The 72,089-nt window shown below is 33.0% G+C and overlaps 1 protein-coding gene across 1 annotated transcript; it reads right to left on the bottom strand.

Annotated features, from left to right (window-relative positions):
• Positions 1-27,283: 27,283 nt before the first annotated feature.
• Positions 27,284-46,605, bottom strand: LOC146995578 (uncharacterized). The gene is made up of 7 exons (XM_085824558.1): positions 46,516-46,605; positions 43,338-43,433; positions 41,049-41,144; positions 36,831-36,947; positions 30,815-30,931; positions 28,952-29,015; positions 27,284-27,631 (listed from the first exon to the last, which is right to left on the bottom strand). Exons 1-7 carry the CDS (start codon positions 46,591-46,593, stop codon positions 27,438-27,440), a joined length of 762 nt encoding a protein of 253 aa, XP_085680684.1. The 5' UTR covers positions 46,594-46,605; the 3' UTR covers positions 27,284-27,437.
• Between the last annotated feature and the right edge of the window lie 25,484 nt (positions 46,606-72,089).

Raw genomic sequence — 72,089 nt, 5'->3', positions numbered from 1 at the left:
GTCTGTCTGTGTTTCGAGGGGTATAAGAATCGTATAATTAGTTTTATTTTTTGGAACAGATTTTTTTATAGTGTTCCTCTCTCCATCTTTAACACTAAAGAAATTTTTTAAATGCGGAACTAGAGAACATATTTTAACAATATGATTGATTAAATATCAGCTTAAGATGTAGTTAGAATTAACTAAAATGTAAAAGGACAAAACAAAAAAGAATTCTATAACTGATTAATAGCGAATTTTTGTACTTTATACCGTGTAACTTAAAAAATATCTAGCCAAAATATAAAGACATGTTAAAGGATAGATATAAACAGATTTTACTAATGGAATAATTGTGGTAAAATATGTCGGAGTTCTATTGGGCGTTGTAAAATTGATTTGCTGACACAAATTTTCATTCACCTCGTTAATTTTGAGGAATATTCATCGCTACATAAACGTCGATCTCGTCGAAAGTATTTTGAAAAAGGCAGTGCAGAAGAAAATGAAGCATCCCCTCCAAGGAATGACTCTGGAATCATTATTTGTATCTCTTTTGAGTAGCTGCTTCGTTTCATTTGAGGCAAAAGATTAAAATGCATATCAGTAAGCTGCGTTTCGTACACAGGTTGCTTTATAATCGAAACAAAGCATCTACTCGAAATTCACACTGAAAAGGATTTGCACCAACACAATGCTTTTAGTTATAATTCAGGCATTTCCATGTCGCGCACAAAGCTTGCATAAACCACTTTTCCAATCAGCGGGATAAAGTATCAGCAATAGCTGCTAAGAATTTTCTAAGTATCGAGAACTCGTACATATCGGTTTTTTTTAACAGCAAAAAGTAACTGGAAAAAAAAATCAAAAATGTATCAGTATAAGTAATATATTTTATGGAGTTCATGGCCTCAAAGCAAGGATTCTCAGCCAAGGCTGAAAATTCTCTGCATGGAAGAATTTGTCAAAAGAATGTCTAGTGCTATCCCGATTTTCGTAATCTGTGAGATAAAATAATGTGTAATTTCTGAAAAGGAAAGAAACTAAAATGAACAACATGAAGGAGGTAACAATAAAAACGGGGAAAAAGGTGCGGCTAAATAAGCGACCACATTCTTTACAAAAATGTAGTATGCCTTTCTTTGTATTTTTGTCTGACCCGCGCACAATGGGTACTATACAGCTTTCATTTAGTACCCTGGGCAGAGAAAAAATGTGGTTGTGCTCAACAATAACAAAGAATAGTGTGAATGGGCTGTGTATGTTAAATGTGCATTGAAAACGTATTCTAGAATAGAAATAGAAAAGGAAATTCTTGAACTGTTTAGACAGAAGAAAAATTTTAATAAGATAAAGACTAAAAAAAAAAAAAAAAAAAAAAAACTGATGCGGATACCACATGACTTCCTTGTACGGAATATTAAATAATACGCATTTTTTTTGCTGCATTTCATTCAAACCTAATTCCTCAAAATACATTAGATATATGTTTCGCATTTAATTAATTTAATTCTCCCTTCGTAGCAAGGCCAAAATTTCTAAAACCTCAAAATATGTGTATTAATCAAAATATGTGTATTAAAAACTAGATAATATAGAAAAGCCTCAAACACCAACTACAGTCAAAACGATTAAAAAATATTTTTACAATTAGAATTAGAGTTTCTAAGAAACCACAAGCAGTTCATGTAGCTGGAAGGAAGGCAGATTTTTCTGTGCACAAACCTAAGTTTACTTATTACTTACTTGAACTAAAAGTTACTACCAATTTAAATTAAAAGTTTAAATTGTTGGCAATCCTACACCTATTGCATGCAGATTAACTAAGAGGCATAAAAACCTTAATCGGAAGATAGGAATAACGTAATTCAATCCTTTTGAAAGCAAAAGATGCACAATTTACATACTATTAAGGAAAAAAAAAATCTGCTGTGTACACCACATCACTTCCTTATATGGAATATTAAATTGCACGCATTTTTTCCTGCATTTCACTTAAACTTATTTTCTCGAATTTCATTATACATATCTTTTTAATTCATTTAATTCAGTTCTCACTTCGCGACAAGGCAAAAATATATAAAACTTCAAAATATATTATTAAAAATTGAAAAATATAACAAAAACAGTTAAAACAATTTACAGAAGAACTTTAACAATTAAAATTGGAATGTCTACTCGAAAACAAGCGTGTGCAAGAAGGCAGATTTTTTGATGTGCGAAACTGAAAGTTAACTTTTGGTCTCATTCGGCAAACATACACTGAAGGCCTAAAAATGACTCAATTTGTTGTGGAGGCATGCTGAGTGAATATATGATGTAATTTAATAACTTAAGTTATAATTCCAGAATGGATTAAGCATGATTGAATTCGCAGTAATAAACGAAGACGTTATCTTTGTTGTTGCGAAGTTTAGTTCTTCCAGATTGGCAACCTCTTATCTCAAGAGAAGTACTCTTGAAAATTTATTATGCCAGTGGCAGGAAAGGTGGGACTCAGCACCCACGGGTAGAAGGACCTACTCTTTTTTTCCAAAAGTGGGAACTGTAGCAAAAGTCACGAACGGTGCACAGACCCACTTTTTTTCTGGACATGGACCATTCCCTACCTATTTAAAGAGGTTCCACTTAAGCGGAACAGAATTCTGTGAATGTGGAGAGGTAGGTGATCCAGATCACTATCTCTTCCATTGTGCATCCACCAAACCTTATCACCTGAGGAGACCAAGTGATTTATTTTGGCCACAATGGGCAGAAACAATCTGCAAGAATAGTATTGCTAAACGCAAATTGAATGAGGTATTAAAGTACTGTGCACAGAGTCATGCAGGCATAAACAGAGCGAACACTTCAGAATAATTGACAATTACTGCACACATCTGTACCTTGTACGCTCACAATTAAATGATCATCTTAGGGTAAAGACTTCCTTGTGAATGACATAACATTAGCTTTATTACCATTGCAGAACCTTGAACTGTTCAATGTTTGTGTGATTTAACCACATTGGTGCATAGATTCTTAATTTTTCATTGTACACATCTTTGTGACTTTTAGATTACCCTACAATTAATAAGTCTCATAACTGAAAGAATCATTAAAACGTATTGTAAAAATTACTAGTTATATAACTGTATCATTGTTGAATTGTTTCTATTCCATCATTGGCAGAATTATATTTATTTATTTACTCAGCATAGATGGAGGCATAACCTATTGTTACCCCCCCCCAAAAAAAAAAGAGAAAAGGGGGAAAAATATAAAGTTTTTTTTTTTTTTTAGTCCAAAGGGATTTGAGTCCCGAAGGACTATTACTTTCGTTTTGGCATTTTGCGTCGAACTCCAATAAATGTCGGTTCACTTTTCAAACTGTTGCCACAAAATGTTAGAGTCCTGCATTATATTTGAAGAAATTAAATAATGAAAAATCTGCATAATGTATGTATATTTCTCGCATTGTGATAAAAGAACGGTATCTAGAGCCATCCAATTTTGAATGACGTAATCCTACTGCGAATATGGGCATCTGAAATCCCAAATTTGAAATTTGGAATTTCTTTTATTATCGATTTCATATTTTGTAAAACTTTACCGAATTTTTAAGAAACAAACCTCTACGATTTAAAAGCGAGCAATGGCAATACTCTATGGGAGGAAAAAACATTTTTATCTCCAGCGCGTCGAACTGTGTATCGGAAATTGTAAAGATATGCTCATTTTAAAATTATTTTGCGACACTGCTATTGAACTAAATTTTATGGTTTAAGTGCAAAGAGCATGATATTTAATAAATAAAGGTAACACACAAAACGTTAAAAAAACGCCCCTTTGGACGTAATTTAAAATCTGAAACATTTCAGATTTTATTTTAATATATATATATATATATATATATATATGTTTTTTTTTTTTTTTTTTTTAAAGTTAGAATACAGAATATAAATTGGATTATGCTTTATGCTTGAAATATCAATGTTTAAATCATGTTGTTGGTAGTTCCACTGTATTTGCTAACTAGGAATGGTTTCGAAAAGTGTATTGTAACCTAACCTTAGCATTTTTCATTTATAGTATTATCTTTGGGTACCTGCATCAATAATGAATAACAGTGTATGGTTTGATTAACATTGTATATTATTTCTTAATTTTGCAATAATATGGCTAACTGGTACAGTGTGAATTGCAATCAAGATATAGAGCTACTGTATTTACAGTAATTGTTCAGTATATCTGTATAAGTATAGTAGTATGAGGTTATGCGACTTTAATGCTTATATATATTGTAAATTTTGTACATATATATAATAGAATCACAATGTAATGTACCCAATGTAAAATGCAATTCTAGCCGAGTTTGTACTTTTGTAGCTTATAGTAATAGAGTGTAAAGTTTCGTAGGCATTGTATTGTACTCGAAATTGTGCGATAGAAAAATTATCTAATATTATCGTATTATATTTATAACCAGGTTTACTATGTCTTGCATTTATATAGGATATTCTATGTCTAGCATTAATATATTCTTCTATGTCTTGCATTTATATATGATATTGTTACAATGTATAGTACTCAGTGTAAAATGTAGTTTGGTCTAGTGTAAAACATTGAAGTAGTATTGTAGTGTAAAGGAATTATAGCAACATTGCCCATGTTAAAGTAGTGTAGTATAGTTAGCAGCGTAGTAGTTAAAATAGAACTTGAGTTAACAACCAGGCAGTTATAGATACTAAAAACCTATGTAAAATAATGAGTGATTATGAAATCTAAGATTTTGAAATAATAAATGCTGTCGGATCAGCGAGTCATGATTAGACAGCATTTGCCAAGTGGAAACAAATACCGTAAGGCTTACTATAGTTAAGGGCGGCAGTCCACTTGAGCAGCGTTCAGCAGTCCTATATACAAAATTCCAACTTCTGAGGCTATTCATTTTTGAGTTATGCGATATAAATACGTACATACGCCACGAAAAAACTGTTCTGAATGCATTTTAAATGAGTTTTATAATTCGTTTGAGGATAAAAGACTCCTTTATTCTGTCCTTACATACGGATGTCAAGCAAAAACATCGTTATATTGCATTCGATAGAGGTCAAAATGGATATTTTCGTTGATATATGGTACCCAGAATTTTTCGTAATTGCAATACTTCTTATAAGGAAGTAAAAAAAAACTGAGCTTGCGGAATGGAGTAACAGAGTGGGTACATACATACATATAATATTTATATACTGTTCGTGCTGCTGATTGCAAACAACTACATGTTATAGCAGTCCTGTATGCGAACCTTTCCTGTATACATTTTGCTTTTGTTCATTTATTTTCTTGTTTTCGGATAGCAGTAACGTATGTGAACGTTCTCTACCTAAAGAGGACAATTTTCTGTGGCAAACTGCTTCGTATTCATGTTATCTAAAGAGGTTATCACACTTGGCTGCAGTCCCGGCTAGACAGGACTTTTCTGAGAAACGAGATTCTGGAGGCACTATTTTAACCGAAAGAACTACTAGAAAAAAGAGCCCTCCCGAAGAGAAGTCCCGCCTAGCTAAGGAGACGATGTTGCGACTACGTGCGAGTTTTTCAAACCTCACTGAAAATGTCTCGGCTGGATCAAGGATCAAAGAAGTTCGTGTTACGGAGTTCTTAGGCATAAACGCCTTTAGGTCCACATCATCTGGAGAATAAAATGTCATCATCAAAAGAGGGAATTTTCTAATACGGTAAAAATTTTGTTAAGAAGAAAAAAAGCTTTTAAGAATAAGTGCCTTCACACTGAAAACAAGTTCACACTGAAAACAAATATAAACACTCAGAAGGTCTAATTTTGCGCCAAAATAAGAGCCGGGAACGATGTTGCGGCTACGTGGGAGTTTTTCAAACCTCACTGAAAATGTGTCGGCTGGATCAAGGATCAAGGAAATTCGTGTTACGGAGTTCTTAGGCAAGGGAGTTACGGAGTTCTTAGCAATAAGAGCCAGAATAAATTAGATAGGGGCAGTCATCTTAGACAAAATTTTTGCTAAAAACTAGAAAATAAAAACAAGTGTTTCCTGGATACTTGATCTTTCTTTGCGAACGTCAACTTCGCGGAGGAGAAGGGACGGGGGGACGCGCTTAAGCGTCGAAAAAGTTGCTGTGTCAGTTGGTCAGCTGACGGAGGGAGCAGTTGCGTTTCCGCCCGCTATTCAGTGCGGTCTTTAAGGCCATATGATTGACACCTCTTAAGGGGGTGCTAAAAGCAAGTAAATGGCCCTTTTAGAAGGGCTGAAAGAGCTATTTTGAAGTAGAGAAGTAGTCAATTGACTGTAGATTTAAAAATCAAGTTCAGTCGCCTGCGACTGTAAAGCTTCTTCTTAAAGAAGCAGGAGGGGTTCCTCTGGTCAATGACTTAAGCATTCAAGACTCGAGAGGCGGAAAGGGGAAGGAACGAGAAGTAATTATTCACATGCATGTCAGTGGGAGCATACCTTGCTCGTTTAAATGGGTTTGCAGCATAATCTGGGTTGAGAACCGATCTCGGTCTCTTCCTAGATGAGGCGACTGCAGGATCATGTACAGGTAGCATATGCAGCACAGGATTTGCAACATGTTCAATATTTTTGAAAACGTTTTCCGAAAGTCGCTGTATAAAGCGATTAATGGGCATAATTTTGAGATCATTATGAATCTCTTCGTTCCTTATATACCACGGAGCTTTGAGTATTTGCCGAAGCAATTTAGATTGAAAAGTCTGGACATGTTTTCTGTTAGTGCTGATGGGCCCCAAATGGGTGATGCATAAGTCAGAACAGACCTTATGATAGACTTGTAGAGCAAAATTTTGTTGTCAATTGACAGGTCGCTATTTAAAGCGAAGAAGGGGCGCAGATTGGATTTGACAGCCGTCGCATTTGCAATGATTTTTTGAATGTGAGGTTGCCAAGTTAATTTTGAATCAAGTAATACACCAAGATATTTATATGAAGAAACCCAGGGAATAGGTTCACCGAAGAGAATTAAGTTATCTAAACGGGGGATATTTCTTCGGATGAACAAAGTAGTAGCACATTTTGCGACATTGAATTTGATTTTATACAAACCGAGCCAGAGTTCTAAGGCTGAAAGGTAACTCCGTAATGTAGAAATTACCGTGAAGGTGTTGGAATGTTGTGCGATGATGGCTGTATCGTCCGCATATAAAGCAAGATCGATACTAGGGGCCTTAGGAATGTCATCTACGTAGAGGTTGAAAACTGAAGGCCCGACGAGACTGCCCTGTGGATAGCCGGCACAGATTGGGCGGGGAGTGGAGAATTCGTGGTTGACTCGCACACGGAAATTTCGTCCGGTCAAGTACGAGTTAATAATTTTAATGAAATGAGCCGAGAAACCAAGCCGCATGAGCTTGTAGATAAGTCCGTCATGCCAAACCCTATCAAAAGCTTTGGCTAAGTCAAGATAGACGATACCAATTTTCTCTCGCTAATTGTTCCAGGATGATCAAATTTTGATCTCGACAGAATTCATTCAGGCGATTAAGCAAGACATACTCGTAGATTTTTGAGAGAAACGAGAGCAGACTATTTGGTCTGTAATTGACGGGTAAGTTTAAATTTTGATCCGGTTTTGGAATGGGCACGACTGCTGCAGTTTTCTAACAGTCGGGAAAATAGCTTCTCCTGAGCATTAATTTAATAAGGATCGTAATCCAGACAATAAACATTACGGGAAAGTTTTTGATCATGCGATTCGAAATTGAATCCATGCCAGGAGCCTTGTCAGGTTTAATTTTATCAATGTTTGGCCATGACTTCAGTTGGATCAGTAGGCCTGAGGTCAGGCGTGAAAGGTTGTGATAGAAAGTCTTCAACCCGTGAATGATGCGCCGCTGTGTAACCGGGCGGTTACAGTAGGAGTCTTTGTTTTGTGTGAATTGAGAGCAACGCTGTCAGCAAAAGCTTCGGCTTTTTCTGCGTCTGTGGAGGCCATCTGTGCGCCATCGGCCGTTTCAAGGGGCGAAATGAGCTTGTAATGTTTGCGTAATCGGGCGGCTGCACGCCAAATCGATTTGTTTTCAGTCGTTAGGGACTCAATATAATTTTTCCATTCCGCTTGTTTTAATAAGCGGGTTTCAGTTCTTATCTCGTTTTGTATCTTGCGAAATTGGACGCGGATACTGAGATCGCGCGACCTTTGCCAGATTCTTCGCAAGTAGTTCCGCTGCTTAATTTTGAATTTAGTCTCAGGTGGGAGTCTAGCATCAGGGTGCTGAATAGGTTTTGAAACCGCAGCTCTCGCTTCTTTAAGTAAAGACTTCAGATTTTTAATTTGCCTGTCAAAGTCCGCATTGCTGAAATTTGTATGGGAGGGAGTGCTGTGTTTTCCAAAATAAATCGAAAATCGTCCCAATTTGTTGAGACTCGCTCCTGTGATTTTGAGTAACGATTTTGAACATCTAGGGTTATAAAAATAGGATAGTGATCAGAGTCTAAATCTTGTATCACTTCAATTTCATGCCTAAAGAAAATATTATAGAAAGCAGCCAGATCGAGTACTGCAGGGGACCCTCTTACAGGGTAGTAAGTCGGGAGGGTAGGAGTTATGATCTGTACATGGTTACTCTGGCACCATGAATTTAGACTAATGCCATACCTATTCCTGTTAGGACAGAACCATGCGGTATGACGTCAATTTAGATCGTTAGCAATGATCAGGTGATTTGAAATATTCAAAAGTTAGTCAAAATCACTGACTGGGAAAGAAGGCCTTCCACGTGCAGTTGATTGTGGAGGTAAGTAAGCTGAAACAATTGTGAGCGGGGGAGAATTTTGAAGGAAAATTTGGATAATAGTCGCTTCCAAAATATTTAAATCAGGGGACGGTATTATGTGATGTTTGATCGAATGTTTCACATAAATACAAGTGCCACCACTCGGATTTCTGCCTTGTGACACCCTGTCCGTCGAGTAAATGTCATAATTCCCAATTTTTGGAGTATTCCCTGAGTTTAGATGAGTCTCTTGGACTAAAAACACGTCAAGATCGTGTTCTACGACAAAGTCTCTTACTTCATGGATCTTGTTTTGAAGTCCATTGGCATTCCAGGAGCCAATGGTTAGTTCAGAGTTGTTAAATGAACTTTTTATGACACAATTGAATGTTAGGCCGTTTAAAAAGATTTCTGGCTGAAAAACAGGAGACATGGGTCTAATGAAGGTCGAGATTAATTTGAAAGCTCGATATAGCTTTCATACAAGTTAAAGGCCCTCATCAGAGCGTCTGCCTGCCTAAGCTTTGGCATAGCTCTTTTGAAGGCTTGGAGCAGAATATGCTTGTCTACCGTAGGGTCACGGGAGATTTAATCAAGCATTTTAGTGTGGATGCGAAGACATCTTCGGAATCATTTGCACACTCTGCAGAGGTTAATACTGCTGGGGCTACAGGTTTTTCTGCGGCCGGCAGTCTTGGATTCTGAGCTCTGAATCCGTGCCCGGTGGCGTTCTTCACCGCCGTTGCATACGACGCTGAGTTGACGTCGTTAGGGGGAGCAGGCATGAGACGTGCTTTAGTAGCTTGCGCTTGGGGCTTAGAAGAACCCTGAGGGTGGCTGTCTGAGCAGCTGCCCTATTTTTAAGCGTGGCTTTCTTTCCAAGAGACCGCTTATTAGCTCGGTGTCGAGGACAAGATTTATATGAGGTGGATGACTTCCACCACAGTTGCAGCAAGTTGCAGGTCCTTGGCCCCTTGGTGCAATCACGTGCCCAGTGGGGTCCAGAGCATCTCACACAAGGGATTGGCAAAGTGCAGAGTTCCGAAGAATGGAAAAATCCCTGGCACCTAAAGCATTGAGTAGGGCCCTTTCGGCCGCGATAACGCTAAATGCTGACCTCTGTGCTCCACATGTCAGTGACGGCAAACAGTTGGTCGAGGAAAACGTGTGGGATGACTTGTACACAAACAAGTGGCATAGAATGTTTGGAGCCGGGCTGGTAAAGCCGAACTCAGCGATGCACTTTAAATCCCAGTGAGTCGATTTCCTCTTTGACGTCCTCGACATCAGTTTCCACAGGGAGGCCTCTGACTACAATTTTGACTGGCCGGTCCTGTTTAAAATCAAAAGTTTTGAATTGGATGCCGGCTTGCTTCATCCAACGTGTGACCTCCCTGAACTCCAGTTCAGTCTGTACAAAAATTTTTATATATGGTCCAGTGAGAGTACTCTTAAGGTTTGGGGTAATTTCTCTTAGACATCTGTGGAGCGGTGTTGAGACACCAGGGTGCCTGAGATTAGGCTCTACCCCTTGTAGAAAAAATATTCGTGATTTCGAAAATTGACATTATTAACTGTCAATGTAGCATTTAAGTAATTATACTACAATAATTTAATTTCATGCATTTATAATTTTGCTAATTTTTTTTTTCATTTTTTATATATATAATTAATTTAAAGTCCACTTTAACTGCTTATTTAGAAAATTGCATGTGTCGTTCAATAGGAGTATCTAAGAAGAAAGCTGTTCGGATTGGCCCAGGAGCAGTGGAGCTAGTGATAACACATCATTGGTAAGTACACAAGTATTCGCAGTCTGAACCCATATGTAAACATAATATAAAACATAAAAACATATACAAATGGTACATACGTTACAGTATACAGTTAAATATGAATATACAATACAGGCAGAGACCTTACATAAGATGATGGCACCTGAAATCTAATGGTACATAAGTTACATGATGGTAATATTTAGCTGGGCCAGTGGCCTGTCCATATTATTGAGATCGTTATAATCATAATTGCATATTTTTATGCTTGTGTTGCTCATTGTAGCTTGCCTTTCATGAAAATTGTTTGCTAGTTTATAATAATGAGACCGTAGCTGCTCCATGCAAAGCTCTTGATGAATTCTATTATTTCTAACATACCATGGAGCGTTGATTATTTGTCGAACAGTGATATTTTGACATATCTGCAGTCTCTGCCTGTTAGTTTTCCTTGTATGTGCCCAAACAGGGCTTGCATAGCACAGCAATGGTCTGAGAATGGACTTGTAAATAAGTAACTTATTATGTATGGATAACACACTGTTCCGAGCAATTAAGGGGTGGAGTAATGCTTTACGAACTCGGAACTTATTGATAATAGATGTGAGGTGTGGGGACCATGTGAGAGTATTATTGAGGGTCACCCCAAGATAAAGGACTTGCTTGGCCCATGGAATATTCTGGTAAGTTTCTCATCTGCTTCTTTTTTTTTTTTTTTTTTGGTAAAGAGCACTGCTTTTGTTTTATCCACATTCACTGCAATTTTCCATTTATTTAGCCAAATCTCAAGTGTATGTATGTAACTTTGTAAACGTTGTATCAGTGAACCAGCTAATGCCCTTTGTGCAAGGATCGCTGTGTAAGAAAGACACCTGAGTCTTCCAGTTCTTGCTACTCCTCATATGAATAGCCGGGATTTGATTTTGAGGCTGTGGTGGAGGGAAGACCCGCTCCGTGCCTGCTCGGAACTGGTTTCTCCCTCGGAAGTTTGCTCCTTGACGGGGTCACCGCCGTTGATGAGCCATTCTTTAATAGCTTCATACTTGTTTTTACTGTTGTTTCTAGCAATATTAGTACACGCTAAGTGAGAATTTGAAATAGAAGAATTTGAATTTTGAATAGTAGTTTGTTAGTTGCATTGTAAAACTTTGCTATATATATTCAGTGATAAAGTGACTTTGTAGAAAGTCTGATCTCATTATTAATTCCTGTAAGCTTTTATGCAGGTCTATTATTTACATGTACCTGTGTACATTATTAGACATCATTAATTCTGTTATGCATGAATGAGATTTTTAATGCTATTATTGCTATTTATAAAAGTGTTCCGAATTTTAATTTATCAAAATTATCATTAACATTATGCATAACATCATTTTTCAAAATCTGTAGAATGCGCTTTTCCTTTTCTGTATCTTATATCTCAATTTAATTGAATTTTAATTATATTGATTTTAGATAATTTATCATGTAACACTCACTCATTTCAGAAAATATTAATGTTTGTATTAATTCTCGTCACAGTTTTGAAGTTCTTACTTTCCTTTCTTGCGAAATTTGCATGGAAGTTTAAAGTTGAGAGACTGAGAAAAAATTCTATTTATAATTTAATACACTATTCTACTAGAAATCATACCTCTTTCAGCATTATTAATAAATATATTTCTTTGTAAAGACATGTATGGCTAAAACTGAAATTATGAAAAATATTATATTTCATTTAAATATGGTATTAAAGACTTGTATATTATGTATTCACATCCTTATAATCTTTCATTTCTGTTTTCAGGGCGACGAAATCCGTATAAATACGTCCGTCTTTCGTAGCTGCGTTCGTAGTTTCGTAGTTGTGTACTTTTATCTTTAAGATGATTCTGTTATGAAGTATAAGGGAAATATGTCTAATGGAGAACCCGCCCAAAAAGGGGTAACGCGCCTAGCATCATACCTCAAAGGTGGTGTGGAAAATGGTGCACTTTTGAGATTTTTTTTTTTCCATTTGTATAGTTCTTATCAAGAAAACTTTTTTTTTTTTTTTTTTTTTTTTTTCCTCCCTTAATATAACTATATTAGAGGAGATTAAAATGAAGATTGTGATGCACCAAATCAAGTGTGATACAAATAATAGTTCAACTTTTAGCACTGTGCTTCATATTAGTTGTACTGTGTAGGTATACCATTTTCCTTTTGCTAAATAAATCTTTTTCACTTGCATTCTTCTTAAGTACCTCATTTCTGTTGATTATTGTAAAGCATGCAAAAGCTACCGATCTTAAAAGAGGCAGTTGTTGGAAAGTTTTCTGACCCAAAAAAGGGTACATTTGTGTTACATTGAGGAAAACTGCAAAAGCCTTTCACTTTATGATCTGAATCAGAGGCAAATTATGTACTTTCAGCGGTTTTGTTCTCTGCGAATTGCTTTAACTGCACTGAAACTCAAACGCTACAGGAAGAAAAAATCTGCATAGGTGTCAGTCAGTTATTGATCGTAGAAATTGGCGGAAATGTCACATACATTGTTTACACATCTGTCAATAAATTTCTCGGTCTTTTAGTTTTTAATTTTGAGCCTTTACTAAGAAAAAACAGAACAATAAATGAAATTTAATAAATTAATGGAACTTAAGTTACACAAATGACTTTCCCCTAGTTCGGGTTATTTTTGGAATGATTTTTCTTGTTAAATTTTATTTGATTTGATGTGTTCTTTTTCTTTATTACATTTTATTGACCTTTCTCTTATTAAATTTCATTTGATGTGGATTGCTTTAATCTACTGTAGACATTTGCAGATTTTATATGAAGTATCAAGCAATGTTAGTTAATTGATTAATATTTGTGTTAACTTTTATTTTCCTTCCTTTATATATATGATATCCCCATAGATACTATATTCTTTGGTTATTTTAATTTCATTTAAAAGTACTTTGAAAAAAATAAAAGCTTTTATTCTCTAGACTTTTCTCAGTATAAAAGTTAAAGAAAATTTTAAAAAATGAAATGAAAGAGCATGGAATTTAGAATATTTAATTAAATACTAACTTTTACGTCAGAATTCTATTGCAAATATTTCAATAAAGTGAATCATGCATATTTTTAAAGTGAATTTAAGCCAGTTTAGAGTTCCTTTGGAAAATGCTTCGCCATACAGCATGAACCGCTCTTCTAGTTTCACCTGTTTTATCAGATTTTAAGGTGGTCCTGTATATTATCCGTTACTATATCGAGCCAGGATGCAGGGAGATGCTGTTACAGTCTCCAAAACAAGGGCATTTTTTAAACCAGTAGAAGTAAACAAAGACTTTTAATCTGTTTCTTCTTATTCATTCATGCATCTTATTATTCTACAGGCTCAAATTAACAAAGAAGCAGTGTTCCTCCTAGGGCTTCCACAAATTTTCCTTATTATTATTATTTTTAAAACACGAAAACGTAGGCTGGGTCTTATAGCCTAGGTAAGTAATCAGGGCATGTTTGATTTATTATTTAACAATCTAAAAATTATTCTTATTTCTTAGACTTTTTTGATTTATAATATATAAAGGACTGAGTATAAATCAGAGATTAATTTTTGAAGTTTGGCACAAATTTAGATGATTTACTGAAACAAAGTCATTCATGTGGTGTTAATATGCTCTAAAAATGAATGCTAAGACGTTTATTAAATTTTCACGCATGTACGTGACATTGTTAATGTTAGCAGTAAATGATAAATACAACAAAAATTTACACTGTAATTTTTAGCATCAGAAGTGCTGCTAATCTCCATCCTTACTTTTGTATCCATATCACATTTCGAATAAAAGGATGTTGCCACCAAATGTTATTGCCAGGTAAATATTGTTAAAGAAATAATATAGCGAATGTAAAAAGGTATATGGCGACACTTAACACTCTATTGGCAATTCCAAGTATGTGCTGTTTTTAAATATTTTGCGTTTTCACTGTTGAATTTTATTTCGGGTAAGTGTGAAGAAAGTAATGTTTAATAAATAAATTTAAAAGTTAATAATTAAAAGATTAACACAACTTTTCTCAGTATTTTTGTTATTAACAAAGTCATCGTACTAAGAAAATGGAACACTTATGTGAGGAACTGAGAAAAAAATAAATAAAACAATGTATGACAACACTTAATACTCATCCAGTACATCCAGTATTAATACTCATCATCATTATGCAATACTTACTTATTAGGCAACCACCTTGTCGAGTTTTTTAAAGTAGAAAGAGGTGATCGGGAATTTTAGAATTGAAAGTTGCAGTGGAAATGGTTACCTAAAGAACTAATATGTGGATAGTTGCCAGAGTTTGGCGACTTCTACTAAGATGGTTGCAATAATACGCAAGTTCCAAGTATGCTAGGTTTAAACATTTTGTGAATTGACTCTTGAATTTTGTGCGGAATAAGTGCGAAGAAAGCCATTTTTAATAATAAAGTTAAAAAGATTTTTTTTTAAAAGGGTTGTTTAGCAGGAGTGAGTTTAAAAACAGAATGATAAACTACTAGATCTACAGAATGATAAACTACAGAATGATAAACTACTAGCTCAGCGAGAGGGTGAAAAACCTGAAAAAACCTTCTGGTGCGAAGTTCGGTTCCTTTCAGATTTTTTAAATATAGCATTCTAAGGAACAGAATTTTTTCATAGTGATCTTCTCTCCATCTTTAACACCAAAGAAAGTTTTTAAATACGAATTAGATAACATTTTTTTTAACAATAGCTGCTAAGAATTTTCGAAGTATGGTAAACTTGTATCTATCTGGTTTATTTTTAACAGCAAAACGTAATTGGAAAAATATCGAAATGCATTAGCATAAATAATTCCCATAATAATATATTTTATGGAACTCAAGGCCTCAAAGGAAGGATTCTCAGCCAGGGCTGAAAATTCTCTGCATGGAAGAATTTATCAAAAGAATGTTTAGTGCCATACCGATTTTTGTAATCTGTTAGATAAAATAACGTGTAATTTCAGAAAAGGAAAGGAACTAAAAATGAACATCATGAAGGAGGTAACAATGAAACGGGGGGGGAAGGGTGAGGTAAAATAAGCGACGACATTTTTTAAAAAATGTAGTATGCCTTCCTTGTATCTTTGTCTCAACCATGTACAATGGGTACCATAGAGCATTCATTTAGTACCCTGGGCAGAGAAAAAATTTGGTTGTGCTCAACAGTAACAAAGAATAGTGTGAATGGGCTGTGTATGCTAAATGTGCATTGAAAACTTATTCTAGAATAGAAAAGGAAATTCTTGAACTGCTTAGATAAAAGAAACATTTTAATAAGATAAAGACTAAATTAAAAAAATTAAAAAAAAAAAAAAACTGATGCGGACACCACATGATTTCCTTGTACGGAATATTAAATCATTCTCATTTTTTGCTGCATTTCCTTCAAACTTAATTCCTCAAAATACATTAGAGATATGTTTCTCATTTAATTATTTTAATTCTCCCTTCGTGGCAAGGCAAATATTTCTAAAACCTCAAAATATGTCTATTAAAAACTAGAAAATATAGAAAAGCCTCAAACACCAACTACAGTCAAAACGATTAAAAAATATTTTTACAATTAGAATTAGAGTTTCTAACAAAATACAAGCAGTCGAAGTAGCTGGAAGGAAGGCAGATTTTTCGGTGTACAAAACTAAGTTTACTTGATACTTACTTGAACCGAAAGTTACTACTAATTTAAATTAAAAGTTTAAATTATTGATAATCCCAAAGCTATTGCATGCAGATTAACTAAGAGGGATTAAAAACCTTAATCGGAAGATAAGAACAACCTAATTCAATCTTTTTTAAAGCAAAAAATGCACATTTTACCTACATATAGCAATAAAAAATCTGATGTGTACACCACATCACTTCCTTGTACGGAATATTAAATTGCACACAATTTTCCTGCATTTCATTTAAACTTACTTTCTCGGATTTCATTAGAGATTTGTCATTCAATTAATTCAGTTCTCATTTCGCGACAAGTCAAAAATACATAAAACCTTCAAAATATTTTATTATAAATTGAAAAATATAACAAATACAGTTAGAAACAATTCACAGAATAACTTTCACAATTAAAATTAGAATTTCTACTCAAAAATAAGCGTGTGCAAGAAGGCACATTTTTTGGTGTACAAAACTGAAAGTTAACTTTTGGTCTCATTCGGCAAACATACACTGAAGGCCTAAAAATGACTCAATTTGTTGTGGAGGCATGCTGAGTGAATATATGAGATAATTTAATAACTTTAGTTATAATTCCAGAATGGATTAAGTATGATTTAATTCGCAATAATAAAAGAAAACGTCATCTTTGTTGTTTCGAAGTTTAGTTCTTACAGATTGGCAACAAGCCCACTTAAGTTTCAAATGTAAACAAATATGGCTGCTATGTTAAACTAAACTGAGGGTTACCCGCACTTAAACAACTTCTAAATTGTTGCTAATTCTACAATTATTGCATGCAGGTAAACTAAAGGCAAAATAATCTTAATCGGAAGATAAGAACAACATAATTCAATCATTTTTAAAGGGAAAAATGTGCAATTTAGACATACAAGAATAGAAAAAGTTGAGCCCACCGAGCCGAGTAACAGAGTGGGTATATATATATATATATATATTTATATACTTTTCGTACGAGCGATTGCAACTAAAAACGGAAGTGCACAACTACATATTAAAGTAGTCCTATATACAAAATTCCAACTTCTGAGGCTATTACTTTTTGAGTTATGTAAGATATGTACATACGCTACGAAAAAAAAATCTCTTCTTAATCCATTTTAAATCAGTTTTATAATTCACTTGAGGAAAAAAAGACTCCCTTATTCTTCCCTTACATACAGATGTAAAGCAAAGACATCGTTACGTTGCATTTGATAGCGGTCAAAATGAATATTTTGTTAAAATATGGTACCCAGAATTTTTCGTTATTGCAATACTTCCTTTACTTCCTACAAGGAAGTAAGGGAAGTGGTATCATCTAAAAGGAAGTAAAATAACTGAGCTTACGGAGCGAAGTAACAGAAGTGGGTACATACACACATATAAATATTTATATATTCTTTTGGTGCGGACGATTGCAAACAATTACATGTTATAGCAGTGCTGTGTACAAAATTTCAACGTTCTGAGGCTACTCTTTTTTTGAGTTATGCGAGATACATACGTATACATACGTATACATACTACACATACATACGTATGTATGTGTAGACATCACGAAAAAATCCATTTTAAATCAATTTTATAATCCGTTTGGCAAAAAAGAGTCCTTTATTCTGTCTCTATGTACAGATACGAAGCAGAAACATCATTAAATTGCATTCGATAGCAGTCTAAAGTATATTATCGCTGAAATATGATACTCGGAATTTTTCGTGATTACAATGCTTCGTATCAAGGAAGTAAAAATCAGTCTCTTTTTTCCCCAGTCTTCAATTTCCACACTTTGCTTATACGCATTTATTCCAATCCATTATTTATTTTCTCGTTTTCGGATAGCAATACAGTATGTCACTGTTCTCTACCTAAAGAGGACAATTTTCTGAGGGAAACTGTCTCGTATTCAAGTTATCTAAAGAGGTTATCACACTTGGCTACAGTCCCGGCTAGACAGGACTTTTCTGAGAAACGAGATTCGTGAACCAATCAGACGAAATTTCTGCTTCTGAAGCATCACGTGATCCCAAACGAAGCACTAATCGCTTATAATCTTCATATACACTAATCGATTATCCCAAACTGAGCGATAATCGATTAGTGTTTGGCATTGAAGTCTTTGTATTAAGTGAAAATGATAACTAAGCTACGTGGATTTCTTGGAATTGTGCGGGTTCTGAGAATTGTCCCTTTCGACGTCAAGTCCCGCATACCCGAATCACAATGTGACTGGGACCTAAAAAGTTCCTGAGAAAAACCTAGAAAATCCTCATGCAACCAACCAGTACACTCTTACACCGAATTACTAGTGCTCAACAGTTTTAACTCTTTGCGGCACAGTGTGACCGGTCTGGGCGCACCTAAAAATGTCCTTCTGTACTCACAGAAAAATTGAATGAAAAAGGATTTATAGGTTACTCTGAACCTTCGAACCTTATTTATAGTAGATGGCAACACAACACAAACCAATCCATATATTTTAGCCATGTTTAGTTTCTTAAGACCCTCATTTTTGAAAGAAATCTTTCAGATTTTTTTTAGGGTATGAAAGGAATTGTTTGAAAAGAAATTTCTATGTTATTTTTTTTTGGCTGTATGCTTATCCTTTTATTCTATATTAGGTTTAAATATTTACCTTGAAATCTTGCCTAAAATCAAACGGCGAACCCTAGGTGTGCCCCCACCAGGCTCACAGATAATCTAGGACAACTGAGAGTCTGTATTCTTTGTTTCTCCGCATCTCATCGGTCAGTTCATTGACAACAATGCTAGTTTCAACGCTCTTTTCGAAGCTTTATTCAATCAGCGTGCCACTCTGGGCACACCCACAGAATTAAAACGATAAGTGCTATCTTCACAAAATTTTACTTGTGTACTCCTCTAGGCCTAATTAGACTGCCTACTCTTTTTTTTTTTTTTTTTTTTTTTTTTTTTTTATCAAAACTCCGATTTTAAAAGGTAGCGTGCCGAAAAGGGTTAAACACTGAAGCACTGATGCAAGAGTTCCAGTCATATCTTAGTTTCGTTTTCTGGATCTAAGACCGTTCGGACCTCGTAGTCCGATCGTGGCTATGGCCAAGATGGTGTCGATTGAAAGTGCAAGATAGCCTAAGGACAGGAATATCATTCTAAAATGTAATGGAGGCACTACAATCAGGAAACAATAGTGTATGAGAGCAGTGTTCTTTTTTATATAACATAAAGCTAATCGTTAAAAGTTTTAGAGCTATTTCAGACAGATTGACATAGAAGTGTTCTTTCACTTATAAAAGTAAGCTTTGTTTTCAATCCGATTTCCAATGGCAGTGCACTTCATGCATTCGTTCCCTGCCTTTTAAGCAGAGAATATTCCTGAAATGAAACGGAAATGACGAAGCAGTGATACCGCATGGAAAAATTTTTAACTTACGTGCATAGATGGTAATGCTACAGTGTCTTTAGGTACTTTCTTATTTTAGTGCCCCCCCCAAGACTGATTCATCAATCGATCGAGATACCTCACTGAAATGTCACTAAGTGTTCTTATACCTCGCTATATGTTACGTCTCAGTTGATAGGCGATTAAATTTTGGGAACCCCTGTAATAAAGAAATGCCTGTTTTTGTTGCTTTAAAATTGGAACTGAATAGTTATTTTCTGCCTCCCGTCTTGCTATGGGAATGATAGGTGCAGCAGAAGATTTGAGTCTCCATGTTCTTTCCGTCCATTTCTGTTTAGCGTGTTTCGCTTCACGAAAAGTGTGCGAACGAAGACTATCTTGAATTCAAGCCCCGAGCTGCGACACCGTGCGTGTTGCACGCACCTTTGGTTTAGCTGCTCATTTTATCACGAACTGACCTAATCCCGTAGGTGGTTAGTTAGTTTACTTTTAGTTTTGACTGAGTAGTTTCTTTGACTTTTGAGAGTGTCCCTATAGGTTGCACGGCAAGCATGTCCTTTTTTAAGGACAATAATTACGGATGTTGAGGCTAGCGACTGTACGGATTCTGAATTATCTACTTTGTCCATGCCATCTACTTCAAGACGAGAGGAATTTCTGAAAGACCCCTGATTAAGGAAAAAGGCGAAAACTAAAACGCAAAATACGAGTTCCGAAAGAAGGAAATCACGAATTCGGAAAGAATTAGTGACGAAAGAATTCTGAAACTTATCCAGGAATATGGAGCTATTTGACTCATCACTTAGAATTTGAACAGATCAGAAATTTTTGCTTTTTGCAAAAATTGTTCGCGTCGTGGAAATGAGTTCCCGAGAGCTCTGTGAGATGACGGTATATTTATATTTTTCGGATGAATTTGGTTGTAAATACTTTAGGTATTTCAGTCCAGAAATAAAGGTTTTCATGCCTTTAATTTCAGAATCCTGATTTTGCGGTATTATTATCTGATATTACAGCTCGTTTTAGAAAAATGGTACCTTTAAGAATACAATTTCTTGATACATAATCTACTTCATTATGTTTCAACTTTATTTTGCATTCCCCATATAGCAAATAACATTTTCATGTGTGTTTAACTTAGATACAAATGTAAGTTGCGCAAAACCGCTTATTCTTCTATTTCCACCCGAAGGCCTCAGAGCACAACGCCAACTAGAGATCAAAACTCCTAGCGATTGATGCCTCAAGAGCCACCACCGATGTCCGATGTATCCTAAAATTTATATTTCGATATTTTGAAATTTGAAACCACAAACCTACTCCATGTCTTGTTATTTTTACTCAGCGGCACCCTTTGCAAGTGTTCGGATTGTGCTCTGCACAAAGGCCCCTGATGACAAGGAGCGTTATTTCAAGGAAGTTTATAATAATTAAATGGGTCCGGGTTCGCATTCAGGAGAGGGAATGGTTGTAACTGTCCGTCCCTTCATAGGAGGCAATGGTGGCCACCTATTAGGTGCTTCCATAATGAAATGGCCATCCCTTCTGGCCCTTGTAGTGGCGGCTAATGGCTATTAAATAAAGCATCCGGCCATTAAAATAATAATAACCTATACATATAATAAAAGAAAGATTCTGTGTGCCTTTCGTTCGTGGTGCGCGTAAGCTAATAGATCCACAACTACGAAATTTGCTACATAGGTGCATCTAGACAAGAGCCAATGCACCTCGAAGCGGTTTTTTCAAAATTCGAATCAGATTTTTTTGTTTTATCTTTTTTGATGAAATCCCATCATTTTGAATAGTTTCATACTTTTAGAAACATGGTTTTTAAAACAGTTCTTGATTCAATGCTTTGTATACTGGACTGTTGACTGTTGAAAATCAGCAATGTTGCCACTTGGAAAAATGGGGGCTATAATTCTGTGCAGTTGTTAAGTTTAATGTTTGTCTTGGATACTGGATGTTCGTAGAGAGAGGGCAACGGGAAATTATTTAATTTATTTATTAGGATATTTTTGTATTAAGGGAATTGCTTATTTCATTATAATTTTTTTTTATATGTGTGGACATTCGTTCCTACAACTCATCCGTCTTTTCCTAAATCTGGCAACAGCTACAGCAGCGAGATACTTCTTCAAGCTGCGTGAGGAAATAGAGAGAATTCCATTACGATGAGGTTATGACAAGGCGATGGATGGAGCTGCACCTTTCCGCTCGACAATATTGCTTGATGATGTAATTCCGTTTCATGATGAATCTATCTTTTTATCTTACTTCCTTTCACTCTGTACATACCATAATCATGTTTATTCTTTCACCATTAAATAACTTTAAAATGTCACTCCTCTATTTCAATCTTAACCTCATCCCACATGGGGGCTCGACCTCGCGAACTCTTTCGACCCCTTGAACTGAACTCTCTCTTTCCCTTCAACTTTTTAAACCACCTAGACTACCGTATAACATACCGAGTATAACTATAAATGATGGAATACTGATAAATGATGGAATACTGTGGAAACCTCTGGAATAATATCGCAAGATCCCAGTTGTTGTGATTCGTCAGCACGTACGTAGAGCTAATTTTATTTGATAAAGTAATACTAATCAGGAAATAATATTCTTTCAAGTTATTATGAAAATTTGATGAAGCCTTTTTATGAAGTTTATTTGAAGAAGCGAACGGCATTTGATTTTGATGAAACTTCAGATTATTTTTGAATGATTATTACTTTGAAGAATTAATACTTCCGTTTTTCAAATTGATGTTGATCGCAATTAAACAGTTTTGATGTATTTTAATTGCAGAACCTGACAGCATTTGATATTGATGAAAACCCGTTGCCGAATATTTAAAGAATTGTGATGTATTAAAACATTTACTTTGAAGAATTAACACTTTCGTTTTCGAATTTGATGCTTAAAATTCTTATTTCTTGTTATGCCTATATTTTACAAGGACTGTACAATATTATTTGAAGTTATTAATTTTGATATTATATCTTAACGAGAAATTCTATATTCTATTCTTTACATATTCTTATATCAAGATTTGTTTGAAGATATATTTTACAATTTCTTTGAATCGTACATTAACAATTTCATTTATGATTTTTAGTGTTTTAACATCATAGTTATTTTGTAATGTACTAAGAAGAATTAATACTATTGTGAAGAACAAGAAAAAAATTAAGTATATATTTTGTTATGATAATCTCTGAAACCAGATAAGTATTTGACAAAATGGAAACGTATATAGTTTGCGAATTTCATATTTGGAAAAAACGAAACTGATAAATAATGACTACACTTACAGATTATCTCAACATTGCACAGTTATTAAATAGAGGTGTCTTCATCGCGGGTGTCTGACATTTCCAGTTCTGACCATGCCAAAAAAATACTAAAATCTATATATGATGATCAAAACAATTCTGTAAATACTCATGAATATTTCTGTAAATACTTATGTCAAACTGGCTAAAAGCACTGAAACCAAAATTTCTGTAATACATGATACAATTAGTATGGGCATGACTTATGCCAACTCTGTCATAAATGTTAAGAGTACCACAATAAATCTGCTAAACAGCCAATAGATTAAATCTTAAGTACCATTGTTGATATTGCAAAGTTCTTTTAAGAATTAGCCAACTTATTTAAAGGGCTTTCTATTATAACTGTTATAAGGTGTTTCTCCCGCCTTCTTAGCATGTCTTCGTGGTGTGGTGGTCTGCACGCTGGGCGCGTATTCCAGAGGTCCAGGGTTCGATTCTCGGCGAAGGCGTTGCTCATTTTTCATCTGTCCTGCTTTCAAAAAATAAATAAATAAAAATAAAAAAATAACCTAATGAAACACTGGTACCTGAACTAAAAAGTTTGGTGGATGATGATTCTCCACACTCAGGATTTGGCGATTGGGTCCCTGCTCATTTTTCATAACTCCTGCTTCCAAAAAATACCGAATGTCTCTACAATGTTTTAGGAAAGATATCTGAAAAACTGTTAGATTTACAGGCAACTGATACTTCTATTGACAAGCTATTGATTATATGCTCATTCTTTGAAGATATATTTAGTACCGGTAACAATGCTAAGTAATGAAAAGTAATACTTTAAATTTGATTTCTTTTTGTTTATAAAATATCTTACCTTTTCATTATTATGTATTCTTAATAACTATTAATAACTTTGCTTTGTAATATCTGTAAATGCACCGTTAGTTTCGCACTCACTCTTCCTTACAGACTCTTCAGTCACTAGTTCGAATGACCCTTGGAGTATTTTTGAAGCATTTTCGAAGCCTACATTTTTCTTGTGGCGTTGAGTGATTCACTACTTGACATTACTCATATTCCTAGATTTTCCATTGCTACTAATAGCTATCAGTTCACATGTAGTATTTATACATTAAAAATATTAATTATAAAATCATACCTTTTACTCGTATTATGTCACTGTAGCTAATCCAACTTTTATATCTCACACATTGTGTCCTACAATTCGAAATGTGACATGGCCTACAAAGAGTCCCTGGGTTCCTGAACCCAGGTACCCTTATGTATATCATCACACACAAGAGGTGTTCCCTTACAGAAGATACCTATGTACTACTGCATATGCACGCACTCATATATATATATATATATATGTGTGTGTGTGTGAAATAATATGAGCGAAAGGAAAAGCCCGAGCAGTGTCGATGCTTGCTTAGATCCATATTGAAGAAGAATTTTGATTGCGTAGTATCTAAAGAACTTGGCAGTCGAGGCAGATTTAATTCCATTTTTATTTGCAATTGATAATTTGTGGCCACAATCACTTGGCACTCTAGTGTTGCCTTTCCACAGAAGATTTACATTTTTGATATTGTTGAGATAGAAAGCAAGCCAGCGAAATTACATCTTAGCAGAGCAGAGAGCAAAAGCTGAAGTGCGTCGTTATGAAAGATGGAAGCACGCGAAAAGAAATGTTTTGGTTTGCAATTTGTTGATTGGTCAAGAGGCATCTGCATTAAGGGTTACGTAAGATGGCATGATTAATTTGAATGACGTAGTTTAGACTAAAGTGCTATTTTTAGGACAGATAGATGAAGTTCCCAAATGAAATAAAAAATAAAAGAGGTTACAGTGAATTAAATTTAGAAGTTTGCTTTCATATTTTTTATCTTTTACTATGTACGAAAAATAAAGAATATATAAAAGATTAAATTAGCAGCGTAAATTAATTTCCCTTCTATATTCTAAAAATAGCAACATCTACTGGCACTGCGTCATTTCCATAAAAATCTATGTCATATGACTCTCACGTAATTCTGGTTATGTAAATTAAACTAAAACTCAAGCAGCCAATATAATAATTTTACAGACAGACTGTTGAAAAAATATTCAATTTCTTTCTGAGTGAGATATACGGGACGTTTTCTTGTAAAGTTTGACTGACTGACTGATAACTCATAGCCAGAATACCACTCAGATCAGTAGTTTATATATAGGGCTGAGACTATTTACATCAGTGAAAATTTTTCTTCTGACCTCTGTTATATGATCTCCCCATTTTAATCTTTCATTTAGCATTACTCCTAAATATTTCGCCTTACTAACTCAAGGAATCTCTTCAGAGAATAAGAAGAGCTTGCTATTAATAGTCAACTGTGTATTATTGTATGTGTCTATTAATAGTCAACTGTGTATGTATGACTTTTAGGAAAAACAAGCATCTGATAAATAACGTCTATGGTCCACTGAAACTGGTACGCATCTGCTGTGAGCGGTCGCCCAGACTACTTAAAAGGTTAAAAAAAAAAAAAAAAAAAAAAGTGATAACTGAAACCATAAAAAAGTGTGAAACTCGATATGTGACCTTGTGGGAGGGGCTTAGGAAGGTAGGAGGAAGGACAGGAACCATTCTCCATTTTTAGTGGTCGAAACGACGGTTAGAAAATTCTCAGCGGTCTCTTAAACCGCTCACGGCAGTTAAAGCTTAAGCAAGGTTGACCCTTCTTTTTCACTCAGCTGGGAAGCAAAAGAAAAGAAACGCAATGGCATCCTCCCTGATTAGGCAGTGGCCAGTTAGAAAACTGCATGACAAAAGCCCTCTTAAATAGGGCACACATTTTCTGAAAATCTAAAATAGCCTTCCTGAAACTGAATAGACTTTCTGTAAAATTTTACGAAAAATAATTATTATGACTAAAAATAAACAATGAATGAAATTACTTTATGTAAAATCGAAGTTGTCAAAACTTAATTATTTGAAAGTATGTTTAAATTCACTATTAAAACAGCATTTTTGATAGCATACACACGCTTTCCTAATCATAATAGAATACGGTACTTCCACCTCTTTCGTTGAAACAAAATTTAGGCCATATCTCTCCATACCAAATTCATTATATGCAAAATTTTCTGAATTGTTAAATTACTCATAAATCCTTTTCTGTGCATGAGAAAATTTACATATATTTTATAATCCTTATAACTTTGTAGAATTAAAAGAAGCAGTGTGAACAGCATTCCCTTTTCACCTCCCTTTGTTGGACTTATACGTGGGATACTTCAATCGTATAAGTCCGCGTAAATATAATAACAAAGTTACACGTACATGTATATGTTTTTAATTACTTTACTTTGATTGATTCTTTATTCTTATTATATTTATTACTTTGATTTAAGTTTCTTAAACTGTGGGTCAGGACAATGATATTTCTTTAACTTCTTATAATAATTTTACAAATACGAAATATTTTTACTTAATGTATTTGAAAATAGATAAAGATAAGACAATGCAGACAAAGAAAAAACGAAAGCGTTTCAACGCACTTTCTTATAATAGAAACGCTCACTTTACATTAAAAATTAAAGTTAATGACCTAAAACTGCAATAGCATACTGCAAGTGAAGAAACTGACAGTTTCACTCACGCATGTGCCGGATCTGCGCAATACTTATGAGGTCTCACAAAATTTTCTTAAATATTAGTCGGTCCCCACATCAAAAAGATTACTTAAATTTATTGTTAAATTCTTAGTTCAAACGGTCCCTGAGGGACTATTGTCTTCGTTTTGCGTCGAATCATACTGAATATCCGTTTCACTTTTCAAACTGCTGCCACCAAATATTATCCCCCTGTATTATATTTGAAAAAATTAAATAATGAAGAATCTGTGTAAATGTATGTATGTTTCTCGCATTGTGATAAAACAACAGTACCTAGAGCCATAAAATTTTGAATGATATAATCCTATTGTGAATATGGGCAACTGGAAGCCCAAATTTGCAATTTGTTTTATTATGGATTTCATATTTTGTAAAACTTTAAGGAATTTTTGATTAACAAACTCAAGAATTTCAAAGCGAGCAATGGCAACATTGTAGCAATATATATATATCCTCAGTGCGTGAGATTCTGTATCAGAAATTCTAAAGATATACGCACTTTAAACATATTGCTCTTGAACTGAATTTTATGGTTTGCTTCCATTTTGCGTTGAATCACTCTGAAATCCGTTTCAAGTCTGCATAAATGTATGTATGTTTCTCGCATTGTGATAAAACAACAGTACCTAGAGCCATAAAATTTTGAATGACGTAATCCTACTGTAAATATGGGCAACTGGAAGCCCAAATTTAAAATTTGGAATTAGTTTTATTATCGATTTCAATTTTCGATTTTGTAAAATTTTTGTTGTTTAGTTGTCACGTAGTAACAAAAAAGAATTGTTAAAAAATTAAATATTTATTAAACCAGGTTTAAAGTAAAGTTCTTAATTAATTACAGCAAGTTCTTTGATTTGCTTCAATCGGAATTGCAAATTCTGAATGTGAACAACGGCTTCCATAAATCAAAGGTGAAGACTTCAAATCTTCCGAGAAAGATTTATTCTTCGATAATTGTTTTCTTAATACTTGCTCTCATAGTCATGAACAAACATGCTGGACTTTTTTTTCTTTCAATAGCTTCTTCATCATCACTACTTTCTTCATCTTCACTACTTTCAACTTCTATTGAAAAAGAGTCCCATGTTACTTTTTTTTTCTGCCCCTGATGATACCTCCTTTTTGAATGGCCATCTATAAATTAAAATAATAATAATAATAATAATAATAATAATAATAATAATAATAATAATAAGACTAAAACTTTCCTGACAAAATAAAAATTCTCATTGTGCAAGCTAATATATTACAATCTATACCAGTCACACTTCCCAAGCATATTGCTACATGCGTATCAGTTCATTATGGATTGAATATACACAAGAACAATGATGATAATTTTATTTTTTTGGGACAAAAATTCGTCACCAAAACCATCGCCAGCTTCACATAACCATTTACTTCAATGGTAAGTAAAATGTTTAGAAGAAGTAAAGCCTCAGTGACACATCCACACCACGGAGGAAAATTAAGTAAAAAATGTGTAAGTCATCAACAAACTTTACAGACATAAAGACAAGCTTTGAAATTCATCTATGACTATGTCAAAACTGGCAGCAAAATCTGAGAACATGTCAGAGCACTATACGAATGATTTAAAAACATGAATTCTATCTATAAACTTGTAATTCTTATTTCTTTAACGTTAGAAATATGTTTAAGTTGCAGGTTTAATTTCATTAAAAATGTGATTCATGACATGAGAAGATAATAAAAGAAGAAAAGAAAAACACGTAATGAACAACTGATGGTGTTGGTGTATTTAATTATGGCAAAGCACACGAGGGCTATCTGCCTAAAGGGAGGGATGCCTATCGTGGAGGACTTTCTAAGGGAAACTGGCTCGTATACACGTTACACATGGGGAAAACCACGAAAACGCCCATGCAGCCAGCCCGTTCGCGGGATTCGAACCTCAGACCGAACTACCAGTGTTCAGCGTCTTTACCGCTCGGCCGCTGGTGGGCCCTAATGAACAACTGAATGTAAACTCATTGGAACGTTTTATTTTAGTTCATTGGAGAGTTTAATTATGGCGCAAACTATGAACAAAAATCAGAAACATTTGAAAGTATCTCAGTATGAAGTTTTCTTATGCAATGCTAAAAACCCTAACTTCAATAAAATTTTATGGAAATCTTTAGCCAATAAGGGAGCTCGAAACATGTTTGGAAGCGCAATTATCCTAGCACATTTCTTATAACTAGCTTAAATTTTAATAATGTCAGTCATAATTTTAATTATTCCTGATGATTTGCCACTGAGAGATAAGAATCGCCTCCCTCATTTTCAAGTGATGAGGGATCGTGTAGTTACGCTAGACTAAATCGTGGAAATAAGTTTAAATGAAGTGCAGCAACAAATATGTATAATTTAATAGGACGTATGAGGAAGTCATGTGTCCTCATTAGACATCATGAATCTCATTCTGAGATTCCATAAAATCGTTTTTACCTTCTTGAGAAAAGCTTGTTCCTGAGCCTTCTACTTCAGTCACACGTTTGGATGTTGTTCCAGACTAAATAAAAAAGGAAAAAGAAAAAAAAAAACGTATTTCAAAGTTAATATTTTATATTGCTAAAGAAAAAGTATGTAAAATTGCATGCAGAATTGGTTACCTCTGAAAAGGACAAGTATTTCTCAAGTATCAAAAAACAAAGAACAAAACAAAAAAAAAAAAAAAAAAAAAAAAAAAAAAAAAAAACTTTGTGAAAACTGAAGACTTTAGATGAACAATCTCAAAAAGAGTTAGCCATTAAATATATGTATGAAAAAAGCCTGACGTATTAAATTTAGGGAAGGCCATAGCACGAAAAATTTTTAGAATTTAGGACTAGGACCCGTATAGACTACACCGGGACGTAAAACGCCTCACATTAGCTGTGGATTGTTAAATATAAGTTTGTGATTATGTTTCCTCAGATTGCCAATAGATGCCGGTAGTGTTTGTTAGTAAAACGAAACTGTGATGTCATAATTATGTATATGTATTAGTTCGTCTATGGTGTTCGTCAATAAACTTTGTGTTGAATAACGCTCTCTGTTTATTACTTTAAATTCGATCCAGTCTGATTTATTAGAGACTTACATATATTAAGATACAATAACACGCCGAACAAATATTAATTTAGAAGGTCAAACTACAAAAATCAAAAATCAGCGTTATATTTTCAAAGTTTCACAGAACTAGTTTCGACGGATTTATCGAACCATCATCCTCAGCTGCAAAAGCGCAAATGGATTGCAGCTGAGGATGATGGTTGGGTAAAACCATCCAAACTAGTCTTGTGAAAATTTTAAAATATAACACTGATTTTTGTTGTTTGACTTCTAAATTAACTTGCATATATTTTGTTTATGGTGCCTTCATACCGGGATTTTACGAACCAGAAAAATCGACATAGTAAATATTTTGAAAATGGAGGGTGTTCTTGAAAATTTGAAAAAGAAACGATCGGATCAATTAAATAGGAACTGATAGCCAAAGTCGAAACGAATTTAGCAAATAATGTTCCGCTAAGGAAAAAATTGAAACAACCGGGGATTTTTATAAACAGTTAATTGAAAAAATCATTCAGAAATCGAAACGAAAGTAACTTCGGAGGAGATTGTAAATGAAGTTATGCTAAGTCAAGAATACCAGGATAAAACTGTTATATGGAGAGGAAGAATGCATCAATTTCTGAAAAAGAATTCGGAATGTTTTAGAACAATCAGAAAATAAAGGCTAATGTTGCACTTCCAGATGAATCGAAAGCAGTGAAGTTACCATGTCTGCAAATCGGAACTTATTACGTAGATTCGTGTAAATGGTCGGACTTTTGCAACCAGTTCGAAAATACAATTCGCAATCATCAATAAACTCTAATATTTGCGTACCTAAAATTTTTACTTAGCGATAATGCTCTAGCTGCTATTTCCGGTTTCGCTTTAAGTGACCAGAATTATGATTCCGCAATAGAAATACCGAAAGAACATTTTGAAAAACAATATGTTGTCATCACTTGAACCAGAGGGGAACATTTCAAATGTTAAAGCACTGTGTAAACTGTACGATGAAAGAGAACAACCGAAAGTTCCAACTGCTTCAGCTTTGTCAACGATGTATATTTTGTGATAAAGAAGACCATACGAAATATAATCTAACTAAACAAACGTTGTGTGGAATAACGCTCTCTGTTTATAACATTAAATTCTATCAAGTCTGATTTATTGCAGACTTGCATACATTTTGTTTAGGGATAAGCTTTCAGTATCTATATATTTCCTCAGCATTAAATCATAAGCGTGTGCAAGAAATATAAATTTCATTCTTACCTGCACTTGATATGCACTAGCTGGTGGGTGCTGCGGACGATTTGCCGAAGTTCGTGGATTCCTTGCGGTATGTACTGGAAACACTGGCAGGAGAAAGTAGACAGGGGCTCTCTCCATCTAGAGGATAAACGCAGAACAATGGCTTATATGCAATTATGCACCATATAAACAAAAATATAACAATTTTTTATCAAAAATTAAAACAAATTTCTTAAAAAAATTTTTTACGTTTAATTTAGTAAATCCGAATTTTCATCGAATGAAATTCAATTAAATAGGTTGAAATTTTAAATTATAATTCGTAATTAAACTGTTTATAGATGAAATTGAGGACATGGTTGGTAGTGCGGCATAGTGGCCTAGAAGATAATAAGAGACCAACTGAACAATGAAATCCACGCAATTATATAACGTATAAACAAAATTTATGATTTTTCTTCAAAAAATTAAATTTCAGTTTTAAATTTTTGTATGAATTTTTTAAATACAATTTTTGATGTGTATGACCAGTTAACACCACTGGTACAAAATTTATTCGTTATGATAATTTAATTTTAGCTTTTAAATTATAATCATGGATTGCATGTAATAAACTGAGTGATTAAAAATATACATTTCTTAATAATATCATTAACATTAACATAATTTAATTTAAGAAAAATACTTCTAACCCTGTGTATTATTGCCACCGGCATAGAATTTACTTGTTATGCTAATTTAATTCGATTTTCTACAATTTGAAATTTTTTTTATTTGCTTTTAATAATAGAATCTAAGACACTAAAGTAACATATCCTAGTTTTAAATGCATTTATGAACCTCTAGTAAATTTCATTACTCATAACATAAAGATTCATTTATGGCAGTGTTTCAAGAATTTATCTTAGCAATAGAGATGTTCATAATGTGCATTATAAACTTAGGTATATAAAAATTGCTAATGTGCTTTACATTCACAGTCCATAAGTAGAAATGAAAATTTCCGATCAAATCGAATTTAAGTACCTTGAGAGTTTGAATCCCGTAAATTAAAACACGGAGACAGCTGGTGGCCATAAATGCAGCTCACCGCTGAACTTCCGTAAGTGCAAATACAACGCAGTATGCATTTTCCCAATGACGCTACGCGTTCGCAACGATCTAATGGAAAAGGGGCTTAATACAATTGTCCCACTTAAGCCCCGTTCACAAGAGCAGATTCGACCGGTAGCGAAAACCGGTTCTTCCAACGTGTCCCGTTCACATGGGACAAGCATTAACTGCCTCGCCGAATTGGAGGTAGAACTAGGTTGAATGTTTCTTACCTCTCGGGAGCAGGGCAAATGGGGAGATTTCCCGTACTATACTGCGCGGTTCACTTAATTTTAGTTACTGCTCGCTGGACTGTCAGCGAAACAATCGCGCTGATAGATGTCTGGGGATGTGATAGCATCCCCCCCAAAATTAGACAGAACTGTACAAGATACGGAAATTATAGGCAAATACAGACAAGGTTTATCTGATGCTAGGTAATCCAAAAATATCGTTCAAATTAAAACTAAAGTTAAAACAAGTGCATATCGGCTTCAACGCAAAAAGGGACTCGGTACCTTTTGAATGATTTTTTTTTAAAATTTAAGCATTTTCATCTACTTAATAATTATGAATCATCCATTTAATAATTATGAATATTATTAAATGGTTTTGTGAGACAAAATAATTTTGAGCTGAAAAAAAGTTTTTGCTAGCATTTTTTTAATTTAAATTTTTGAAGAAAAATTTTACGATTAAAATGTCTTTCTTCTCCTACAATTTTCAATGTCTCCCCCCAGTTTTTTATTGTATTTATTAGAGTGTTCTTAATAACTTCAAGGAATGATTTTGCAATTAATGAATTAGTTTCTGAGGGGGGAAAAATACACTTTTATCTAAAATCTTTAAAACAAATATGATCTCAGTCACATTTTCATTTCAAATAATTTTTTCCGAAAGTATTTTGCAAAATCCATCCTTGTTTCTATAAAGTATATAATTTTATATAAGCAGTAAAAATAATAAAAAATTTAATCCATACCTGTATATGTTTTAGGAGTAAAAGGATTTATTGGAAAAAGTGCAAAAGTTTCTCAGTTTGCATTTGCAGTTTAAAGAATTCAAACTGTCTAAATAGACATTTAATCATTTCAAATCTTTAAAATTTTATTACTGAATTTCAATATACACACATGTATATAAATCAAACCTAGTGCTATTTATTCAATTGGTAAATATAAACATAAATTACAATCCTTTTTTTAAAACCTTATGTGGCCAGAAAAATTGCAAAAACTCATAAAACGCAAGCAGAATTTTTCTTTACCTGTTTTTGTTTTGTAAAACACGTTCAAAACAATTTTAATACATTAATTACTTATAATATTGCTGCGTGCGTACGGGTTTGTAATAGATTGATAATAGTTCTTAATAGTTGTCATTGCACTCAAATCCGATGATAGCTTAATTAATTTTATTTTATCAACATAAACACTTCAAAGTTCTGGAATTTTCCACAGAAATACTCGTACAAGTGTTTAGCATATCACTAAGTATAATCAGTAGTTATGCTTCAATCTAAAGAACGTTAAACACAACGCATCTTAAGAGAAAGTTAACTCAGAAATATCTCCAATCTCACGCTGAACTAACAATTGGTAACAATAACAACTTATATAGCGTAAATAATGTCATAAAAATAGTGTGGTATAATGAGATTATTACTTTGAAACCGATGTTTCGAATTGATGCCCAAGAAGAACCAATATTTTCCATTCTGCTTCATTGCATATCTTTCAAAAAAGTACAAAATCATCCATTTAATTTCCTTTATCATTTTTTTAATGCGAAAAGTTTGTTTTATAAACTGTGAAAATGTCGGAAGTTTGTAACCGATATATTTTTAGATATGAAATTTTAAAATTAATGGGCGTCAAAAAGTCTAAAAATATGAACGATTTTCAAAAATTCTCCCAAAATATTTTTAAAAAAAATTACGCTAAAAATTTCATTTAATTTTTTTTTCTTTCACAGTGTGTTATGGTGCAAACTATAATATTCTGAGATTCTCAGTTTATTTGTTAATATTTGCAAAAAGTCGTTTCAACTTTAAATTTGAAAAAAAATCTAATCCTCTAAAAATCAAAAGCGTGACACCACATCCACAAGCAGTGTATGTACAAAGTTTGAGTTCTATATCATATCGGGAAGCAGTTTAAAAATTCATTACCATCTTTTAACCATAGCGACAAGCACCAAGAGTGAACTAAATAATAGCTTATATAATAATAATAATAATTAAAAAGCATATATTTTTCAGGAACCATTACGAAAGTTCAGATATCAGTTACGAAAGTACAAATTACAAAATTAACAACAGTAAACCACGTTAAAAATGTGTGAACAGTATTAGAAATCTGCCAATTCGGAGACGTGATTGTTCATAGAGGCTTTAGGTGTAAAGGGGAAGGAAGACGGTGGTCTTCTGAACGGGTCCTAAAGACGAAACTCTTTCATGTCTCCTTTTTCTCCCCTTGCTAACGGCAGCTGTGCGAAGGAGCGTTGCATGTGAACGGAGCTTTAGTATGCAGATGCAAAAAAGATAATGAAAGCCTTAGTTTTTTTTTTTTACTTCCTTGCACGAACTAAAGAGGAAGCATTCTAATCGCCAATAGTTTAGGCATCATATTTCGACGAAAATATACATTCTAACCGCTATCGAAAGCTATTTAACGATGTTTTTGCGTGACATCGGTACGTAAGGGCAGAATAAAAGATTCTTTTCCTTCTAAAAAATTATAAAACTGACTTAAAATGAATTCCGGAGAGAATTTTTCGCCGCGTCTGTGCGTACGTACTTATCTTGCATAACTGAAAAACGACTAGCCTCAGAAAGTTGAAATTTTGTATATGTGACTAGTATAACATGTAGATGTGCACCTGGCATGCTCATGCGCTATTCACTTATTCTGGGAACGTTTGGTAAGAAATGTATAAACTTGTTTAAAATGTATCTTAGGTAAAGATTCTTTATTTTATGAAGAACTCTATACTGTTTTGGTTACAGTTGAAGGTGTTATTAATTCCAGACCTATAATCTATGCAGGCAATAAATCAAATGAACCTGATCCTCTTTCCCCATCTCATTTTATAACTGGATCTAGATTGACTGTTTTGACTTCATCTGAATCCTAGATCTACAATATCTCAGTTGATTAAAAGATAGAAGCTTAGGCAATTATTATTACAGTATTTTTGAAAAGGTTTTATAAGGAATATGTGTTAAAACTCTTTGCGGCTCAGTGTTCCACTACATGGAACACCCAAATTGAATCGCTTCTGAAACCTTTAAATTCAACCGTAAATAGATAAAAAATGCCTTTATTATATACTTTGAATTTTTCTTTTTAAACAGTATGTAGCAGCATATCACAAGGATACACAGAATTTTCATTTATTATGTGTTATTAAAATCCACTTTTTTTCAAGTAATTTTCTCTATTTTTTTAATGATATAAAAATTTTATTTGGAAAAAAAAAATTAGGCATAATTTTGCTGCCTGTACTCCAAATTATTTGTTCTATATTTTTTTTTTTAATCTTTCATACAAAAACCATACGCAGAATCATTGAATGAAACCAGGTGTTCCATTAGCGGAACACTGCGCCTTTAGCGATCTCATGCTGTTACGAATCAGAACATCTGTGCTTAGGAGAGAACATCCGTTGTTTACGTTTTCTGTTTCCGTTGTTTTGGGGGAGATGAATTCAAACAAAGCAGTATTGAGGGGTGAGGTGTGTTTTGTGTTATGAAAGCCCTAATATTGGCATCTCGAATTTTTTGGGAGTAGTTTTTAGGCGGGAATTTTATTAGTAGCTTGACTCATTTTTACTTAGACCTGCACGAATTTTTTTGCTGTCGCATTTTAGTCTCATTTCCATTTATTTTCAATAATTGTGTAGATATTTTTCGTGTAAGTATATATTATAGGCTTATTTTTCTTTATTGTTAACATTAATCGTAGTTATTTTTTTTATTATTAATTTTCCATAAATGGCGCGGAGAGGTCTAACTCTTTCCGAAGCGCTCTTTCCGAAAATTTGTAAATATTTTTGTACATAGGACTTGTGTATATAGATATTTATCTCATTTATCCGTATATATTCAAAAATATTGTGTATATCCAGGAAACCATGTATACAGCCATAATACAGAGTTTTTTCTTTCTTATACAAACGCTTCTACTCATTTTCGTAATTCACTGCAATGCTAGCTTAGTCGCACTTTTAAAAGCTCTGGCGGCGCAGTGTTCCACCTCATGGAACACCCACAGAATTAAAACGGTAAGTGCAATTTTTACAAAATTTTACCTGTATACTCCTTTAGGACTAAATAGACCGCATACAACTTTTTTTGTTGAAATTCCGACGTTAACGTATAGTGCGCCGCAAAGGGTTAAAATTATAATCAGTTATGTTTTCAAAAACTCAAAAAAATTGTCCTGTGTTTAAAATTAGTGATGTTGTCCTTGCACGAGAAGATAATTTGAAACGTTGTAATTAGAATTTAGGATTAAAGAATTATATCACGGAAGAGATGGTAGAATTAAATCTTCTGAAATTCAGTTCGATAAGGGTGTTGGTAGAAAACCAACGGAAAGACTTTATAATCTTGAAGTTCAGTAAGATTGATGCATCCGTTCACGGAGGCATGGGGGGAAGTGTTAAATACAAGTTTGTGATTATGTATTTTCAGATTGCCAATAGATGACGGTAGAGTTTCTTTGTAAAAAGAAACTGTGATGTCATAATTATGTATATGCATTAGTTCGTCTTTCGTATTCGTCAATAAACGTTGTGGGGAAGAACGCTCTTTGTTTATTACTTAAAATTCGATCCAGTCTGATTTATTAGCCTTACATATATTTTATTTATGGATAAGTATATATATATTAAACATCATTAAATCAGAAGCACGTGCAAGAAATATAAATTTAATTCTTACCTGCACTTGATATGTACTAGCTGGTGGGTGCTGCGAAGGATTTGCCGTAAATGGTGGATTCATTGCGGGATGTTGTGGAGGCACTGGTGGGAGAAAGTAGCCAGGATACCTCTCCATCTAGAAGATAAACGCAGAATAATGACACATATGCAATTACGTACCATATAAACAAAAATATAAGATGATTTTTATTTCATCTGAAAATTAAAACTAATTTGTTAAAAAATTGTCTAATTTAAATTTTTATATTTAAATTATTTAATTTACGTAGATTTTGTGTATAGTAAGATTACCTTAGAAAATTCAAATTTTTATCTAATGAAATTCAAGTATACCGCTCTCGAGACTCAGAATTAAAATGGAAATATACAAGGGCAGAAGAGGTCCCATGCAGTGCTTCCAATGCCAGAAATTTTTCCATGCGCAAGCAAAGTGCAAGCACACACCTGGTTGTGTTAAACGTAGAGCCGAGGGACTATCAAAACCCGTCTCTGAGCTCTCAACTTGTGGCAACTGGGGATTACAACATACACCAAACTACAAATTTTGTATGCACTACCCCCAAAACCCGCTCTACTAAGTCCTACTAAAGTCGTCCCACGAGTCACAAAGCAGACAAGGTCATTAAAAACAGTGCGACGTCCCCGGAAGTAATTGTAGTAACACAGAAACTTGAGGAAGAAAAGACTGTTATAGGTCAACTCACGGCGGCTCACGCCGTCTTAAAAGACACCATGCAAGTCCTCCTGGTTACTAAGCCAGAGGAAATTAAAGCCAAAAACTGGCCTGTGAACCATGGATAATAGCACCAATAACATGTGTTCCCCATTGAAAATCGTTCTATGGAACGCAAACAATCTCACCAACAAACCGCACGAATTACATGACTTCCTCTCTGTGAATGATATAGACATTTGCATGAACACGGAATCTCACGCTACTCCCTCACATAACCTGAGAATACCGAACTGAAGTGACAGAAGTGAACTCACACTGAAGTGACAGACTTCACCACCGTGGCGGCGGTGCTAGGATGTCTGTAATAAAGAATCTTGATTCCTGTTTTATTTCTGCTGATAATTCCAACGGCTATGAAGCCTTGAAATTGTACATTACTCTTCCTAAATTCGGTCCCACGGTTTTCTGAACAATTTACAACCCCCCCTGGAAATCTTAGCGTAAATCATATGGACACTCGTTTAAATTCTAACATGTCTACAGTCCTTGGATAAGATATCAACGCAAAGCACTCAGACTGGTGTTGCTGCAATACTGATAGAAAAGGTCAAGTCATCCATCACTATGTCGTCAGTAAACCGTTATTTCTCCATGTTCCTGAAGAACTCATTTAAAGGCCTAAAGAAAATAACAGAAGGCACGATATTCTTGATTTATTCATCACTACAGTTAACATCTCCATGGCTCTCTCTGTTCAAAATGAGCTTTCGTCAAATCATGTCCCGATTGTTGGATATCTGGGCATCCAGCAAAACAAGGATCTTCCTCCAGCTAAAGTCACGGACTGGGACTTGTTTCGTAATATTGCTACCACTACGAAAGTTAATATTGGCACTTTACGAACTGAACCTGATACTGACGAGGTAATAAGTACCCTCACAGCCTTCCTTAGCCAATCAAGGGATGAAGCTACTCATACTGTTGATGGTAACCTCGAAAAATATAAACTTCCAGCCACATCAGAGAAATTATGAGGACTCGAAACTGGCTGAGAAAGGACTTTAACAGGACATGGGACTCTTTGCTCAAAACCTCAATCAACATGCTCAACAGTAAAATCAAGCAGCTTATTCAAACAGCCACCTGGAATGACAAGAGTTCCAATATTAATTTGGACCCTAAACCAATTTGGAAAATCAAAAATTTTGAAGAAAACTGGCAGTCAAAACTCTCCCATCAAAGATGTTCGAGGACTGGTTTATTAAAACGCTGAGAAGGCGGAGCTTTTTTCAGCCACCTATCAGTGGAATTTACGCCCAATGCTCAGGTGTCCAATCCGGATTCTGAAAAACGTATCACCGAATTTGTCGAAAGATATATCATGTATCCTGCATCATGCAATATCCCTAAATTTACTACTCCGGTGGAAATTAAGAAAATTATCAGAACTCTCAATCTGAAAAATCTCCAGGAATAGATTCTATTAAAACAAAATGCTGAGATACGAGAGAAAATTATCAGTAAGCTGACTAGCATTCCCTATGCTTGCCAGCAAAATCTCTACTTTTTGAAAAGCATGGAAGCATGCTACCATTTTCCTCATTCAGAAACCAAGGAAGCCTCATGACAATCTCGTACGTTACCGGCCCATCAGGTCTGCTCTCTGCTCTTAGTAAAATCTTAGACAGAATTATTTATGAACGAATCAAGGATTATCTCAGTGTAATTACTTCCAATCAGCATGGTTTCCGCATGGGGCTTTCCACTACTACTCAGCTTGTGAGAATCACAGAATTTATCGGTAGTTCCTTACACAACAAAATGAGTACCGCCAATCTTGATGCTAGACGTGGCCAAAGCTTTTGAACAGGTGTGGCACACAGGACTTATCTACAAACTCATCCAGATGGACTTCCGGATAGAAATTAAACCTATGTTCCAGTCATTCCCACAAAATCGTACATTCTCAGTTCGACAAGGAAATGACATCTCTGGTTCAAGAAACATCCTCTGTGGCAACCTCAAGGAAGGGCTATTGAGGCAATTTTGTATACTCTATATATAAATGACTTTCCTGATTTCAGAAAAGACAGTAATACCTTGCTCGCCTGTTATGCAGACGAAACGGCGATTCTTATTGAGACGCTCAAATCATGAAATGGAAACAATTTCAAGAAAAGATCTCTGTTATTGAGGGCATGTGTGCAAAATGGAAAACGTGCATCCGACGTTTGCATAGTAGGATTCAACTGACTATTTTCTTGCTCCTGATTGGATTTTAGCTCATCAAACTCTCACCGCCAGTGAGTCTGCAGAGACAACGTTTCTCATTTTATTAATCTCAAGTCTTCACATCTTTATGGTGAAACAGTTATGAGAAGCCAGTATGTGTGAGGACCCAAGTGGGATGCCGCAGTAAGCTCTAGTAAGAGCAGGCTAAATTCCTACTGAACACCAGAATACGCACCAAACGTATATAAATATATGTATATATACTCTGTTACCCGGTTCAGTGATCTCAGTTTCTTTACTTTTTTATGTTTATTAATTTTTCATTTTTTGCTTTAAACAGGATTGAATTATGTTGTTCTTATCTTCCGATTAGGATTTTTATGCCTTTAGAAGATCTGCGTGTAATATTTGTAGAGTTATCAACAATTTAAAAGTTGTTTAAGCTAAGACTTGTTTTTGCCATGGCGGCCATGTTTGTTTACATTTGAAACTTGGCAGAATAGCGGATTCGTTGCCAATCTAGAATTTTGCAACAATAAAGATAACGCCTTCTTTTACTATTGCGAATAAAATCATGCTTAATCCATTCTGGAATTTATTCGAGGAAATAAGTGTTTAAGATTTATTTCGTAATTTTTAATAGATACATTATGTTATTTAAGTTTTTATGTATTTGTGCCTTGTGAGGAAGTGAGACCTGAATTAATTGAATGATAAATACTGAATCGTCTGTGAAAAACTATTTATTTATTTATTTATTTATTTATTTTTTTGCTTAGTTTGCTTAATTTCTTTTATGCATCGTTCTAGATTTATTATAATATTTGAATAGAACATGTGGCAACGATTAGATAATTCATCAAATGATATAAATTTACATGCATTCTGAGTTACAATATGGAGGACATGTAACGCTGTTAAGTGAACCTAGCGCCAGAGTGTCGCTATGGTAAACAAATGTAATGAATTTTAAAAAGCGCATTTATTCTATTGTGATTTATGCGCTATCCACGAGGTAGATTTTATTCAATCCTATAAGTTTAAATGAAATGCAAGAATAAATGCATGTAATTTAATATTCCGTACAAGGAAGTCATGTTGTGTACACATCAGATTTTTTCTTCATGATTTAAAAATAAATGCACAGAGGGTGGGGGAGAAAATGTATAACTTAAGAGAACGTAGCGAATTTCATCTGCTATTTTTTAACAAAATGCTTAGTTATGAGATATTGTCTTCGATATCTTTCAGAATATCAAAAGAAAAATTAGTTTAGAAGTAATAAAAGAAAAAAAATAGAATTATTACCTGAGCATAAACAGGAAATGGCGTGCCTATGATCTGATTAATATGTGCAGAGCCTGGTCCTTCAGCTCTTTGACTTGAATGCGTTTTCCAAGTCTTCTAGAAGAGAAAAACACAAAAAAGCAATTGAACAATGAAATACAATATATACAATGCAAAGCATACTGTTATGAATTTTGTACATAGATAGATGATTTTAGTGTGATTACCGTATTTACTCTCATAATAGTCACCTTCGTGTAATAGGCGCCTCCCCCTTTTGAAACAGAAAAAATCTGCAAAAGTGTACAATATTCTGTAGCAATTTTCTACCCATAATAGTAGTAGCACCTTGACTTTCACAATGAAAAAAAAAAGTAAAAAAGCGCGACTATCACGCGAGTAAACATGGTATATGTGAAACTGATGTAATTTTCTGTGCATGTAACGCGAAAAATCTAAAGAGAGAAGCTACACTGGAAAAGTGAGAATACAGGGCAAGTCCATTTAATGTTACGTAAAGGGGTATCTTGGTAATTTTGCAGGATATCGAAAAGTCGACAACGAGTTTGCTACTTATTGTGTTGGAAAATTTGATGAGAAATTGCGCAAACCTTAGTCGACCGTTTCGCGATATTTTAGTCCGGTTCCTGTATCACAATAGTAGTTATTTGAAATTGAATAAATGTAATTGACCACTATATTAGTCGCAACAATATAGTGGTCATTCTTTATTTATGCGTAATATAAAATCTGAGAACTTTCAGATTTCTTTTTTTTTTTTATGGTTTTGTCGGTGCTTTCAAGTAAGCCTAGCACAGTTATCGGAAGAAATTTGTAGGGAAACTCCCTGGAAATACTTCGCTTATAGTTTTCATACCCCACGCTCCTGATTAGAGATTTATTTTTTATTTTTTATTTCTCTGATGAGATGCAAATATTAAACAGTGCTCAGTTACTGGAAAGAAGCATCCCCATTTTTTTAAACCCATTTCTCAGAACTCTGTGGAACAATGTAAACACAAGCGTACTTTGGTTTCAAACCTTATCCCTAATAGAATAGAATTGTACTTTTCTAATCAATACCAAAAACATGTTTCTTGATGTGCTCTTGTGTTCGATGTGCTGATGTGCTTGTGACTAGCAATGCGAAATCTGTTGCAAAAACAAAATGACCGTAGCATTTACAGCTTTAAAAATATATGAATCTTCAATTCAAGATTAACTACACCAAAAGGAATAATTACTCAAATGGGCAACATATTATTGACAAAAAAATAGCCTTCTATAATTGCAATGAATTCAAATCTCAGCATCTTCCAATTATCTAGTTAATTTTTAAAAACAAATTACATATTTTTCTGTTCAACATAACCTGCCTTACACCAAAAGATAAAATTGGTCTTAGACATTTATTCTGCCTATAAACAATATTATCTGCACAACAGAGGAGGCGGAACTGGCATTCTGATTTAATACTAGCTTTACATTATAATCATAAATTACTTTTAATAAACTAATTTGTAAAAAAGTGCACACTTCTTAATAATATTATTAACATTTACATAATATAATTTATGAAAAGTATTTCTAACACTGCGCACCGTAAAGAGTAAATTTAATTCGATTTACTTCAACTTGAAACATTTTTTTTTATTTAATTTTAATAATAGAATCTGAGAAACTAAAGAAACATATACTAGTTTTAAATGCATTTATGAACCTCTTGTAAATTTCATTATTCATAAGATAACGATTCATTATGGCAGTGTTTCAAGAATTTATCTTAGCAGTAGAGATGTTCATAATGTGTATTATAAACTTGGTTATCTAAAAATTGCTAATGTGCTTTACATTCCCAGTTCATAAGTAGAAATGAAAATTTCCAATAAAATCGAATTTAAGTACCTTAATAGTCTGAATCCGGTAAATTAAATACAGAGACAACTGGTGGCAATAAATGCAACTGACCACCAAACTTCCGTAAGTGCAAATCCAACGCAATATGCGCTTCTCCCAATGACGCAACGCACGAATGGAAACGGGGCTTAACAGAATTCTCCCACTTAGTATGCAGATGCAAAAAAGATAATGAAAGCCATAGTTTTTCTCTGCATGATATAATAATAAATGCATAGGGGGGGGAATGTATAATTTAAGAGAAAATAGCGAATTTCATCTGCTATTGTAAATATTATTAACTTTTTGAATGTTATAAATGCTTAGCTATGAGATATTCTCTTTTATATCTTTCAGCATATCAACAGAAAAATTATTTTAGAAATAAAATATATCTATATATATAATTGTTACCTTAACATAAACAGAAGTTGGCGGGCCTAGGTTCTGATTAATAGCTGGAGAGCCTGTTCCTTCACCCTTTTGTCTTGAATGCATTTTCCAAGTCATCTAGAAGAGAAACCAAAAAAACAATTGAACAATGAAAAATATACAAGGCAAAACATGCTGGTATGAATTTTGCACATAGATAGATGATTTTAGTGGAATTACCATATTTACTCGCACACTAGTCGCTTTCTTGTAAGAGTCGAACCCCCGTTATGAAGCAGGAAAAATCTTCAAAAGCGAATTACATTTTGTAGTAATTTTTCCCTCATAAGAGTAGCACCAAGACTTTCACAATGAAAAAGTGCGACTATCACGGGAGTAAACACGGTATATGTAAATTGTAATTTTCTCTGCACATAACGCGAAAAATCTAAACAGAGAAACTATAGTGGAAAAGTAAGAATACAGGGCAAGTCCATTTAATGTTATGTAAATGTATAAATGTGATGTAAGTGTATAAAAGTGATGAAATCATCACATTTATATATTGTGTAAATGTGATTAACCACTAATGTATATGACCTACTATGGAATCTCGTGGGTAAGACTGCTGAACATTGATATCTGAACAAACTCCATATTCTGGCGAACAAATTCATTGCATGGATGCTTTCATGGGTTTTCCCATGTATAACATAAACAAAGCCATATCCTTGAAGTATCCATGAAGGCATATTTTCTCCTTCACAGCCCAGCAGATAAGACACCTGAGCACTGATACTTCAGTCCAAGTTCAGATCTCAGTGACCAAACTGGCTGCATGCACGTTTTCATAGATTTCTCCCTTGCGTAACATGAGTACAAGCCAGTTTAGGTCAGAAAGCCCACCATGAAAGCATCATTTAGTCAGGGAATATAGACTAGTATACTTTAATTTAATAAATCCAAATCTCTTTTGAGCAGACAGTTCATATCTTTGCCTAAATCTAAAGTACAGATATTAAAATCCTATTCTACATATATATTTAAAATATATATCCAGTAAACAGAATATTATTTTTTAATGTTTCTTATAAATTATTAGGCATATATCTAGAGATAGACAGATAGATAAAAACTATGTAAATCCTTCTGGATCCTCTCCCCGACCCCACCAACAAGGCCAACATATTTGTCAGAAATTTCCACTTTTAACAGAAAGCATAACAAGTCCATTCAATGTACATTTGTTCATGTTGCTCTTAATCAATTTTAGTTTATAAAACTTTCTGCACTAACAGCATTTATAAGAATTTTTTGAATTTAGGAGAGGTTGTAAAGACTAAGGTACTGACTAAGGTTCCGTTAATAATCATTTTAATATTATCTGAGGACTATTTCTTTGTATATAAAGAGTTCATCTCATTTCTAATTCTAAACGATAAATATGAGATTTATTTCTATAAGACACTAAGAGCCATTTTTCCTTTAAGGCACTTGATGAAGGCATCCCTAATTCTTAAGCAGATAGCTCTAATATCCATTGGTTAATTTTCCCCCGAGCTTTCATTCGTGATAGCAGAATTGGCAGGTTGCATAGATGTGTTCGTAGTTTTTCCACATGTTACTCAAATACAAGCCACTTTTTATTTATTTATTAATTTTAAAAAAATTCCGAGCCATGAGTATTTCTTCACATCTCTGTTGTAATAAATTACTTGATATTTATGTTCTTGTGCATTAGAAATCTGTTGGTTTTGCTATATTACAAAAGAGATCTCAGATTATCCTACAAAAGACTTCTGTTTGTGTAACGTAAGAACGTCCCACTAGGTAATTATTAAAAGGAACGTAAATAAAGCACTGAGAACGGGCAAAGATACGGAAGCCACAAATATGGAAAACTAAAAAATGTTTACTGTTACGTAAAATCAACTGACACAGTTGCAGTAATAACTTTTTCAGATCGAGATGAATCTTCGTGAAGTTAGAACATTGCACACATATATATCCTAGTGCCTTATAATAGGCAATGTCTGTTTTCCAATACCAGTTTTTGGCATTTTTAAAAAACTTTCAGTAAACTACGTACCATGCTTATGACTTAGTATTCATTTCACTGATTTTGTTGCATTTATCACTATTATTTGAATTTATAATATCCCAGCTGTTCGATATCGTGAGAAATCCTGTATAATTGTCTACGAAAAATTTAAATATTTCTTTCAAATAGTTTAGTTCGGGATTACGTTTTGCATTTTACTGTTAAGATACGGGTACGATAAACTGGCAGCATGTTGTTTATAGGAAGAGTATAAGTGACATGCTTTCAATATCTTCCTTTCGTCGTGCAGATCAATGTGCACTATCTAAAAGTAAAAACTAATTCCTGTTGCACTAAAGACATGTCGCAGTTTGTAACTGATAAAGAATACTATACATAGTTGGCATATCTACTATCGAAATGAGACCATTACCTATGTAAGAATAACTACACAATGAAAGGAATATATTGAATGTATGTCACTTATAATCAAACCAATAAACACATTGAAAGTATTTTTAGAGCTGGATGAAAACTAAATTGGAGAACCCAGCCGGCAGAAATTACCAAAGGAAAACAATTTAAGAAAGATGACTAAACACAGGAGAAAAAAATCAGAATCTCTGTGCAAGCTTCGCTCATTAGATGCCCTGTATTCCGTTGTGTTTAACGTTCTTAGTGATTTGAAGTGATAACTAGTGATCGTGCTTTATCATAGTAAGCAGAGTTCTACGAGTACTTTTGTGAAAAGTTCAAGAACCGTAAAATATTTCTTTTGAAAAAATAAATTTTATCAAGCTATCACCGATTCGGTATGCTTACAATACATTACGAACACCGAAATATACGTTTGTAGCTCAAATAAATTACAGTGGATAAAAATGCTTTCTCCTTGTTCTATAGAATTCATCCTTTTGAAAGCTAGAATTAAAATGTATTAAATGAAAATGCTCTGTCAAGTACTGTTTCTAATGTCACAACACTTAATAATAACTAACCTAAAATGAGTAGCAGTGTCATGTCCCAGATTTTATTTTTAAAAGAAAGAAATGGTGTCCCTTTTACAAAATAATTGATTTCTGGAAGCAGTTACTTTATATGTTTCATATATTTAACCCATTAATAAAAATAAACATATATGGATACATATACGCAAAACAAATACACATAACTACTTACAGTAATCCTCTGTTCTGCAGTCGAGAATGAAGGAATAAATTCAGGAGGTGTATAATTCTCATACATTGAAGCATACATTGTGGGAAAACTATAAAATAAACAAAATTAATCAATATCTACAGACTTCTGCACATGGAAATTTAAGTACTTTTAAGGACCTTTAATGAAAAAATTTAAGAAACCAACAACAAATTGTTGGAATTGAATAATTTCAATTAAAGATATAGCTATTCCTGAATTTCACTTTTGTGATACCATCCTAAGAATAAAATAGATTCACAGGTAGAATAAAATATTATTATAATTTAATAAACATAATTATAAAACAAATTTGAGTATAAAATCAACTTTATAAAATTTATCAAGTATAGAGTTAAATATTTTGCCCTTCTAATAGTTGGGCATTTTTTTAAAGAACATTAGTGACATTTTGTTAACATTTTACTAGCAGTTAGCTTTTTTTTTCTTTATGTTTCATTGTGTCATGTACTTGCTCAGTTTAGTGGTTTAATAAATAGTAGGGAAATTTTATATCAAACGGCACAGGTTAAAATGAAAAATAAAATCCTAACCAGCATGATTCACTACAGATCACTGGCTGTTGCCACCGCTGCTGCTTATCTACAGTGAGGCCTGCTGATCAGAACAAACCTGAAAGCGTGATGTAGGCACGGTTGGCAAGTTTTGAATTTTAGTTGTGCTCTGCCCGTCTGAAGCAGTTAGTGTCACAAATTTGTGTAGCGTTCCTGTAACCCAGTTAATATATTTTAAGGTTCCAAGAAGTCACTAAAATAAACAGAGGTTATTAATTTTGTATTATTTTATGTCTCATTAGGTGCCAATAATTAAATTTGATATTAATTATCACATTTTCGTGCTGTATCTTGTGACAATGGTCAAGATTAATAAAAGGCAATAATTCATCTTAATATGCAGAGATAACTTTTAAGGGAGACCATTTAATTAGAAATACTTATAGCAAGTTAGATATCCCTAGTTACTATGCATTTACATGGCCACTATTAAAATTATTTTTGAAATATATAAAACATATTAAGATAACTATACATTAAAAGCTTGAAACCTTTCCAGACATTCTGGCATCAATTTCCTTCTCTTTAAGTCTCTTTTCTAACAATTAGAAAATTGTTTTTATTATGGAAACCAATATTCCCATTACTTCCTGCCTGTTTTATGTCATAATTTGCCAATCTCTCGACTATATACCTATGAGGCTTTACTTGATCTGATAAATGTTAAGTAGTCCAAACCCCTGACGGACATGAAGTATATTACCGCTATGTCTGAAAGTAACTACAAAGTGAGATAAAGGTTTAAATAAACTTCTTATTTAAAAAGACCTTAGAACATAAAGGCATGTTCTTATGCTTGCAAAATTAACTTCAGCTTGTGGTGATCCAATTAAACAGGAAAAGTCAAATTCAAACTAAAAATGTGGACTAGTATTCAAAGACTACACAATTTAATCTTTTCTAAGCTGGCTCCGTAACACGTAGTATCAAACTAGTAATTCATTGCAGCGTAGTTATCATGTAACAAATTCAAATACGGCAGTGATCTTATGTGGCAATGCCGGCTCATCCATACAAAGCATAAGATACCTTTCTTTCAAATTTATTTATTCATTAACAAGCTAAGTCATTTGAAAGCAATAAATACAGTATCATTTCAGTTATTAATCACTAGCTGAATTTACAGAAATCCTCTCTCTCTATATATACACATATATAAAGAAGGGCATCTGTATGTTTGTGTGTATAATTCATACAAATTTCAAACTTTATCAAAATTTTTTTTCACACTTGACCTTCAAAACAACAGGAAGGTGATTGTCAACTTAACATATCATAAAACAATCTCATGGTGCTTATATTAAAACATTGCAATCGCAGCAACCGATCTTAGTTTCATAATATCGTATATCGTTGTTTCATTCCTGCTGTTAGGGGTAGTCATAAATGTTAAGCAAGAAATATAACCTTTTTTTACAAAAATAAATATTAATATTTTTAAATATTGAAATCACATCATCCATTTTAGGTTTACATCATCATTGCTGCATTCTAGCAGTTTTTACTACAGCCATTAGATGGTACCGTGTTCATTTTCGCTTTAGAAAAGCACAGAACCTTTCGTCAAAATTTAAGTCGACACTCTATCCATTTTTCATGACGATTTCATAAACAATGAAAAAATGGGCCGGAGTGGATTGTGATTTTCTGGAATAATATGCAACTGATAAAGAAAGCAAGTATCAGCACTAACTAAAACAGTTACATGGTGCTATATTAGTTCTACAATTTTACTCGAGCTTGGTCATATTTTACACATTTAATCTGGAAGCAAACTAAATTACATCTACCTCATATTTTGAAGAAACTACCACCATCCCCTAAATATAGTCTTTTCACTCTGCTTAAAGCGAGTACTTAAGCTAGTAGCAAAACTATACATTGAAAATATTGGAATTTGCTGTTAAATTTGCCCTAGGAATAGAAAACAAAAATCATTCTTGTTATGAAAACATGGCACAATTATAGCAGACCCCCTGAATAAAATTTGAAAAATATATGTCATTATCAACTATATTACCTTTAGATTCATATTTTTAATTTATGCCAAAAGCATACTAATATGAAGGTTGCTGTAACTCATGTATAAATAAATATTTAAAAGCAGTTATGTTGAATTAACAAGGGAAAAATTTAAGTTATGATTTGTTAGAAACTTTACACAATTTTCGAGATTAAATGGAAGACATACACATGGAAATGTCAAAATGTTCGTCAATGGCCTGCTTACTTAATCTGGCTTTGGGCAATGAATTTGTAATGATCGTTTTGCAGATGTTGTCACAGAATGAGCATAGTCTTTGTTGAGCCGTATTCTTGCCTTCTCCCAGTCATTAAGATGTGTTTTTCCATAAAAAGTTTGTCTTAGGGCAATAGCCACAGACCCAAGAAATGACAGGGGTTTCTAGATGTGAAGGATGGGTTATCCACGGCATGCTCACAGAAATAATGGCATTCTGTAAAGGGTTGTTCTTTCTGCTCAGGATTCAGCAATCAGGAGATTGTCTGTACTGATTCATATGATACTGCACTGATTCATATAATGTAAATCAATTCTCTGATGATCTACATGAGTAGTAAGCGGAGGTAACCGGGCGGCGGAAGGGACATCACAGAAAAGGGGCGTGGCCTCCGCCATTTTGAATTTCTCCGGAAGTGACGACACCAGCGCCATCTTGTATCACGTGTTGGAATGACATCATTAAACTTTCGTTTTCATTCTGTGGCAACGATCTTTTCAAAGTTGTTTATTTTTTGTGGCAACGACACTATATTTATGTTTGTGGCAATGGTCGCTTAAACCACGTGACGTCAACTATTTTCCTTATTTACCAATTTTTTCCTTTATTATTTTAGTTAGTTAATCCTTTTTATTCATTATTTTTTAATTATGTTTCATTATTTAACTTTGAATCATCCTTTTTAATTATTTAATCCGTCATTATTTTTAATTAGTTTTAATTGACTCCATAATATTTTCATCCATTTTTAATGAATTTTAAAAATAACTCCATCGCTGGGATTCGAACTCGCTATCTCTGGGATGGGAGTCTAGCGCTTTACCGCTCGGCTACCCTGTCCTCTTATCAGACTTGTTATTTGAAACTCTCTTTGTCCCTTTGAGTTTTTGCACCATTGATGACATAAGGCTGAAAGTCTGCGCATGCGCTTTGACATGAAAACTGCGTCACACATTTGTTTTTACACGACGGCTAGGATTTCTTTTGGCTTCTTAATCATTACTTTATTCATTGCTGTTTTAAATGTAAGATTTTCCCACGGTTTAATTTTTTTTATTATTAATATATTTTTAATTGTTTTCAATTTTCATCTCATTCTTACTTTTTTTAAGTTATTAGTTAATTTATTAATTTTTATTTTATTTTTTTTCCCTTTCCCAAACATAAATTTTATTTTTAACTTCAACAAAAGTGAATTTAAATTTCCTTTTTACTTTTTATCTTGCAAAGTTTATTTTTTTTATATTTAATTTTCATTTTGGTTTTACAAAAGTAATATTTATTTTTACGAATTGAATTTTTCCTTTTCACTTTTTTATTTTTCAAAAGTTTTTTTTTTTTTTTTTCCCAAAATTTTTTCCTTTTTGTATTTTTACTTTATTTTAATTTTTTGTTTAACTTTCTTTTTGGTTTTACAAAAGTAATATTTTTATTTACGAATTGAATTTTCTTTTTCACTTTTTTATTTTGCAAAAGTTTTTTTTCCAAAATTTATTCCTTTTCGTATTTTTACTTTACTTTATTTTAAATTTTTTTAAAACTTTTTTTGGTTTTACTAAAGTAATATTTATTTTTACAAATTTAATTTTTCCTTTCCGCTTTTGATTTAAAACAAAGGTGTTACTACATTTTTTACTTAATTTTTTTTTTTTACAAAAGTAATATTGTTATGTAGAGAAATTACCGGATAGCGTTATAAAAATTAGGTGAATGATTTTATGATTTATGGAAATTTAAATTTTATTTTGATTCTGAATTATTTAATTTAAGGCTTTAATTTTGGGGAGAAACAGATGCTTCGGGAAATATTATTTAGTATAAATGAATATTATTTATTTTCTTTTATTTGCAAATCTTGTACAAACTTTTATTCATTGTGAAAGAAGCAGGGAAAGGGAGGCAATTTTCGCCAAGTCATGATTTCGCGCGCTTTAGAATGTTCGAGAAAGAATTTTCATTGTTAGTTGACCTTAAGAGAGGAAAGTACGTGACGGAAAGGTCAAAGGTTGCTACTTGTCTTTCAATGTAAGTCATTCAGGTTTTTGGCGATTGAGGGTCCGGTTGTTGGCTAAGTGAAGAAGGGCGCGCATGCGCGATCACCTTTTTTTTCCGCATTCTGGAGTTGAAAACGAAGATTTTGCCATAATTAAGGGGGCGATAAGTGAAGCCATAGTGGGAGCCCGTTTTGTGAAGGAGACGAAGGAAATTCGAGTTGGATACAGACTTACTCTGGACTCGCTTAGGCACTCTCTGACTGACTCGCTGATTTTCGGGCTTGCTGGACAAAATGTAATTACGAAGCGGGATGTTTTCCGGCGGGGAGCGGCAAATATGCTCCCCGGCCGCGTTTGGTTAAGAGGCGAGACACACTTACTCTGGACTCGCTTAGGCACTCTCTGACTGACTCGCTGATTTTCGGGCTTGCTGGACAAAATGTAATTACGAAGCGGGATGTTTTCCGGCGGGGAGCGGCAAATATGCTCCCCGGCCGCGTTTGGTTAAGAGGCGAGACACACTTACTCTGGACTCGCTTAGGCACTCTCTGACTGACTCGCTGATTTTCGGGCTTGACGGACTTGTTGACGGAGACTGAGAAAAAACTTGTGGGTGTTGCGAAGGAGAAAGGAAAAGATTTAGTCGGCATCGAGCTGTGCTTCCGGCGGGGAGCGGCAATTATGCTCCCCGGCCGCGGGTTTTCTCAAAAATGCGAAGGAAAAAAAAACTGTTGAGCGAATAACAAAAAAATTAACAGAGACTTGGGTCTCTATCTGTATCGGCAAAAGTCAGGACGATGTCCTCTGAACTCCGACTTGAAAACAGAAGGAATTATGTCACCTTAGTCAACTGGAAGCCTGCGTTAGCCGTTCTCTAAAATGCCTAGCTTAATTGTCTACGTTTTCCTTGGTGGAGCTGAGAGTCTAGGCAGACAGCCGTGCGGTGTAAGCTGTTCTCTTGCTTCCAGTGGGAATAATTTTCTTCTATGGAAACCAGGAGCAGGCGTAAGATTTGACGGTATAGCTGATGTAATTTATTGTCGTGCCGTTCGAGTCTCTGTCTTGCGGATTTGCCAAGTGACGTAAGGATAGAGCTAAGATATGAGCTCTCCTCCACTTCAAGATGTCCACTCAAGATAAGTATTATTTTTTTTTTGGTGTGTTGGAACTTTAGACAAGTTTTTTTCAAAAACGTCCTTAGCAGTAAAAACAACGTCGAATCTAAAATTTAACTCTCAGGCCATAAATTGTTTCCCTTTCCTTTCTTTTAAATCGCCAGTCAAACCTTAAGTTTTTTATGAATTTAAATGAACAGACTCTCAGATGAGGTTAAGATTTTTCTTATTGTGTTGTAATTGAATAAACTGATATTTAATCTGGAACCTCTTACAGTATGTTTTCTTTATATATTTAATATGAACTTTTCCTTTATATCTTGTATATGTTTTATGTTTTCGATCCTCTCACGGCGCGGTGCCGGAATGCATTTTTTTCACAACGCAAAAATGCTGTACACGTTTCACTATACGATCACTCCCTTTAACGGCAAGTAGTTTCATATTTAACATTTAACAATATAGGAATTTCAGATATAACATGGTACCTAGAAGTAAAACTATTTAACTTTGGTCTCGAAACTTTTAATATAACAATATTTAGTTTCATAATTTTAATTTTTTTGAGTTTTTTGTTTACACAAATGGAGTTTTTTGTTTTTTCCCTTATGCATTTTACTTCCAAAAGTAAATTTTATTTTTTTCCCTTTCCCTTAATTTTTTTGTTACATTTTTATTTTACCCTTAATTATTTTTCCCCTTGTTTTAAATACAACATCATATTACACTTCCATTTCTCCAAAAGTAAACTTAACTACATTTCTCCGTCTTTGAAATTTTAAGCTGGAATTTACATGCATATAACTTCACTAAATAATATTTTCTGTAATTTTAAACCAATATACACAATGTTCCTTCTATATAGTTTAACTGGAATACTACATTTCTTACTTTTTTACTACTAAGTTGGAAATACTCAGAACTTTTCCTTCTAATGTATTTTACTAACTATACAAAACTTTGTTCATTCCCTTTTACACGTCTTACTTTTATTCAAAGGATTCACCAAACTATATCTGACAAATGTACTAATGACAAATGACTAATTTTTACACTTTCCATTTACACATTTACCCTTATATTTAACTTATAAAACATATTCATGCTGTATTTCTGATTCCTTTTCCCCATAATAAATACAGACTTACACATGTTTCTTTATTGTAAGACCTACTGATTTTAAATAAATCTTATAAGGAGCAATAAAATTTCATGGTATGAAGCCACTCAAACCAATACATGAACATTTCTACCCAGTTAAGTTTAGATAAGTACCAATAGTACTTCATTACTTCTTATTTTACTCTGCAGACATTTATACATATATATTCAGAACACTCCCTTTTATTCAGTAAGATTCATTTATACTACTAACACAAATTTTGCTAACTCTTAAATGAAATATTTTACAAAAAATATCTTATATTTTCTTGCACACATCCTACTTAAATCACCAAACATACACTGAACCTTGATTTTTTCTTCATATGAAAACCTCACTCGGATTCTTAATACGATTCCACCATTTACCGCAGAACTTTATAAACACTACTCTATTTGAACTTATCACAGCCTAACTCTCTTAACAAGGTACAGAAGATTGAATTATATTTTAACTACAGAGATAAATATTCACATTGTAACGTATTTTAAATTTGAATTATAGTCACATTTTGTGAAGGAGAACGTAAAGTCTATAATACACATGGAATTAATATTCAGCCATGGAAATGAAACGTTATCGCCTTTTTCCCAATTTGGAATATAAAAATTTGTTAACTTGGAATATTTTTAACGTATTCATTGTAACTTAACTGAAAAATACCCATATTTCACATAGTCAATAATTTATTTAGCACTGAACACTTACAGCCTTTTGAGAACGAAATTTAACCTGACAAATGACTCCTACATAGTTATGATACATTACACGAAATATTGAGTAGAGTTCCACATAATGATCTAACATAGTAATTAACATAAAAGACCTAACACAAATAATTTTAAGATAGAAATTTCAAACTGACATTGCTCAATAATGAACTTTTACAGCATTTTTGACATTTAACTTCTCATAGATAATAAATAAAATTACACACAAATAATTATACAAAATAGGTAATAATGACAGAAAGTCCATATAATGATCTACTATAGTCACCAACTTTAAAAATTTTAACGCATTTTTCATATGTCATAAGAAAGACCACACTTTTTTGAAAAGCATTATTTTAATTAAACATTGGAACCCCGCAGTCCTGCGCACACGTATAACATTTTTATTTATCATGAGCATGACACATAATGAGTAAATAAAATTTTCACAAAGTACGAAACACATTTCTCTTTTAACTGAACTGTACTCTTAAGAAAAATGTAGTATGGAATGCTTAGAACACTCAGGGCCACAGTTCCTCATTTCCCCACGCATTGACCAAAATATACATGTACTTTAAAATCAGTTACACAAATTCAAATGTTAGTATTCAAAGAGGAATACTTCACAAATTACATGAAAGAAAGGTACACAATGAACTTGAGTGATAAATACAGAAAAGCATGTAAGGACCGAGAAAAAGATGTATTCGTGGAGAACTTTTTAAGATAAACTTGCTCTATTTTTGCACATGGGTTACATTTTGCATTTCAGATTAAGGAAACATTCAAGATAATTCCTGTATAACTAGGGATTTTATTCACATCTGTTAGTAATGTAATTTATTAGAACAGTCACAGATATATAGGACAAGTATGCCATTTCCAAGGAAAACAATTTTCCCAAGCCAGACTTTAACAGTGAAATATAAAATGGAATAAGAAAATCCCATATTTCAAACAAAATTAGTATCTGAGTATGCAAAAACATGAACAAGAAACGAATATTTTTTCTGGAAATGTTCCGAATGGTGTAAGTCAGGACTAGTTTCATGAACAGAGCATGAAAAATAATGATGAATTTTTAATTTTATTCTGTCTGTAGTACATTTACTTACGCTAAAATCTTCCATTTGGTTGACTGTACTTTACATTTAGACCTAAATTGATAAATCAGAGTGATTTTGTGTTTTAAAGCTTCAGATTCAGAAATACTACAATTTCAGATATAATACAACTCAAAAGCAAAAAGATTAAAACGACAAGAGAATATACTGCGAGCAAGCGAACGTGATAAATGACTTTTTGGGCTGAATTTCATGAATTCATAGATGGGGTGCAAAATTTTAATGCACTGTATATGAACTATTTTTCAAATGTATTACGATCACCAACTTTACATAGACTTTAAGTAAACATTTCATGTTAATTTACCATTTTTACCATTTTTTTCCTGCAAACATTTCATGTTAATTTACCATTTTTTTCCTGAGATTTATCTACGTATTTACTAAATTTTTGCATTTTGTTTATAAATATAATACCAAAAGGACATAAGAGAACATTTGTTTCTTGAAAATGTCCATAATTTTACCCAACTGTTATTTCTTTCATAGCTTTGAAGTAACCTATTAAACATATAGTTATCTTGTATTGACTAGACAGCCGTTGGTCTTGCCAATGTCTGAGTTAAGTCACAAAGCTAGAGAATTTAAGTAATATTTTATCAGTACGGAGAACTTCTTACGGCGTTTTTGATGAAAATTGACCGAATTTAGTAGTTCATTACTAACCTAGGAGCCTTTAACTATTTTTTTATTCGAAAAAAACACACCAGAAATTATCATCAAGATTTTCCACACAGATTTTCCATGTACTACTTTTCATGCCATTACATTTCCAATGAAATTTGATTCATTGTCAGATAGTTAAATGTTTGTTATTTTTTCGCATACGAATGCATTTCGTGTCTCACATACGCTCATTACATATTATTTAACAAAATTGGAAACAAGTTAAATGAATATTTCCTGAAATACTGAACATTTCATTTCGGAAATTTTGCATTAGTATTTTCATTTTGAATCGTTTAATATTTCTTTTCCTGCATCCCAAGCAAATTTTGAAGATAAAATTTTCAGTTTTGACGAGAAAGTTAATTGCGGATGGCTGTGATGGTATCGTATTTTCATAAAGAGTTTTTTGTGAAGTACCTTATCGATAACCTTTTGAACACTTTGAATATTACGGCCACTGCAAATCATTGAATTTTCAAATATTTTCTTATTTATCTGTTACATGTCCTTGTAAAGATTTGGGAACAAATTTTTATTAAATAGTTGTACTGTATGATTTAATAACTTTTTACACGTTTGGAAGATTTAACTTCACTACCACACTGAATCAGAAATTAAGAAAAGAAAATGGAATTTTTTATCTTAGTATACTACAGGAATAGATAAATTTTCTCTAATGTATACGAATGTAGTAGATAATGGAGACTTTTAACACAGATCATACAAACTTTGAATACTTTCTCTAAGTCACCAAAAATTGCATTGTCATAGATTTTTCTCATAAAGTCTATTTCTTTCTTAAAAGAAGTTTATATACTAATTTCATTAGAAAAATAACTAAGAAAATATCTCACATTCATAAGAAAATCAGCGCTTGTTTCTCTACCAAATTTGTACTTTCTGACTTCATTCTACTGAAACGAAAACATTCATAACTTATTGCGAAGAAAAATGTTATACTTTTTGATTAATTTTCATACCACAGTATTATCTTTGAAAATTTTTTTTCCTAATTTACTGCTAATATATTGCTAATTTTCGCACGTGACAAAAAACTCAGTTTAGAAACTTTTCTACTTAAAACCTTGTATTGCATTGCTGAACCGGGGCCATGCTTTCATTTTTATCACATATCATGCGAATATTTTAAAAAAAGCATATTGTTTTCTTCTGTTAGCACAATTTTAACCAACATTTTACTATTACAAAGACTTCTTTAGCAAAATCTGAAGTGTTAAATTGAACGTTTCATTACTAATTTTGAAGATTCTGGATATATCCTACTTAAAAGTTCATAACCCATTATCAAAATAATTTATATATGTACTTCGTTGTGCTCTTGGTTAATTTTTAAATCGTTGTTCAACTATAACACTAGATTTCTAGTGAAGTATCGAAATGATTATTTACTTTCCGCTTTTTCCAAACAATTTCGTAGACACATATGTTCAATACAGAAAATTTTCCTAACTTACCAGTATCATTACCAAAATAGAAAACATGCAAAATTTTCCTAAAAATATATATATTTGTTTTTTTACAAACATTTACACGAATACACACATTTAATTATTTAATGTGTATTTTCCTATATCAGAACTAAAATTTCGAACGAAAATTTTTAACTAATGTTATGTTCCGTAAAATTTTTTGTATTTGTGATGTCATCTTTTTTTCGCAAACGTTTTCAGAGTGCGCTCTCGGTAGTCTTTTAGACATTTTGAAACTGTTTTCTCTTCTCTCTATTGGAAACTATTCTCTTTGCTATTGGAAATTATTTTATCTTTGCTGTTTGTATATGCCTATGAATTCTCGATACTTTCTTGGTTTATCTTCAACTTATGAAATATTTAAATACTTAAAAATATATTTGTAGATCGTCTATGTTGACACTTGTGATAGATTTCCTGAACTAAATTTTTTTTTGGAAAATATATTTTATTTTATTCACGTGAATGAAACTGATGTTTTCTTAAAATTTTATTATTCAGAGTATTAGTCAATTATGACAGAATGTCTGATTTGTCCCCTTTTTAGTCAACATTCATATGAACTTCAGTATTCCAAATCTCTCACGTTAACTGTAATTTTTCCTATTGGTAGTAGGAAGACGAATGGAAAACATGCAGGTTATGCAGACACAAGGTAAAAATCTGGAAGTAGAGAAATTCTTCATATCTAGGCAATTCAGTAGAATGTGCAAATATCCATCCTATTCGAAGCTTATTTTTGGAATTACATAGCATATAAAGTGTAAATTTAATAAAAAGAGATATAGTGAAAATCAAGTACTCCGCAAAATCTGAACGATGATTATGCAAAACTAGTTATAAGGTAGTTTTTCATAAAATGTGGTTCCTGCGGAGGAAACATGCCAGCAATCTCCTGAAACTCTAAGTGGGCGTTTGATCTCGGCTCTTACGTAGAATTTACAATTCTACTTTACTTTTGTAATAGCAAAGATCAAGTGCTCACTTAAAGTTTTAGGAGACTGCTGGCATGTTTCCTCCGCAGGAACCACATTTTATGAAAAACTGCCTTATAACTAGTTTTGCATAATTATCGTTCAGATTTTGCGGAGTACTTGATTTTCACTATATCTCTTTTTATTAAATTTACACTTTATATGCTATGTAATTCCAAAAATAAGCTTCGAATAGGATGGATATTTGCACATTCTACTGAATTGCCTAGATATGAAGAATTTCTCTACTTCCAGATTTTTACCTTGTGTCTGCATAACCTGCATGTTTTCCATTCGTCTTCCTACTACCAATAGGAAAAATTACAGTTACGTGAGAGATTTGGAATACTGAAGTTCATATGAATGTAGACTAAAAAGAGGACAAATCAGACATTCTGTCATAATTGACTAATACTCTGAATAATAAAATTTTAAGAAAACATCAGTTTCATTCACGTGAATAAAATAAAATATATTTTCCAAAAAAAAAAAATTAGTTCAGGAAATCTATCACAAGTGTCAACATAGACGATCTACAAATATATTTTTAAGTATTTAAATATTTCATAAGTTGAAGATAAACCAAGAAAGTATCGAGAATTCATAGGCATATACCAACAGCAAAGATAAAATAATTTCCAATAGCAAAGAGAATAGTTTCCAATAGCAAACAGAAAACAGTTTCAAAATGTCTAAAAGACTACCGAGAGCGCACTCTGAAAACGTTTGCGAAAAAAAGATGACATCACAAATACAAAAAATTTTACGGAACATAACATTAGTTAAAAATTTTCGTTCGAAATTTTAGTTCTGATATAGGAAAATACACATTAAATAATTAAATGTGGGTATTCGTGTAAATGTTTGTAAAAAACAAATATATACATTTTTAGGAAAATTTTGCATGTTTTCTATTTTGGTAATGATACTGGTAAGTTAGGAAAATTTTCTGTATTGAACATATGTGTCTACGAAATTGTTTGGAAAAAGCGGAAAGTAAATAATCATTTCGATACTTCACTAGAAATCTAGTGTTATAGTTGAACAACGATTTAAAAATTAACCAAGAGCACAACGAAGTACATATATAAATTATTTTGATAATCGTTATGAACTTTTAAGTAGGATATATCCAGAATCTTCATAATTAGTAATGAAACGTTCAATTTAACACTTCAGATTTTGCTAAAGAAGTCTTTGTAATAGTAAAATGTTGGTTAAAATTGTGCTAACAGAAGGTAAAAATATGCTTTTTTTAAAATATTCGCATGATATGTGATAAAAATGAAAGCATGGCCCCGGTTCAGCAATGCAATACAAGGTTTTAAGTAGAAAAGTTTCTAAACTGAGTTTTTTGTCACGTACGAAAATTAGCAATATATTAGCAGTGGACTAGGAAAAAAAAATTTCAAAGATAATACTGTGGTATGAAAATTAATCAAAAAGTATAACATTTTTCTTCGCAATAAGTTATGAATATTTTCGTTTCAGTAGAATGAAGTCAAAAAGTACAAATTTGGTAGAGAAACAAGCGCTGATTTTCTTATGAATGTGAGATATTTTCTTAGTTATTTTTCTAATGAAATTAGTATATAAACTTCTTTTAAGAAAGAAATAGACTTTATGAGAAAAATCTATGACAATGCAATTTTTGGTGACTGAGAGAAAATATTCAAAGTTTGTATGATCTGTGTTAAAAGTCTCCATTATCTACTACATTCGTATACATTAGAGAAAATTTATCTATTCCTGTAGTATACTAAGATAAAAAATTCCATTTTCTTTTCTTAATTTCTGATTCAGTGTGGTAGTGAAGTTAAATCTTCCAAACGTGTAAAAAGTTATTAAATCATACAGTACAACTATTTAATAAAAATTTGTTCCCAAATCTTTACAAGGACATGTAACAGATAAATAAGAAAATATTTGAAAATTCAATGATTTGCAGTGGCCGTAATATTCAAAGTGTTCAAAAGGTTATCGATAAGGTACATCACAAAAAACTGTTTATGAAAACACGATACCATCACAGCCATCCGCAATTAACTTTCTCGTCAAAACTGAAAATTTTATGTTGAAAATTTGTTTGGGATGCAGGAAAAGAAATATTAAACGATTCAAAATGAAAATACTAATGCAAACTTTCCGAAATGAAATGTTCAGTATTTCAGGAAATATTCATTTAACTTGTTTGCAATTTTGTTAAATGATATGTAATGAGCGTATGTGAGACACGAAATGCATTCGTATGCGAAAAAATAACAAACATTTAACTATCTGACAATGAATCAAATTTCATTGGAAATGTAATGGCATGAAAAGTAGTACATGGAAAATCTGTATGGAAAATCTTGATGATAATTTCTGGTGTGTTTTTTTTCGAATAAAAAAATAGTTAAAGGCTCCTAGGTTAGTAATGAACTACTAAATTCGGTCAATTTTCATCAAAAACGCCGTAAGAAGTTCTCCGTACTGATAAAATATTACTTAAATTCTCTAGCTTTGTGACTTAACTCAGACATTGGCAAGACCAACGGCTGTCTAGTCAATACAAGATAACTATATGTTTAATAGGTTACTTCAAAGCTATGAAAGAAATAACAGTTGGGTAAAATTATGGACATTTTCAAGAAACAAATGTTCTCTTATGTTCTTTTGGTATTATATTTATAAACAAAATGCAAAAATTTGGTAAATACGTCGATAAATCTCAGGAAAAAATGGTAAATTAACATGAAATGTTTGCAGGAAAAAAAATGATAAAAATGGTAAATTAACATGAAATGTTTACTTAAAGTCTATGTAAAGTTGGTGATCGTAATACATTTGAAAAATAGTTCATATACAGTGCATTAAAATTTTGCACCCCATCTATGAATTCATGAAATTCAGCCCAAAAAGTCATTTATCACGTTCGCTTGCTCGCAGTATATTCTCTTGTCGTTTTAATCTTTTTGCTTTTGAGTTGTATTATTTCTGAAATTGTACTATTTGTGAATCTGAAGCTTTAAAACACAAAATCACTCTGATTTATCAACTTATATCTAAATGTAAAGTACAGTCAACCAAATGGAAGATTTTAGCGTAAGTAAATTTACTACAGACAAAATAAAATTAAAAATTCATCATTATTTTTCATGCTCTGTTCATGAAACTAGTCCTGACTTACACCATTCGGAACATTTCCAGAAAAAATATTCGTTTCTTGTTCATGTTTTTGCATACTCAGATACTAATTTTGTTTGAAATATGGGATTTTCTTATTCCATTTTATATTTCACTGTTAAAGTCTGGCTTGGGAAAATTGTTTTCCTTGGAAATGGCATACTTGTCCTATATATCTGTGACTGTTCTAATAAATTACATTACTAACAGATGTGAATAAAATCCCTAGTTATACAGGAATTATCTTGAATGTTTCCTTAATCTGAAATGCAAAATGTAACCCATGTGCAAAAATAGAGCAAGTTTATCTTAAAAAGTTCTCCACGAATACATCTTTTTCTCGGTCCTTACATGCTTTTCTGTATTTATCACTCAAGTTCATTGTGTACCTTTCTTTCATGTAATTTGTGAAGTATTCCTCTTTGAATACTAACATTTGAATTTGTGTAACTGATTTTAAAGTACATGTATATTTTGGTCAAATCCCTAGTTATACAGGAATTATCTTGAATGTTTCCTTAATCTGAAATGCAAAATGTAACCCCTGTGCAAAAATAGAGCAAGTTTATCTTAAAAAGTTCTCCACGAATACATCTTTTTCTCGGTCCTTACATGCTTTTCTGTATTTATCACTCAAGTTCATTTTGTACCTTTCTTTCATCTAATTTGTGAAGTATTCCTCTTTGAATACTAACATTTGAATTTGTTTAACTGATTTTAAAGTACATGTATATTTTGGTCAATGCGTGGGGAAATGAGGAACTGTGGCCCTGAGTGTTCTAAGCATTCCATACTACATTTTTCTTAAGAGTACAGTTCAGTTAAAAGAGAAATGTGTTTCGTACTTTGTGAAAATTTTATTTACTCATTATGTGTCATGCTCATGATAAATAAAAATGTTATATATGTGCGCAGGACTGCGGGGTTCCAATGTTTAATTAAAATAATGCTTTTCAAAAAAGTGTGGTCTTTCTTATGACATATTAAAAATGTGTTAAAATTTTTAAAGTTGGTGACTATAGTAGATCATTATATGGACTTTCTGTCATTATTACCTATTTTGTATAATTATTTGTGTGTAATTTTATTTATTATCTATGAGAAGTTAAATGTCAAAAAAGCTGTAAAAGTTCATTATTGAGCAATGTCAGTTTGAAATTTCTATCTTAAAATTATTTGTGTTAGGTCTTCTATGTTAATTACTATGTTAGATCATTATTTGGAACTCTACTCAATATTTCGTGTAATGTATCATAACTATGTAGGAGTCATTTGTCAGGTATGATAAATTAAATTTCGTTCTCAAAAGGCTGTAAGAGTTCAGTGCTAAATAAATTATTGCAATGTGAAATATGGGTATTTTTCAGTTAAGTTACAATGAATACGTTAAAAATATTCCAAGTTAACAAATTTTTATATTCCAAATTGGGAAAAAGGCGATAACGTTTCATTTCCATGGCTGAATATTAATTCCATGTGTATTATAGACTTTAAGTTCTCCTTCACAAAATGTGACTATAAATTAAACTTAAAATAATGCGTTACAATGTGAATATTCATCTCTGTAGTTAAAATATAATTCAATCTTCTGTACCTTGTTAAGAGAGTTAGGCTGTGATAAGTTCAAATAGAGTAGTGTTTATAAAGTTCTGCGGTAAATGGTGGAATCATATTAAGATTCCGAGTGAGGTTTTCATATGAAGGAAAAATTAAGGTTCAGTGTATGTTTGGTGATTTAAGTAGGATGTGTGCAAGAAAATATAAGATACGTTTTGTAAAATATTTCGTTCAAGAGTTAGCAAAATTTGTGTTAGTAGTATAAATGAATCTTACTGATTAAAAGGGAGTGTTCTGAATATATATGTATAAATGTCTGTAGAGTAAAATAAGAAGTAATGAAGTACTATTGGTACGTATCTAAACTTAACTGGGTAGAAATGTTCCATGTATTGGTTTGAGTGGCTTCATACCATGAAAATTTATTGCTCCTTATAAGATTTATTTAAAGTCAGTAGGTCTTACAATAAAGAAACATGTGTAAGTCTGTATTTATTATGGGGAAAAGGAATCAGAAATACAGCATGAATATGTTTTATAAATTAAATATAAGGGTAAATGTGTAAATGGAAAGTGTAAAAATTACATTTGTCAGATATAGTTTGGTGATTCCTTTGAATAAAAGTAAGACGTGTAAAAGGGAATGAACAAAGTTTTGTATAGTTAGTAAAATACATTAGAAGGAAAAGTTCTGAGTATTTCCAACTTAGTAGTAAAAAAGTAAGAAATGTAGTATTCCAGTTAAACTATATAGAAGGAACATTGTGTATATTGGTTTAAAATTACAGAAAATATTATTTAGTGAAGTTATATGCATGTAAATTCCAGCTTAAAATTTCAAAGACGGAGAAATGTAGGTAAGTTTACTTTTGGAGAAATGGAAGTGTAACATGATGTTGTATTTAAAACAAGGGGAAAAATAATTAAGGGTAAAATAAAAATGTAACAAAAAAATTAAGGGAAAAGGAAAAAAAATAAAATTTACTTTTGGAAGGAAAATGCATAAGGGAAAAAACAAAAAACTGCATTTGTGTAAACAAAAAACTCAAAAAAATTAAAATTATGAAACTAAATATTACGTTTTGTAAAAAAAAAATTAAGTTAAAAATGTAGTAACACCTTTTCTTTAAATCAAAAGCGGAAAGGAAAAATTAAATTTGTAAAAATAAATATTACTTTTGTAAAACCAAAAAAAGTTAAAAAAAAATTAAAATAAAGTAAAGTAAAAATATGAAAAGAAATAAATTTTGGAAAAAAAAACTTTTGTAAAATAAAAAGTGAAAAGGAAAAATTCAATTCGTATATAAAAATATTACTTTTGTAGAACCAAAAAGAAAGTTAAACAAAAAATTAAAATAAAGTAAAGTAAAAAAAAAGTTGGAAAAAAAAAACTTTTGCAAAATAAAAAAGTGAAAAGGAAAAATTCAATTCTTAAAAATAAATATTACTTTTGTAAAACCAAAAAGAAAATTAAATATAAAAAAATAAATTTTGCAAGATAAAAAGTAAAAAGAAAATTCAAGTTCACTTTCGTGGAAGTAAAAGTCAATTTGCGAAAGTTAAAAATAAAATTTATGTTTGGGAAAGGGAAAAAAAATGAAATCAAAATTAATAAATTAACTAAAAAAATAGTAAGAATAAGATGAAAAATGAAAACAATTAAAAATATCTTAATAATAAAAAAAATTAAACTGTGGGAAAATCTTACATTTAAAACAGCAATGAATAAAGTAATGATTAAGAAGCCAAAAGAAATCCTAGCCGTCGTGTAAAAACAAATGCGTGTCGCAGTTTTCATGTCAAAGCGCATGCGCAGACTTTCAGCCTTATGACATCAATGGTGCAAATAAGTCAAAGGGAGAAAGCGGGCAAGATTCGCGCGATGAAGCATAGCCTTGAGGTAACGTGCTTTTCTCCCAAGCAAGAGATGCTTGGGTTCGAAACCCGCTCGTGGAGTTATTTTTAAAATTCAGGGAAAATAATATTAAATTGAATAAAAATTAATTAAAGGTAATTAAAATATGACAAATTAAATAATTAAAATACTTATTAAAAATAGTAAATAATTAACATTAATAAAGTGTTAAATAATTAAAAAAATTAAATAATTAAAAATAATAAATTAAAAGTGATGTGATTCCAAACACGTGGTTCACACGTTGCCACAAAAAATAAAAGCTTTGAAAAGATCGTTGCTACACCATAAAAACGAAACTCAACACGATTACGTCATCCCATCCATCTACGTCACTTCCGATTATCACGTGATCAAAGATGGCGGTGGCGGCACATCAAGGACATACCCCCTGTTGCGTTATCTCTTGTTCTCTTACGTAATCTATTGTTCTATTACGTCATGACGGCATCATTTTGTCGCATATAGTGGGGGGTTTACTACTGACGTAATAATTCTATTTTCTTGGTAAGCACTTTTGCGGTCACGTGTAGCTCGTAATCCAATGGGAATTTAGATGGGAGTATTTCTGTCTGTACTTCAGAGAGTAAGTAATATCTACATTCGTAGCAATATTTAAATTACACATTTCGATTGGTTTACAAAGATCAAAGTCCGTTGAAGATACACAAAAACACATTTCAAAATTATACTAAACGTGGCTATTTACAAAAATGGTGCACAGTCCATCGCTTTGTCAAGATTTTTTAAAATCACCAAGTCCTTGGTTAAAAACACTAAACACAATTTGATAAATACGAGACAGTAAATAATAAAAAATACAAAATATTTACATTATGTACATCACCACAACCACCACAACCCACGGTTGTGGTGGATTGAACGCGGGCGTTTCACTACACTCTCCTGAGTGGAATCGTAGGTAGTAAGGTTTCTGATGGCAGGGTAAGGTGAATTATGAGGATTTGTAAAAACGTTATGTGCTGTGGTCAGAATCTGTTCTTGATTTGGCAGTAATTTTAATTCTTTACAAAGCTGTGAGTTTCTTATGAACCAGGGAGCGTTCGTAATGAACCGAAGTAGTCGTATTTTGTTTTGTAGCGCATCCATCTTGTGTTTGTCTGTTTTCATTGCTGTAGCCCAAGCCGAAACGGTATACAATAAAACGGGCCAATTAACGTGATGTGTTCTTTTAATCTTTAAATACAATTTTGAATTACTTCCTAATAACGGGTAGATAGCCATGAATGCTGCGTTAGCTTTATTTTATATTTTGTATTTTTCATTATTGGTCGCGTAAGTCTCGTGATCATGAAATGAGAGCGTTCTATCTATATGCACCCCAAGATATTTATAAGAATTTACTACAGGAATTGGTGTGTTGTCAATTTTTATATCAATATTAAGCGAGAACCATTTTTATAACGTCTGTAGATAACTATCTTACATTTTGTAGGGTTTAACTTTCCATAGCTCGCACCATGCATCTATTACATTAACTAGGTATTTTAGCTTTTTTTTTTCCAATGGCAGATTGTGGACAATTACAAATGTAACTTAGTCTATGCAAGGGCCGGATGTGGTGGTCTCTTTATTATGGAGGCACCTAATAGTTGAGCCACCATCGCCTTTCCTATGAAGGGACGGACAGTTACAACCATGCCTTCTCCGGGATTCGAACCCAGGCCCTTCGGCATCGCCGTCAGATTCCCTGACCACTATACCGACTGGGCGGCAATTGGTATTTTAGCTCGGTATTTTAGTTATTGGTATTTTAGCTTTTGAGAGTTCAGGGAGTTAGTTAAAATCACTTTATCGTCAGCGTACTTTAAAACATTTGAAGAGAAAGGCTCTGGCATGTCATTAATAAAAATGCAAAATAGTTTTGATGAAAGGACGCTTCCCTGAGGGACACCATTACGCATTACTTTCTTGCAGGAGAGAGAATCGCCGCATCTTACTTAAAAGTTCTTTTTAGAAAGGAAATAATCAGTTTCAGAAAGCTATTTGGAAGTATGCAGTTTGAGAGCTTGTACACAAGTCATGCATGCCACATTCGATCGAAAGCTTTTTCGAAATCGGTGTAGCATGCAGCGACTGCGGTCTTTTCTGAAAATTTTCAATCTTTCAAGGTATGTAGTCAGTCGGTCACTTAAAATTTTTCGGAAACTTAGCCTATTGCCAGGAGTAAACTAATCGGTTTACAGCTTGTGACATAATTGGTTAGGTTAGGTTATTCAATTACGGCAAAGCCTCGAGGGCTATCTGCCTAAGAGGAGGGATGCCTTCGTGGAGGACTTTCTAAGGGAAACTGGCTCGTATACACGTTACACATGGAGAAAACCACGAAAACACCCATGCAGCAAGCCCGTTCGCGGGATTCCAACCTCGGACCGAACTACCAGTGTTCAGCGACTTTACCGTTCGGCCGATGGTGGGCCTGTGACTTAATTGGAATTTGTTTTCTGGTTTAAGCAGTATAATCATTATTGAAGGCTTCCATTGCTGTAAACAACGTTATTTTCAGAAACATTTTACTACAGGAAGGGACAAAAAAAGCTGGTGTGCAATAATTCCACAATAATTCTTGCTACGTATTTAGTGTTGGATTGTATCTGATTTTAAAATCTATTATGTCTTCGAATCAAAGCTTGTTTCAAAACACCTGTTCTCAAATTTTTGATCCAATCTGAAAATGCATATCTTGACTTAAAACTCAAAGAACAAATTTATTCAGTTTTGCTTTCAGCAAAGAACAGAAAACAGCATATGCTTGCTTCTCTTTTGTCAAGTATTAATATTTGAAATACATATCATGCATGTATTATTCGTTTCAATAAAACATTTTTTTTGCCACCATCTGCTATAGTAATTAAAATATCTCTAGTAATCTACAATGTGAAGTAAAATGCTCTTTTTTTTTTTTTTTCGTTACTGCTCAGTAGAGTAGCATGCTTTATTATTTTATTCTCACATTTCAGTTAGAGCATCATTCGCACATCATACAGAATGAATGGGCTATCGCCAACCAACTATCTAAACTCCTAAGAAAATTTCCTGGACTGTTTCTCAAAAACTAAAGTGAAGGATACACGAATGCATTATAAGCCCGACTATATGTTCCGCTTCTGCAGCCTGGCCTTCAGACTCAAAGACACAATTCCATACAAACTTGAGGTAAGAGAGAAGATTCTGAGGGAAACGATCTGATAAATGATAATATAAAAAATCGACTGTATAGTCGAACATATAACTAAACGAGTGTTTCTTCAAAACTGGACTTGCTGTAATGATGCAAATTTTTCAGAAGTTCTTGAAGTTCAGAATTTACCAAAAGCATTCAATATATTTAGATCAGATCTCTGCCTGCTCCACATGCTTAAAGCGTTAAGTGTCCCTTCGGCTAAGTGGCTGTCGACTAAGTGTTACGGACCCAATTTTATTATGGACTGAATGTAACATAATATGTTGAGTAAAATAGTAATGAAACGTAAATGTATTAGAAATTTGAAAGGATTAGCGAAATTGAAAAAGTAATATCATTAAGTGAACAAGAAAAAATATTAATGAAGTGAAAGTGCTCAAAGAAATACAGTTGCTTAAATGAAGAGGCTATATGGACAATTTTTGAATATCCCATATCAAAATGTAATTAAGTGATCGTCGTGCGTAGTTAAAAACATTCTTTTTTCCTTTCGAAAATCCATATTACCTGACGAGAAATGTCAACGCTTTTCCAATTTGGCCAATATTCACCAAACAGCACGATACATATCAAGCAATGTTAAATTATACAAGAATTCAAAGCACATATGAGATCTTTAAGAATCGAAAAATGAATTTTACTGACAGGTGAAAAAATAACTTAAATATTGAACTTACGGAGAAGTTGAGAAATTTTATAATTGATAGGAAGTTCAAATAATTATTGAGTACGTGTTAGCTTGACAGTTAACTCTCCCGTAGCTAAACGTCCTGACGGCTAACTCTTTGTGTCGGCTAAATGTTCTGTCGGCTAAGTGTCCGTGTCGGCTAAATGTCCTGTCGGCTAACTGGTGTCAGTTAAGTGTCCCGTCGGCTAAGTGTCAGGGACCCGTTTTAGAATATAGGATACGTCGCTGTTGGCTTTCTTGCTAGTTTGTCTATAATTCATTTCATTGCCAAATGCGTTCCTGATATATTTCAGAACTTTGATTTGTGTTATAAGTGACAACAATTCACTTACAGTAGAACTCCAGTTATGCGAATCAATTGGGGACCAGAATTGGATAATCAAAATTCGGATAACTGGTTTTCTTTTTCCGAAGAACGGTTCTACATACACTTTAATTAATTACAATATGTACTGTGTGTTGAAAATGGGAGGAAGAAAGTATATTTAAAGAAAAAATGTTTTAATTAATTAAATTCAAAAAGCAACACTTTTATGTACATGTTATGTAGCGTAATACATAGTATATATTGATTAACAAACTCACTGATTTATATGGTATTGCTTGAAAACCATATAAATCGGACAACCGTACTTTAAGAAAAACTTTGAAAAAAACCGTAAAAACCCTGCTTTGAAACAAACTTTGAGATTAAAAAAAATATGTTACCATTGCCTGAAATAAAATATTTTGCAGTTCTGTAGTTCGCGGTGTACAGCTTTTAGTTAGTTGTTTAAGAATGGCATTTTATGCACTAAAATGCTATTCTTAATATAAATCCGATCTTAAATTACGTCCAAAGGGGGCGTTTATTTAACGTTTTGTGTGTTACCTTTATTTATTAAATATCATGTTCTTTGCACTTAAACCATGAAATTTAGTTCAATAGCAATGTTTCAAAATAATTTTAAAATGAGCATATCTTAGAATTTCCGATACACAGTTCGACGCGCTGGAGATAAAAACATTTCCTTTCCCGTAGGCTCACCAGCGGCCGAGCGGTAATGTCGCTGAACACTGGTAGTTCGGTCCGAGGTTCAAATCCCGCGAACGGGCTGCCTGCATGGGCGTTTTCGTGGTTTTCCCCATGTGTAACGTGTATACGAGCCAGTTTCCCTTAGAAAGTCCTCCACGAAGGCATCCCTCCTCTTAGGCAGATAGCCCTCGAAGCTTTGCCATAATCACACACACACACACACCTTTCCCGTAGAGAGTTGGCATTGCTCGCTTTTAAATCGTTGAGTTTGTTACTCAAAAATTCGTTAAAGGTTTACAAAACATGAAATCGATATAAAACAAATTCCAAATTTTAAATTTAGCATTTGAGAGGCCCATATTCGCAGTAGGATTACGTCATTCAAAATTGGATGGCTCTAGATACCGTTGTTTTATCACAATGCGAGAAATATACATACGTTTAATTCAGATTTTTCATTATTTAATTTCCTCAAATATTATGCAGGACTCTAACATTTTGCGGCAAAAGTTTGAAAAGTGAATCGACATTTATAGGAGTCCGACGCAAAATCCAAAAACCAAAGTAATAGTCATTCGGGACTAAAATCGCTTTGGACTAAACAATCAAAAATGTGATTTTGGATTTTTTGTTTTGTTTTGCATTCTAAATTTTGTTTTGTTTTGCATTCTAAATTTTGTTTTGTTTTGCATTTAGATAATTTTGGATTCTAAATACATTAGAATTCCCAATGCAGTGTTAAATCTTGGCCTATATTTTTATATTTTTTCTAAGTTTTTTTCCTTTTTTTTTGATAAATAACAAAAAGATCCAAAATAGATTTCACTTTCGAGCATAAGGGTTTGTTAAGGTTTTAAACGCAGATTGTTTGTATGCATATCATTCTAAATTAAAATGTAGATGAGACAGCTTTCTCATTTCTGCATACTTTCCGACTGGACCGCTGAAAGGCGTATTAACCGTGCTTCATTGAATTTTCTCTTTTAATGCAGAATACACTTTTCAAAGGCATCGTGACGAATCCTGGGCGACAGAGTATTCTTCCGAAAGGAAATTTCAGATTTTAAATGTCACACAAAAAAGGGTTTTGTAAATTATTTTACGCTTTCGGCTGAACTCGCAGTCTACTGATCTGCTCTTGCATTCACTCCTCCTAAGCTATATTTTTTTGTCTTTATACCTTTATTATTGACCAGGGTTTTCTTCTCACTTTGCTGCAGACATTTAACAACGAAATCATAACATTTTTTTAAATGCTGCATAACAGCATGTATTTAAAATCCCCAATGCAGTGTTAAATCTTGGCCTATATTTTTATATTTTCTTTTTATTTCATATTTCAGTTAATAGAGTCATAATAGAGTATTTCCATAAAAATATTGAATATTTCTCATGATTTAATAAATGTTCCTTTAATTCAATTACATTAAAAAGTAAAAACTAATAATCTGATGAGCTGCGTTTATTGCTTTGAAATCTTTTAGTTTATCACACAATAAGGTTCCAAATTAAATTTGAAATTATCGTAAGCTTTCCTGAATGACTACACGCCTGGCGCATCGAAAATAAAAGTATTTTATTTCCGACCACGGCAACCCATTACTTTCATACATACGAGTATTTTAATTAAAATTAAAAGATTAATATTTTATATTTTTCCGAAAGTATCGCGCCCTGAGATAAAATTGTATTTCGAACGGTATTGCAACTGTTCGCTTTCAAATCCTCGAGTAGTTAATCAAAAGTTCATTAAACGTTTACCAAATATGAAATAAATAATAAAAAAGATAAATCTGAATTAGTTCACATTTTAACGGTTGCCCAAAGGGGTCCGTTAAGGTCTCCTTATGCTATCCCTGAGTTCGGAGTCTGCCAGTCTGCTGTTGCCCTCACTGCTTCAAACACATTTCTGTCTTTTTAGCTTAAATATTAAGCATCATTTTCTTCGCAAT

This window comes from Stegodyphus dumicola, chromosome 9 (assembly GCF_044657685.1).
Source record: "Stegodyphus dumicola isolate Sdum_Otavi_A_Nest chromosome 9, ASM4465768v1".
In the NCBI taxonomy this organism is placed as follows: Eukaryota; Metazoa; Arthropoda; class Arachnida; order Araneae; family Eresidae; genus Stegodyphus; species Stegodyphus dumicola.
The sequence above is the reverse complement of the archived record's forward strand: the minus strand, read 5'-3'. Positions and strand labels throughout refer to the sequence as shown.

Excerpts from the sequence above, each read along its gene's own strand:
- LOC146995578 (XM_085824558.1), bottom strand. The coding sequence starts at position 46,593 with ATGTATGCTTCAATGTATGAGAATTATACACCTCCTGAATTTATTCCT. Across the intron at positions 43,434-46,515 it reads CTGCAGAACAGAGGATTACT|ATGACTTGGAAAATGCATTC; the intron begins GTAAGTAGTTAT and ends TTTCTCTTCTAG. Across the intron at positions 29,016-30,814 it reads CTAGTGCATATCAAGTGCAG|TCTGGAACAACATCCAAACG; the intron begins GTAAGAATGAAA and ends TTTTTTATTTAG.